Source organism: Orbicella franksi, chromosome 8 (assembly GCF_964199315.1).
Source record: "Orbicella franksi chromosome 8, jaOrbFran1.1, whole genome shotgun sequence".
NCBI classification, from domain to species: Eukaryota; Metazoa; Cnidaria; class Anthozoa; order Scleractinia; family Merulinidae; genus Orbicella; species Orbicella franksi.
Window position 1 is genome coordinate 26,894,082 of NC_138152.1, and position 63,162 is coordinate 26,957,243.

Below are 63,162 nucleotides of genomic sequence, written 5' to 3' on the forward strand. Positions count from 1 at the left end.
CATGTTTTGAGCGTCACCCACAAAACAACAGCATTATGCCTAAAAATTATGCTCGAGAGGTAGCATTATGCTCAACTGATCTTGGTTATATATGATGACATTTTCCATCCCTGCAGACAAAACACACCTCCATAAGTCAGAAACACAACATTTTATTGCATCAGTTACGACTTTACAAGCAATAAACAACAAGTAATCTGAAGTAATGCCCAAAAGCGCTCGATCAAAATGTCAAATGTCTTATTTCTATGGAACTCTCCATCGATAAGGATACTTCGATCAGTTTATGGCTTTGAAAAAAGCAACCAAGCTTTTGAATATGCTAAATCCTTACTAAAAGCACTTGAAAGTGAACATTTCTCATTACAGTTATTGAATTTTTTTCCTTATTATTATTATTATTATTATTATTATTATTATTATTATTATTATTCTCTTTATGCTGAACAGATGCCCATTATGCTGGCATTATGCTCGATGCTTCGACTACAGCATTGTGCCCATAATGTATCCATAGACCCTAGACAACGTAACTTGACATTTCAAATGTCACTGAAATGTCTAAGGGCTTGTCAAAGGAGTTTTCAAAGGGCTTCAGTGTATGAAATCAAAGGTCAAACAAGAAAGGGTGAGTCTTGCGTCACTTTTTTGGGTTAAAATAAAAAACATGTCTTTCTTTTTCTAATTAACGGTCAAATTTAGGGCCACGACCGCGTACTCTATCCTGTCGTATAATTTACACCCCCTAACGTTTTCGGATGAATAGGTTTAACGCCTATAATATTCGGATAAACATTTATATTGCCTAGTATTTTCGCGAAATTTCGATAGGCACACGTATAACGAAAAACTTCCCCTAAAATTTCCTAGTGAAAATATGGTCTCTCAGTGTCCTCGAACTTTCGACAAGATCCATCAGGATAGCTAAAACTTTCGGATGACTCAAAAAAGGACCCTAGAATTTTCGAAACGACGAAAGTTCCCCTTAAATATCCGAACAGATAAATATTTTTTAGGGCATCTCCAAATTAACTAAAAAGCCTTCTAGAACATAGAGAAATCCATTTACGACACTTCTGACGTCTTTGGAAAGATTCGGTCGTTGGGTGCCCCTGTGTACAAGTGCAGTGGTGGACGGCTATGAAAGGACAGATTGGTTGGAGGTGAAGTCAGATGTTAAGCAGCGATGCAATATGTCAGGGTTCCTGTCTGTCTTGGTGATTGATTGGGTGATGACGAGCAGAGGCGAACATGCCAAGATCTGGAGAAAAGGTTAATTGAGCAAAAACACCAAGATCAGGATCTTCAAGTCCAGCGTCACAGCAGTGGTACTCTATGAATGCGAGACTTACAGAATGACCAAGAGGGATGAGGTGAAGCTGGACAAATTCATTTATAAGTACTTACGGAGGTTGTTAAAGATATATTGGCCGATAAGGGTTACCAACGAAGAAGTGAGGCTAAGCGCTAGGACTTGCGCACCATCAAAGAGCAGATTAGGATACCAATGTAGCGATTGATAGGGCGTTTTTGCGTATGGATTGGAACCACCAATAGAACCCACACATTGCCCTAACCTGGGCACCTGAGGGAAAGAGGAGAAGAGGCCGACCAAAGGAGACTTCAGAGGGAGAGAGGCAGAAGATGGATTTTTCCACTTGGAATGAAGCTGTCGCCGTTGCGAGAGACAAAGCAGATTGGAGGAGACAAGTCAATGGTCCTATTCTCCTAGAGGAGAGCCACGAATTATGATGATGATGATGAGTCGTAATTATTTTAGCTCTGAATTGACCAAAACTATGGCAAAATTAGATCTTTGTAAAAGAAAATGTCATAAAAAATAAAATTAACTCAAGTTTTGATATTGGGAGCAAAAAAAGAGAAACAATTAACAATTTTCTTACCTCCAAAATGACCTTTAGCGTAAACACCTCGTCCAATATTTGGGACATGAGCAGCAAGAATAGCAACGAAACACACCGACAATATCCCCATTACTTACTACTTTTCAGGAGTAAAGAGCATAGCTAGAAATTAATGTAACATTTCAGAGAGAAAAATGTTTTGTACTATTTCTTTTATGTTATTATATAATGTCACAAAAATACGTCATTGTCATTACCAGGTGCAGTACTGTAAGGGTCCTTTGTTGCTAACTACACGTTGAGTTTCCTACTTACATTAAGACTGTTTTACCGAAATGTTACACAACGTAACTAATAAGCGTCCTTGAATTTATATTAAATACTGGTTATGCAACATTCAACCTCATTATATTCAGTTTTGTAATCAACATTTGCACACGAATGAAAACAAAATCCGGGTTTTTTTACTGGTCTTCAGCTGTAGTTAGAGAAAATGGAAATGCACGTACGAAAAGCATCATTTCTTAAACAATATTTAATATTCGAACATTACGTTGTGTCGTGTAGAATCGTTGATTGAACCGGTGTTATAAGACTGACGTTGGATATCAAGCTGCATCTGTGCTTATTTCATTTGAAAATAAATCTTTCTTTCCTAGTAAATAGCTATTCACGCCAGCAAAAGAGATGTACGTGCAAGGATTATTGCTTTAGGGTCAGATTTCACAAACACCTACGTAGAAAACACTAGATAACTGGAATTAACAGAAAGGTGTCTTGCGAGTGTTAATTGTTTTGTGCGTTAGCTTTCCACCTCCAGCCTAAACCTGAATTCATTTTCTGTTGTACTAATTTAGCTTTTTCATTTTTCTTTTTCACTTCCCGTTGCAATTCAATAAATTCTGTAGGAATTAATCTTCTTTTTCTTCATTTATAACCTGTTTCGTGATAAAAATAGAAAGAAATGAATAATATTTCCATCGGATGCCACTTTTTTACTAGGAATTTTTACTTTATTTCTGGTCCCTGAAACAAAAAACAAACAAACAAACAAACAAACAAAGAGGAAATTATAAGTAGGAGAATCTAAAAGAAAGTTATAGCCATATCTTGGATAAGGATTCCTGTCCTCAGAATCGAGGAAGTAGCCCCTTTATAGCTTTGATTTGCGTCGAAGAAAAGTTGGGGCTCAAAATATCAACTTTGAAAAATTCCCTAAATTTATCTTTTGTACTTTTTTTCACCTTCCGTTTTAAATTCTATAAGAATTTATCTTTTTTTTTTTCATTTATAATCTGTTTTATGATAAAAAGACAAAAATAAATAATATTTCTAGTGGATGCCACTGTTTCACTACGAATTTTTACTTAATTTCAGGTGCTTGATTAAAACAAATTGAGGAAATTAGCTGTAGGAGAAAGTAAAACTGCGTTATAGCCATATCCAGCGGATTGGGATTCATCTCCTCAATCAATATCTCTGATGAAAAATAATGAACTTGAGCTTTATGATTACGAATACAATGAAAACACAGGAGATAAGCATTCACTTTTTTTACTATGAATCTTTACTTAATTTCTGGTGCTAGAGCAAAACGAAATAGGGGAAATTCTATGTAGGAGAATCTAACCTACCGTATAGCCATATTTTGGATTAGGATTCTTTTCAGTAGAATCTTAGTCCTATTCAATATCTTTCTTTAAAAAAAGGTGTTAATTTGGGCTTTACGATTAGGAACATAGTGAAAAAACACCTAGGAGACGTGCAATATTGTTACAAACAGGTTAAGGTCAACTTGTAGTTAAAACTCTTTCGACGTTTACTTTACATTTTTTAAACTGCTTAGTTCATTTTGTATCAAATCCTCACTGTTTCCGTTTCTTTTCGTACTCCGCTCCCCATTGAAAAATCATAAAAAGACTGTGCTTTTTTCTTCTCTTATTTATTTTAACTATCTTTTAGGTGAATGTCTTCTTTCATAATATCCAAGCAGACCAGCCGAGAAAACATGTGTAGTTAGTTTTTTTGTTTCGTTCAACCATAGTTAATAGAGGGAAATGGTTGAGGAGCCCGGTAAACATCAAAGAAGCAAACAAACAGGCTAAGATTTATGTTGGAAGGTCCTTGACCTTGGACATCTTTGGCTTTATGCTCACTGACTATGCATGAATTACGTAATCGCAATACCTCTATTGGTTAGTTGTATGAGCACACATAACCACTTTTTGTATTTTGCCAGGTTTTGTGAAGGTTAAACCCCAAAATAGCCCACAAAAACATACAACAAAAAAAACTTTGCCTGGTTTCATAACCACTCCCTCTATTAACTAGGGTTCAACTTTATGTAAAACGTGCCAAGAGGAGCGTGTCTTTTAAAGTACGTTTCTAATAAGTAACACTTCCGCTGGAAACCGCAGGCTCAGCCATTACTCGGAGTGGAGACTTGAACCGAAAGTGCCAGTTGTTCTCCCGACTGACGAGTACTGTGTAACTCCTTGTTATTAGATTCATCTGGATCAATTTTGCGTTTTCTTTTCCCTTTTGATTGCGAGACGTCTCCTTGGACACGATTGACGCTAGTGCTGCTATAAAACATGTCAAACCTCCATTTCAGAAGCTTGTGATGAAAAGCTGTCCGTACTTCGCTGTTTCTCAGCACATGCAGCAGAAATATGAGCATGCCCTGTTGAAGTAAAGGATGCATCTTATGAGAATCAATATCTTGAGAAGAGCCTGTTAAATGTAAAAGAAAAACAATATTCTTTTTTATTCTATGGCCGAGAAACGCGACAGTTTTAATGCAATTTGCTGTTATCAAGCTTGTTAGTCAATGTATATTTTGAGTCTCTACCTTACTCCCATGTAAAAATTCTAAAATTTAAAAAAATAAATAAATAAATAAAATTTAAAATTCATTTTAAACCTGGCAAATTCTATAGAGTAAAGCCATACAGCAAATTGTTCAACTATGGATACGGCTGCTAAAGCAATAAATAACCGTATACAGACCTGTGTAGAATTAAGAATGGTAAAAATGTATTGAAACACCAGTCCGGCGTCTGTGACTGCCAACAGACCAAACACCCAAGTCAAACCCAGCAGAGGAGTTAAGATGACAAATGACTTGAGACTTTTGCTAAGGCGAGAAACACACAATAAAATAACAAAGGTTTAATTAGGAAAAAACACGTTTCTTCTTGAATTTTGGGGCTTAACGGAGCTACGTCACGGTTTGTGCATCTTGAAGAGTTTAACCCAAATTTTTCAAGTTCGTCGTTTGTAATCCGTGTTAATCTTCTCCATCCTGAACTATCATTGTTCCTTTATGGTTTATTATTATTTCTTGGGTGTTTATCTATCTTCGTAAACTACTATTTTCAGGTTTTCTTCAATTTAAAGGTAATTTTGTAGATGGCCAAGATATTGCGACTGAGCTCTTGGTTTTGTATATAAAAATAAAAAAATTCAGAAAGAAAAATGAAACAAGAGCAAGACAAGAAACAAACAGTTACGCACTGATTCTTAAGGTAGTGTAAAGCCATACTGCATGAAGAAAATAACATACAAAAGAAACATATTTGGTTTAGTTCAAACTCAAAACCGTTTTCCGATTTGAGGAGAACGTGTCGCGTGTCGTGGGTCAAAACTTACCAACTCTCTAGGGCGAACGAAACTCATTAACAACAACTTGCACTATCGACTCGAACGTGATGAGGTCGTGCATCTTGAACCCGCGGCAAATTTGTTGTGCTAGCTGGCGTCATGCAAATAATTTTTTCGCAGTTTCTTTTATTTTTTTTATTTTTGAGTTGGGGTGTAGAACAAAATATTTAATTTGGGCCCAAGAGAAACAGTGACTCGACCTCAACATTGAGGGCCTCGGGGGAAAATGAGCCTTTTCCGAAGCAACGAAGGAAAACAAAATAAATAGCAATAGAGTTATCGATTGTTGGACAAAAAATACATCAGTTCCGATAACAACGATTGAGTGAAATACACAACTTACTTGAAAGTTTTCATTTTAGACGGGTTGGGCTCGTGCAGATTTCTGATTTCTCGTAGAACAGCCATTAGTATCACAAAATTGATCTAAAGATAAAAAAGGAAAATGGGTTTATAAAAATTACCGGTCGCTTATTAATCAATCAGTTGGTCAGCCAGTCAGTATATGTCATTCAGACAGTCAGTCAGTCAGACAGAAGAATTACAGTCAGACAGAAGAATGACGGTCAGACACTATGTCAGCCAGGCACTCAATCAGGCAGTCAGGTAGTCAGACAGTCAGGCAGTCAGGAAGTCAGTCATTTTGTCTGTGTCTGTCTTTGTCTGTCTGTCTGTCTACCTGTCTGTATTTGTCTGTCTGTCTTTCTGTCTGTCTGTCTTTGTCTGTCTTCCTGTCTTTCTGTCTGTGTCTGTTTGTCTTTATCTGTCTGTCCGTCAGTCAGTCAGTCAGTCAGTCAGTCAGTCACTTACTCAGTCCCTTAGTCAATCATCATCAGTCCATCAGTATTTCAAGCAGTTATGTAATCATTTTAACCTTATCCAGACCTGTCGGTGTTCGTGCTAATTGCCCGTTTATAGCAATTTTAGCATTTAAGTAAAAGCTGACAAACGTGGCTGAAATTAATCTGAGAAGCAATTTGCTATGCGGGAACTGAAGCTTCTATATTGACCCAGTTTTGACTGAATTCGGAGAGTCCTGTTTTTATTCGAAAATTTAACTTTCATATGATATTTGTTTGTATCAGTTGGTCGGTGAACAGAACGTGCGTGCAAACTGGTTTTTCGCTTTGGCATGGGAGCAAGTTTAAGGATGAGGTTGCTCGCAGACTATAAGTGGAACTTACCAGTGTGATAAGTAGTACAGGGGTAATGAATGCCCAGCTTAAATGCTTATAGAATGACAACCAGCAGCTGTGAAATGAATCACATAATTGTGTGGCAGTTATTCATAGATATTGTACTAAACAAGGATTCCCAGTGTGGATTGCTACTACGCTATTCACCGGATAAATCACCATCCAGTGGATAGCATAGTTTGTTTTTTCGCCGGGGTTTTATTATACACTTAATCACTGACCCCGAGGGAAACAGGTTTGTTTTCTCAAATTTAGCCATTGGCACATAACCGTAAATGAACCAATAAGAGCGCGTGTTAGATTCCGCTAAACTCTATAGTACAACAGCAATTATTATGCATTATAGTCACCATCTGTCTTCTCATTGGCTAAAAGCCTACAGTTAATTCTGGGAAACAGCGCAACCTACAGATTATTCACTAATCTGCTAGCAGAGTAGTGAATAATCCGTAGGTTGTGCGCGCAATGCATGATTGCCAAGAACAATGTCAAGTTCACGTAGAACATGGCTTGTCGAAAATAAACTGTGTTCGGTGCGATAATGTGTTTGTTGTTATTTTCTTTAACACAATGTATACTAAAACAATTATAAAGATTCGGTTTTTGTGATATCCGAAATAATCAAGGCCCCGGTTAGTGTTATCAGCCTCAGACTTCGGCTTCGGCTGATAACACTTACCTCGATCTTGATTAGTACGGATATCACAAAAACCTCATCCAAAAATCGTTTATTATCCACTGGATAACGATTTATCCTGATAGCGTAATCCACCCTTTGAATGACTGAGTCCTGATGACCACGTCTCTGACGAATCTGCGACGGTCGTTGAAACAATCTTCGGAACTTTAACTAATGCGCTTCAACAATGCTCCATGTACTTACAAGTTTTCGTTTGTGTAATTCTGTAACCCTTCGTCACTGTCAGCACCGATGACAAGAGAAATTACAACTGGTATCACAGGATAACCTATTGACAGATATGAGGTATCGCTTGTAAGTTACAACTGAAAAAGGATTAGTTCTTCTAACAAACGGATGGAGCAAAGACCAGGAAAGCTCTCTTAAAACAAAAGGGGATTTTAGTAATTTGATGCAGTTTAACTGGATCAGACTCAAGACTGTCATGCAACTTTTGGAGAAATTTCACACAGTACTGTTATCGCCAGGTTCTATTGAATGGGTGGAAATCTGTTTATATTTGTGTTTTCACATTCCGTTGATCCAGATCGAAACACTGTCACGAGAGTCCGAGTTGTCAAAATAGCTACGCAGTTCTTTTTTTCTTTTTACCACTATCGTAACGAGATTTCGCGTCGAATAGTATCGACTTGTCAAATCGTTGACAACGTAACGACTAAGGCCTGGGTCACCCGAGCGACATAAGGACGTAAGGACACAAAAGGATTACTTACCCCACGCAAATAAATACAAGTATCGCACGTTCACAGTACTAAAGACCTCAACGATCATGACATACAGGAAGACTCCTTCCAGTAACATCCAACCAAACGACGCCAGATACAAGTAATGAAGCAACACAGCAACTAAGACGCACACAGACTGAAGAGAAAAGAGGTTAAGATTACCAAGGTTTTCTAAAGATAGACTTCCGAGGAAGATCCGAAGATGTTTCGATCACACACCAACAAATTTAAGCGCAGTTAAACTGATATCAAAAATGAGGTCACGTGTGTTGATAAAAATGATACCGTCATATGTCAGATAGCATTTTTATACTATTGGGTATACAATGCAACTAAACTTTGTGTAATAAAAGAAGCCCAGTAGTGCTAACGCGTTACGCCAAGAGGGCATAATAAGCTAATTGCACTTCTGGCGTCCCATAAGAATCTGACTAGTATTCAGTTTATCCCATGATAGCCGTAATGAACCCGGAGGGGGGAGGTTCCCATGTGAAAATATATATCAGGAATACTCCTCGAAAAAATTGAATTAATATAAACCCCTAAAAAAGACCCATTTTGGCGTTGTTCGAGGTTTGTGCGACTTCTAATAGATGCTAGTTTAAACCAGACAGACATCACTTTATAAATTGTTTTCTTTGATTGTAAAGATACATTGAACCTACTATTGTACTAATTTAGCCTTATAAAATGTACAAAACGAAATATTCTACTTTGAAAAAAAAAAAAAAATATAGATAAAAGGGTTGATTCTATTTAACCTATTCATGACGACAAAGTGGTTTTCAAAATGTTGAATTTCTTGCTAAAAATTCACACCTCGTTATTCGTAGCGTCGATCCCTGAAAGAAACACAACTTGAGCCAGAAACAAAGCTATAGCAAGGTTAATGCGAATCTGAATTCCTTCTGCTTTGAATTTCCTGCAAAAAGAAAATAATACAAATAGAAAAGCTATTTTCAGTACACATAATGCCTTTTATTAGAAAAAAAAAAAAGATTATCAAAACTTCTCATTTCAGAAATATATTAAATAATAATGTATTTTATCAATGGGTGCAATTTTTCCTTCTTTTATTGAGCAATAAAGTAACGCGCGACATGCAAATAATTGCCTACAAATAATAGCTCTTTGATGCGTAATGCCGTATAAATGTTTTTAGCTGCAACTAATATTCTGCTCATGCGTAATTGTAACCACGCTCTTTTGTGGAAAATGGCAGATCGCTTACCTGGGTGGTCAGAGAGTGATTCAAATATAGAAACAAACTTTGTTATTGAACTCGGTCATCGCCAAATATCGCGACTTGTCAATGGCTCACAGATCAATAGAACATTCACAGTTGCCTGATCAGTGACCGGGCCTTTGAATGGTACCGAGGCTGGAGGTGACCTTGTTTTGATTACGACGTCACTGTTTCTGTTGTGTAAATCAAGTTGTTCTTATGCTAACTAGTCGGCATTTAAATGAGAAAAGTTTGTATCAAAGCAAGGTCACCTCCAGCCTCGCTTGCATTCATAGGCCAGGTAACTAAGCACACAATAGCCTGCAGTGCAGGCGTCTTATTAGGGCGAGTTAGCGTTACAACCTTGCGACCGCCATGTTAGACCGCCATGTTAGACGGTGGGGGAAGGGGGAGGGGGAAAATGAGAAGAGATTTTCTTCGCCCCACCCCCTCCCCTATCCTTCGTCTTGCCTATCATTCACCCCCTTGGTAAAACTTTCTTTCTCTCCCCAGTCTTCCACTGCATGAAAAATTCAAGATGGCGGCTAAACTTTTTACGATGTGAGCGCTCGCTCGAAAAAATCTCGCCTGCTCTGCAGGCTAAGCACACAACTGTAAAATGGCCTATTACTTGCCGACAAGTTTAGTACAATTTTGGAATGGAAGTACTCACATAAATATAACATATATAAAGACAGTCAGAACTTCTCCAGCAAGAGATAAGGCACATCCAATGTAGGTAATAACTAGTAACGTTATTTTGTGTTTAGGTGGGATATCCTGAAAGAATAGAACAATAACAGAATAAAAGATCAAAATCAAAAAAAAAAAAAAAAAAAGAACGAGAAAGGAAGCAGTATGTAAATATCCTGCCGGTTTGGTGCAAAAATCACATACAACTTCTATTTTATGAGGAGCTAGTATTAGCTAATATCTATGGAGGTGATGTATCCCTATTAAACTTCTAAAACTACTAATATTATGTGTGTGGTCAGAATTCCACTGCACGGAGAGAAATTATGATTGTTCAACAGTGTCGACAGAAATGCTATATTATGCATTGTCGTTATTTGGAGAACTAAGGCTATATTTCAATTCATAGAAGTGACAAATTAAAGAGTAGGACAGTTATACCTATCCTTGTGTGTCGCTTATGATTATAAGACAAGAAGCTATCTTTGATTTGTAAAATGAGCCGTATAATCTGTGCAATTAGGCTCAAAATTCATCCCAAGTGCGAGGTCGAGACCGAATGTATTTTACATGAACTAAAATAAGGAGGCTACCCCGGCGACAAACGTTCCTTAACCGATCATTTCATTTTTCTATTATCTTTTTCTCTCTTTTTGTTTGTTCGTTATGTTGTTTTTGTTTGTTTTGTTCTGTACTTTGAGATCATGTTCTTAATGCCGGCCATCTAAGAACCAACACCTGGAATCAAGGTAGAAACTAGCTTATTCATGCATTGAGTGACCCCTACCTCTACATCTTTGAATTGCATTAAGACAGCAAAATTGGTGAGATGATTGCAGCCGCAGATTGTTGTCTCAGGTGATGAATTGTCCAACACCTCGCACCCATCACTTGACCACGAGCCATTCAAGGTCCTTAAATAAAGTATCAGCGCAATGTTACTTTAAATAAATTAGCAGTTTTCAGTGGAAACTAGTGGCTTCAGAAGCGACCTTTGGTTCCGGTAGCATAAGATCTAGATGACTACACCCGCAAACTAAGGTTATTCCCCCAGCATTTTGTTACTGAGCTTTGTTAATCCCTAGGAGAGTGGTACTGTGGGAGTGAATCTAACTGCGTGACGTGGTATGGGAAATCGAGTATTTCGAAACGTAATGAATGCTAAATTACGATTGAAGGGGAAGAGGAATATCTTACATATCAAAACACAAGCAAACATAACCGCACTTGAAATCTTCCTTTCGGAAGACACAGTTTGTTTTAGTGATTTTTTCATGGATTTTGGGCCTTGGGAAGTGAGCATTTTCAAGTCGAAAGTTAGCGTAATGAATGCTTAATTACGATTGAAGGACAAGAGGAATACTTATCAAAACACAAGCAAGCAAAGCTTAAGAAACAAGCAGACGAAACCTTACTCGAAATCTCCTTTCCAAAAGACACATTTTCTTTCATGGATTCTTTGACTGGATTCGGGCTAAAAAGAAATAATAAAAAAAAGACATGCATGTACTGCCATTCAGCAGCCCAGTCATCGCACAAATATAAACAAAATGCTACCTTTAGCTATGCTAAGTTACTTTCACATCTTTGGTTTTCGTTATGATGGCGAATCCACCAAATTATCTGGGACTGTTCATGTTATATTTCTTGACGAAGGCCAATTCTACGGCCTTAATGGAAACAATTTTGGATGTACTATACACCATAATGAAGTTCTTCTTGAAACTTAACGCTGTCTGTTGGTGATTCAAACATAACTTATCTCAGATTCATTATCAAGCAAGCTGTCCTACATAAAACGAACGAGGTGAGGGAGACTGAGTGCAGAGAAAAGAAATGATTGAACATCGTTAGTAAGCGACTGCGAGAGTAAGCAATATGTCTCGTCCCAACTTCTTCTGGTCGGAAATGTCTTGTCTAAAAATTTCTGCCTCATTTGAAGAGATAAGAGAATTACATTCTAAGCAGAGAGCTATAGCCTCTCACCTTGTTGTGACTGAAGTAGATGATGACCTTATTTGGAATAATCTCCTTATTGGGGGGCTCAAGTACAACTCCAACAACATCAGAATAGAGTACGAAACTGAATTAAAAGAGAAACGATGAATTGTATTATTATATATCTCAGTTAGTACGCGCGCCGTAATTGGTCAATTTAGCGGGCGATATTCTACTGTACCGCCCGCTAAAATTTAAAACTGTTTTTGTCGCCAAAATGTTTCGTGTTTTATCGTCAAGTTTTGTCAACCTTTATCGCAAGTAGAAGTTTAAAACTCTCTTTAACTTCTAAAATTGTGTATTAAGACCTCCTAACAACTTAAGAGTCACTTATTAAAGATTTCAAATTGACTCGTTTTAATTTTGACGTGCGTCAGAAATTTTAAGCCGTTCCGCGAGAATAGAAATCGTTCCCGAAGCCGGCCGCACAGTAGAGATATAATAAATATCTATTTTACAAACCTCGTCTTCTCGGTCCGTTCTGAAAGTTACGGATCCTCGTTTTTCCTCTTCTATTTATGGCCCGCGCGCTTTGCGCTTGAGCCATAAATCGATGGGGAAAAACCTCGGTCCGTAACTTACAGTGTGGCCCTTGAACTCGATTAATAAGAGGTACATATTTGTTTAGAGAGGAAGTTACATCAGCCCTAGCTGATTCGCATGCAGGTCCTCTATCTTGGTCGAATTGAAATTTGGAAATGTTGTTTTTTGTTGAGGGACGAGACCGGAGAACCCGGAGAAAAACCCTCGGAGCAAGGCAAGAACCAGCAACAAACTCAAGCCACATATGACACAGGCAGGCGAGGGCTCTTACCACTGCGCCATCCCTACCCTCCAAGAAATCAAGATGAAGGTCAATTGTACGTGTACTTACTCTCTGGTGTTCGTCGGTTTGAATTCTTGATCACCTGTGGCGCAATGTAACAAAACAGCGACAACCCTCTCTAAAAGCCGGAGGAATATAAGAAAAATAAATCCAAAATTTCGATATAGTGAGCTGAGTTACATGTTCTGTTTAACAATTATTCACCGAAGTGCAGGTGAATAGCGGTGGATATTTACCGATCCACGAAGCGGCGAGTTAAATATCCACCGTTTTATACCGCATTGCTTCATTTTTGACCTGATAAACCTTCAAAAGTCAAAATTTTCAAAATGACTCGCGCCATGTTGCTCAGAGGTGAATAATACACTGCTAATAACCTCCGAGTTAACCAATCAGAACGCGTGAAAAGCACTTTTATACAAGCTATTACCTTTTTGCCCGAAGTGCTCCCCTCCCAATCAGTGTTAAAGCTACGACAAAACTTGGTAAAAATTTGCGAATAGCACGTCCAGCATTTTTTTCCTTTGAAGTCCGCAATGCGGGATAACAAAGTGACAACAGTCACACATAATACGTCACAGCTTCCAAACAGATGTCATTTTTGGATTTCTGACTCAAATCTGACTCAAAATTAGAAAAAAAAAAATTAATGTTTATAGCGTTCTCTTTCTCAGAGGTCGCGCTCCTTTGGTCAGCACCAAGAATCGCGACCTCTGAGCTGGTCCAACACCGGAAGTCCGCGATTCACGGACTTTCCGCCAACTCTGACAAGGCTGATTGGCTGCAAATACGAAACGAAAACTCTGTGCATGCTCAGGAAATCGGGTTCGGCCAGAGGTCGCAATTTCTGGCGCTGGCTAAAAAGAGCGTGGCCTCTGGGGACTAGAATGCGTTAATAGCGACCCCCAAAATGTAAATTTGATTTGTAATTCAAAACAGAAAAAAAAAAAAAACCAGAATTTTCAAAACTTGCTTCAAGACATTGTTTTCACGGAAATGGCCCGCTCCGGTCTACAGAGAATTAATTATTAGACTAATTAGTTAGTGAATTAATGCAATAATGAATGCTACCTACCTGTATTATTGAACACTTGGGATGCAATTGTGACTTTAACCTCTTTGTTTTCTTCGTTGTTGGCACTTGTGTTAAAACTGATCTCCACATCTTTGTTATATCCTCTGGGCACTTTTGTTACTTTTGTTTCTGCAGTAATTAAATTCATTAAGAAAATACTGAGGACCTTTAAGGCCACAATTTACTATGAAAAATTTATTGAGCCGGTGGTTAGCTTATGCAAATATAACAATGTTTAGTTGACCTGAACCTATTTAAAACCTCTATTTAGATTCGTTCTTGTCGATATGCACCTATTTTGTTATTAGGGCTAGAGGTGTGCTGAAATGACAGTCATCTCCCGCCTTTAGTTTAATCTCCCGGCGAATAGATTGACGGCTGGAGATGGTTGACACTTGGCTAGGGGCATTGTTTGTGTTGTGTTTGGCTAATCATTAAGAACATTGTAAACGCTGCAGATTGCCGCACAGTGTTGGCTACAAACTGCATTTTTTCGGTCACAATCACGTCTCTAATAGAGTTAATTCTGATGTGAAATGTGATGCTCTGTGGCTTCACAACTTATCCTAGCATCGCTGTTTAGAAAACAGAAAGCACAGCGCGTTTCCAAGCGCGGCAAGCCTATAACTCCACAAGCGCTAGCACCGCTGTTAACTTAGGAGGTACCCCTGGGAATGAGACGGACGCGACCCAATCAAGACACACTTTCAAACTGATTACCTATGTTTGATTGACAGTTGACAGTGGGTAATTCTGATCTGATGTTCGCTCGAAGGGTAAGTGTAACGACAGAGAGTTAATGCTCACTTACTCGTGCCGGATGCTGTGTCTACCCAGTAGGTGTGGTTGCCTGCTTGACAGTAGGTCTGGCAGCATTTTAAGATAGCCTCCTCGACTTGGCAGCTTCCACATGACATTCGGTTAGACCGTTTGCAAGACCATGGCTGCGGCAATTCCTTTTAAATACGATCAATCGATCGAACAATTCAAACAGGGACAACCATTGAATGAAGAAATATCTCTCATGACCTCTCATTAGTTGATCATTTAAAAAGCTGTTGAAATTCTATACAATGAACATAACTATTATCAACCTCAGCTGTGTGTTTTGACGGTTACAAACGCATTAGAGAAATTAACAGCAACAGCAAAAAGTAACGGCAATTTAGCGTTAATAACAAGCTCAACATTCAGAAGTTGAATAGATGACTTGCATGTGAAGTATCAGTGTAAGAGGTTCTAGAAATATCAACAAGCTTGAGGCCCCCTTCAGAAGGGAATCGGTTGGGGAGAGGTTGGTGGGAGGCGCTGGTAGGTAGGCCCACATATCCCGTATACCGTTATTTTATATATCAAAATAACAATTTTACCCCAAGCAACCATTTTAGGATTAAAATGTCGTACCACCCCCTCCCCTTCCCCGCCCCCTCCAGCCTGCTAATCATTGTTTTCCAATTCAAGGGAAAACGAAAGCAAATTTAGAATGATTTTCATAAATCAATTAATGTAGTATTTACCTGCTTTGTTGAATCGACGAGTTTTGAGCATTTTGAAAGCTGTAAGGAAATACGAAAGAAACATTTGTCTTTGTCATTAATTGGTGACATTCTTGTGTCCGTATAACAGTTGCGAGATCTAGTTTGACTGGCTACGCTGCTTTGAATGAATAATGTTTTCAATAAACATGGTTATGATCCGAATATTATCCGCTATTAACTCTTTATACATAGTGGTACACAGTACATAATGATAAATACGCGTTCTTCTTGCACACAAATGCAATAATGATTGTGCACTGGCCCTCCCAACATTGGCACCGTAATTGCTACACGAATTACTCTTGAACAGCTTTTTATGGTTCATATATTTAAAGTATTGCTTATGTAATATGGTGGAGATAAGCATGCATGTTACTTGACATTCGGTAGACATCTTGACACCACATCTTGACACACATCTTGACTTTCTAAATTTTCTCTCGATTACCTCGTATTCGATGCATCCATCCGAATAATATTCCAGAAGCCGGTTTGAACTTGAATTATCTGCAACGGGAAATAACATAAAAACAATTTATGTAGCACTAGGACAAAAAAACGTGTAGATAGGAACAATTTTTTTTTTTTCCGTTAAGGTGACTGACAACAGCTACAGTCCGGCACTTTTCATGACTTCTACTTCCATTGATCGATACTACATTATTTTGTCAGCTGACACTACTATGGTGGCATCATAAGAATCTTCACAGAGTTATTTGAAAAGGTTTTTAAAGTTATTTAATTCAAAAAGGCTCTAAATTCTTCGAATAATTAGAAACGCATAAGATAAAATACAACTTTTCAGAACCACCCAAATTTTCAAAACTCTAACCCCTTTTTTATCAAACTTTATATAAGTTTGAAAAAAAAGCGGGTATGTTTTCTATCCTGGCCTAATATGATAAATAGTTTCTGATGATATGACTAGATGAGATTGTCTACTTACCATCATCATCGTCCGGGTATGAGAGTAAAACTCCTTGAAGGCTGTCGCAGTCTTTTGACAATAGTTTCATCGCAGATCTGTTTATCACATAGCAGCGATCCACTGGCTGAGTCCTGTCTAGCAGTTCCTCTGTAATGTTAGCTGTGTTGTTGGCGAGATGCCCCCACTGGTACACGCCCATACTGTTGAGTTTGAGCGCAGTCCAGTATCCATAATTGAGCTTCATGGCAGTCTCTGCCTGGGCCTCACAAAGCTCTTCAATGCTCGTAATTCTGGCCAATAGCACACCATGATCTTTTCCCGTGAATGTGTTTGCAGCCGAGGTCCAATTCCTTGGGTAACTGTCTAACTCGTAGCCTGAAAAAGCAATTGAGAATATCCACGAACTTGAACGATCGCAAAAACAGATTAGACGATATCGTTCTAAAATCTATCTCCGGATGAGTACTTTGATCGTATAAGAACGGTGCTACTCCTACTAATGTATATTAATATGCAAATTAGTTTTCTATAGTCTTCCAAATTGCACTGGCAAATTGAATACACGATTTAGTTCAGAAATTTATTCTAATAAGACGAAGCTTATGGCATTTGGAGATTCTATTTTGAAAGATCTGGCTAAGACCTCAACAATCAAATGCTAATTTAGAGACAATGAAATTAGTTCCAAAGGTATAGCTGATCAGCGGTAATTTATGCAAAGACCGCGCCTATCGCTGTTACTGAAATGAGAGGAAGTTATGATGTCATAACATGGGGACATTTGCATGTTTATCACACCAAATATAAATTAAATTTTAGCGTTTGCTGCGGAGATGTTTACTCTGAAGGCAAAAAAATGCACTTTAACCTCTTTATATCTGATTCAAGCTGAAATTGCAAACCCATTTGACCCTGCATGAGAAAATTAAATCACAAACACGGCTATATTTTGACTAGTTCGTGCCGACATCCTGTTTGAAGAACAGCATATCATTTTCCACGAAAGCGGAAAATTTTAAATTTCACTTCATATCTATTGCCCTTGACGTTTCCGCTGTGTTCTTCAGATTTTCTTGAAACAGCTAAATGTGGTATACGAAGTTTAAAATTAGCTTTTGTCTTGACTTAAAAATACATATGCAAGTCCTAAGTTAATGCCGTGTGATTTTTGTTGAGTTAAATAAGATGAAGGCGAGATATTTTAAGGAAATTGGAAATTTCAGTTAAATATCTCGTACATGACGTAAGATGTGAAATCATTGGAGTGTTGTTCAAACTTCTCTAAAACCTTAAGATAAATGGCTTTTCTGAGGAAATTTATCGACGGTCGTATAATTTAAAATAAAACGGACGATGTTTTGAAAACACTTGATGTATATTAAATGGCTTAGACAAATATTAACGCTTTAGGGATTTTCTCCAAAATAAAATACTCCTTTTAAAGATGACTTAAAACGAGTGGTGAATCTTAAGCATTGATGTTAGATAGAGCTTTTTGATCACCACAGACCAACGACATTATGATGTTAAAAACACACGCAGAGATACTCAATAATTAATTGGATAGAGTTATTATTTTTTCTGTTTGTCTTTAAGCTTTCACTTTCGGCTGAAACATCACTTCTCTTCCAATCACACTCACAACAGCTCTTCCATAATTCCTGTTGCATGTCAGAAAAAAGCGAATTCTCAAACTTACCGTCAACGAGGTGCAAGAGAGCCAGCAACGCTTGCCAACACAGCACACCATTCCCGCTTAGAATCATTTTCGATCTGTCGGCTCCGCCAAAGAGGAAACTTTGATAGAACTTATACATAAATTGAATCTGCTTGTCAAACATCCATTAAGGTAACTGGAACAGCCGTTGTTGAAGTTTTTAAGCTTTGATCGCGCTTTCAGTTTCAATTCGCGTTCGTGCATAGCAAGCAGGTTTCCGCAAATAATGATTCCCCATCGTTAGTCCTCTCACGAGTGTTACTTCAAAAATTATGCCCAATCTTACTTGAATTGACGGCCTCTTTCATTTTTGTGGTGTCTAGAACTAATTTATGCGCATTTATTATAACATTCGATTTTTATTCCAACTTTTATGCTGATTTTATATAACAAAAACTAAAAGATGGCAATCGATAAGAAAACTAAGGAACACTATAAGTTATTTCATGGTAGTTATTTCATGACGCTTGCCTACCCGCTTGTTTTGATCATTACCCATGCACAAGTCCACCAATTACCGCTGTTTTTTTTTCCGCTCCGTTAAATTACCTAGCATCTAATCCTTATAAAGGAAAAAAAACAACAGACATTTGAGTCGTAAGGCTTCTCGATTTTTGGATAAGAATACCTGAAACCTCTAATCCAGTAAGTCGGCGGCTTTTGATTGGTGGCTTACAGTGTTCGTGTAGTGATGATACCGGAGGCAAAATTCCGTGTTTCGCGATCTTCTTTGCCCTGTCGCGGTTTCCTGGACAGCCTATTAATTTTACAAGGATAATTCAAAATTTGGTCAGAGTTGCAAGGAGTCACGAATCCCAAATGCTCGTTTAGAAACATTTTCTGTGATCTAGTAAAATAGTCAAATGGATGCTTTCTACCCATAATGTTAATTTCATCCTTAAAAACTCTGTTTTAGTACTATTTGACGACATATCGTACGTCGCACTATCAAAATATAGCATTTCCACGTAATTATCTGAAAATAGCTACCGTCGCCGCCAATAAATTGAACCACTGAATGAACCAGTAAATGGCTTTCATCTGAATATTATTTTCTCTAAAATTAGCTATTCAGAAAGCACACTTTCGCACAGAAGGTTCCATCATTAAGTCGCTGCGTGCAAAATTTGGAATTTGTTTTCGGTTTCAAACAGGTGTTTCGTGTTCACTGCTTAAGAGCTTTTATCCTTTGACAACTCTGCATTTACATTTTAATTCGTTCTATTTATAGGTGACTGTATTATTCATGAGATGGCCAATACAGCATGTCATTTATGATACAACGACTTGCTGGCAGCTTTTGCTAGCTGTTTGCTGACGGAAATTTGTCAGAAAACTCGGCACAAATTTGCATCTTGAGAAAAGAAGCGTCAATTGTTTAAAAAGTTAGTTTGCGTTTCGTTTCAAATTTCCCAATTTTCGCCTTCCTTGCTCCTTCATCGCCTGCCATCGATTTAAATGTAATTACTTTTTGTCGTACCTCCCACAAAATGCAAAAACGATCGAGTTTCAATGTAAATGGATTGTAACTTTTGTGTTAGTGAGTTTTAAAATTTTTATTGTTATTATTAAAAAAAAAGACCTTTGCAGCGCAACGTTTTGTCTTAATATAATTACATTTGTTATTTTCTCCTCGTGCGGTCACGTAAATTGCTTTAATGGTGACAGAGAATATTTAAGTCGTGCCATATTATAATCAGGCTCTTGCGACAGTGACGCGAGATTGGATGCAGGGGGTTTGCATGGGAAGGGGCCTTAGCTGTCCGTGTCCCCTTCCCTTACCTCTCAGGGCACCTCAGTTTACCACTTAAGAAAACATAAAAGCAAAGTATTGGGTGCGAGGAAGCCCTCATGTTGGTTCCATTATCACGATAATGTAGATCAATCTCTCACATTTTTTATGTCACCTTTGTAAGAAAGATTTCTTTTGATGTTTGGCACTCTAAATCAACGATGTTTGAATTTTTCTGTCGCGTTCACGCCTCGAGGAGAGATTGTCTCTTGGGGAAAAAAGAAGCCTGGAAATATGAAGTCTCGTTATCCCCAAGTGGCAAACTGCACGTGAAGAATGTGAGGGCAAAGCGAGAGACTATGAATATATTATCGATCAAGTAAAAGGGGTTCCATTACAGTCGAAAATAGGATGATCAGAAATACTCCACTTGGCGGCCTTATTTCTCTTCAGAAAGGCTATGTTGCTGGAAACTGGTAAGAGTTTCCGCGTAGTTGGTCTATTTTGTAATGATTGTAACACTCAGGGGCGAAACGTAATAAGACGAATGAATATGTGATGTATTCATTTCATCTTGGGATAAGCATAAAATCCTGTTTCCTATATATATATGTTATTGGCCGGCTGGGAGGTCCGTATAGTGAAAGACTGTGACCGAGGTCTTGAAAATGCCCGAGGTCACAGTTTTTCACTATACGGACCGACCCTAAGCCGGACAATAACATGTTTATCTTTTTCTGTTGTGGTAAACTGGCTTGCAAGTGGGTTTGTTTATGCAACTTTGTCGCTGAATCGGCTTACGCACCGTCTACAAACCATTCGTACTTAAAAAAATTCTAACGAGCGAACAAGCGGGTAACTCGGATACTAGACAAAGAAAGATGTATTAAGGTTACAGTATACGCGTATGCGCGTGCAGTTTAAGCTGTAGATACCTAAACCCCTATATCAAATTAAAGCTTATGGGGCTGGCTATCAAACTATACCAAGAATTTTGAAAGAAAATGAATTGTCGAATTTTTCACGACCACTAAATGCGAGCGCCCGAATCACCTTTCGAAAGCTACAAGTCAAAGCGAATTTCGTTTTTCGCTTATTTAATTTTTTCCTCGGTTTCAGGGCCCAAAGCGCTTAAAAAACGTGTCTGCGTTTTGGCATATTCAATTGCAGTAAAAAGTTACAGAACATTTTCGAAATAGGATTAAAAAAATGTGGAGTGATCGTACAAAAATCGCTCTCGAAGAAAAAGTATTTCGAAATTAACAATTCCCAGACACGCTTTTGTAGTTTATATGTTAAACTAGGCACTGTCCAAATTTAAGAGCAATTGAACAAATTTCCTTTGATTTATAACTCTTTAAAGTGTCTGCTTCAAGTGGAAAAATTTATTCGAGAAAACAGCGCTAAGAAAAATTTTCTGCTTCGCAAACAAAGTCCACCCACAAACGCCTTCAACTGGGTTCTCAGATAACTAAGCCAATCAGTGCAGGGAAAGTTTACTACCGTTAACCTCCTGGTGAAATTTACGCGCGAATCTCTAAAAAACTCTTGTGTTTCGCAATGCGCTCAAGGAACCGAAGGCAGAGAGATGATTTTTCTGTAGCTCGGTTTTTCTTGAAGCTGGTCTGGCAAATTGGAGAAGACTAAAAAGGATACGAACGCTAGAGTGGCTGAGCGAAGGAAACAAACAAAAGAAAGCGCGGAGAGCAACTGTGTGTGGGCAACTGTGCATGGTTAATATTTCAAATGGTCTCAATGAGTCCGACGATTCGTCGATATCGGACTCATCAGAAGAGTCTCTGTCAGCATCCCTGTTATTGCTGTCAAGTTCCGAAATTTCTACAGAACCTTTCTTTTCTCTTACCACGAATATTTGCCCGCCTTATACAATAACTATAGCTTCATCCGCGTGGCGAACTTTCGCTTCTTCACTCATTGATGTATTTTCATTCGTTCTTCGCTGTTTTCGCTTTTTCGAACTGGTCCACGGTTTAAACGTGGTCTATGTTTACTTATAACTTAATAGAGACACGCCTAATACCAAAGATGCTGGGTAGTCAGAACAACAATGCTGATCAACTGAGTAGTCAATTCGTGACATCCATATAGGTAATTCCCGCGAAAATCGTCTCGGTTGATTGCATACGCGCTATAGGGCTGTCAATCAAGAGGTAAACTTTTACTTCCGGTGAAAACGTAAAACCGCCATTTCTCCACCAATATTTAGCCTTTTTCAAAAAATGTTTTCAGAAATTAGAGATTATTCTTCGACCACTATTTTGACCCAAAAATCCAAATTTGAAGAAAATTGCCGAGCCGAAGGTATACTGTAACCTTAAAGGACAGATTTATTTCGAACTACTTTTTGTTAGTTGTATTTAGTTCACCAGTTAAGTTCTCCAAAAGTGTTTTTCGGTGTGAAATTTCGTCAAAGTTTGAAGTTGTACTACAAAAACAATTTCTGTCAGTCGCTGCTAATCACTCGAAATCAGATTTTTCTACCGTAAATTGAATAGCAGATAGCGAAGAAATTCGTTAAGTGTATTCCACAGAATTTATCTCAAAATTACAGCAACGATCAGAGAGGTAGACTCGACTGAAATTGCTACATATTTTACTGAAAATTGTTCAGAGAGCGACACACAGGATTACGCGCCATTACAGCGCCGAGTTACAAACAGCCAAACAAACTCTCACAACTTCAAAAAACTCGATTGAATTTACTCACAGTGACTTTCCTTGCTATCTAAAGGTGAACAGAGATAAACTTGCGTTGATTAATCGTCTATGGAAGTATAAAAAGGGCGAAAGATTAAAGATTACCGCTAATTCGTTCGCGAAAATAGATCAACTCGACGGATTTCGCCCGCTGTGGCGGTCCGGATGAGAAAATTCCTCCCGCTCCAGGAACCAATCAGATTGCAGGATTTGTTGATTCCGCCCGCTCACGAGCTGAGAAAAAGAGAATAGTGTATATTAGTTCGTAATATACACTGGAAGAACAAAAACTAACGCATCATGATATCCAAATGGAATGAGGAGAAGCAAATTAAACAACAAAGAACAAATGCATTTATTTACATTTTTCTACATATAAATCGTTCTGTTTTGTTAAACATCAGCAGTCAGGCCCCGGATTAAGAGGTCCACCCCAGACACTAGAGCGCACACAGGAGCTGATGTGGGGAGCGACCACACCCTTGTCATAACGAAGGCCGAACTCAGGTTGAACAGCACAGGCGAGAAACAGGAAGGGGCCGCCAGGTATGAGGAGAGTGAAGTGAGAATACCTGAGGTCAGACAGCAGTTCAAGCTCGAACTGAGGAATAGATTCGGCATCCTGCAGACGCCAGACCGGAACGACACGGTTGTGGATGACCACCAGAACAGTGAGTAACCTGACCCAACCAACAACATAAATCAAACGTGGCAGAAGATCAAGACCACCTACACTGAAACGGCACTGAATGTATTAGGGCGCAGAAAGAGGAAGTGTAAGAGCTGGATCAGCACGGAAGGTTGGAGAAAGATCAAGAAGAGGAGGACTCTAAAAAAAAGATAGATGATGCAAGATCAGAAAAGCCGAAAAGCAAAGACAGAAAATGAGTATAAAGAAAAGGATGAGAGGATGAAGAGCAGTGTTAGGAAGGACAAGAGAAAATGGATCAAGAGTGTCGCATAAGAAGCTGAAGACGCTGTGCGGCAGGGCCAAAGGAAAGGAGCATATGAAGCAATTAGGAGGTTATGCAACGAAGGGCCAAGGAAGTTAGGAATGATGAAGAGCAAAGAAGGAAGGCTATTGACCAAACAAGGCGAGGTCAAAGTCAGATGTCAAGAGCTTTTTATATATGGAGGAAAATTCTAAACAGGCTGAAGTTACTGATGTGGATGAGACAGATGTAGTGAATGACAGTATTGGAGAGATAACAAGAGAGGAGATCAAGAGTGCATTTGGGGACGTGAAAAGTGGAAAGGCTCCAGGTATAGATAGCATTACGGCAGACTTTCAAAGGCTGACGCTGAAACGACAGTAAATGCCCTGCATGGGCTATTCAACACAGTATAGGAGGAAGAAAGTGTCCCTGAGGGGTTTATCATCAAACTGCCCAAGAAAGGGGATTTCACAAGTTGTGGGAACTGGAGAGGTATCACCCTCATGTACATTGTGGCCAAGTTGTCGGGCAGAGTCCTGATTGTTGCCGGGACAGATGCTGAGTTGAGAAGGGAACAAGCTGGCTTTAGAAAGGGAAGGAGTACATCAGAACAGATCTTTGTACTCAGGAATATTGTTGAGCAGGCAACTGAATAGAACTCCAGCCTCTGCCTTTGGTTCGTGGATTACGAGAATGCCTTCAACAGCATAAAGAAAGACATTCTCTGAAAGAGCAGGAGATGCTATGGACTACCAACGAAGATCGTGAGAATGGTGCAAGTCAAGTACACTAACTGTACAAGTGCAGTGGTGGACGGCTATGAAAGGACAGATTGGTTGGAGGTGAAGTCAGATGTTAAGCAGCGATGCAATATGTCAGGGTTCCTGTCTGTCTTGGTGATTGATTGGGTGATGAGGAGCACAGGCGAACATGCCAAGATCTGGAGAAGTGGTCAATTGAGCAAAAACACCAAGATCAGGATCTTCAAGTCCAGCGTCACAGCAGTGGTACTCTATGAATGCGAGACTTACAGAATGACCAAGAGGGATGAGGTGAAGCTGGACAAATTCATTTATAGGTACCTACGGAGGTTGGTAAAAATATATTGGCCGATAAGGGTTACCAACGAAGAAGTGAGGCTAAGCGCTAGGACTTGCGCACCATCAAAGAGCAGATTAGGAGACCAATGTAGCGATTGATAGGGCATTTACTGCGTATGGATTGGAACCACCAATAGAACCCACGCATTGCCCTAACCTGGGCACCTGAGGGAAAGAGGAGAAGAGGCCGACGAAAGGAGACATCAGAGGGAGAGAGGTAGAAGATGGATTTTTCCACTTGGAATGAAGCTGTCGCCGTTGCGAGAGACAAAGCAGATTGGAAGAGACAAGTCAATGGTCCTATTCTCCTAGAGGAGAGCCATGAATTATGATGATGATGATGAGTCGTAATTATTTTAGCTCTGAACTGACCAAAACTATGGCAAAATTAGATCTTTGTAAAAGAAAATGTCATAAAAAATAAAATTAACTCAAGTTCTGATATTGGGAGCAAAAAAAGAGAAACAATTAACAATTTTCTTACCTCCAAAATGACCTTTAGCGTAAACACCTCGTCCAATAAATGGGACATGAGCAGCAAGAATTGCAACGAAACACACCGACAATATCCCCATTGCTTACTACTTTTCAGGAGTAAAGAGCATAGCTAGAAACTAATGTAACATTTCAGAGAGAAAAATGTTTTGTACTATTTCTGGTTAAATCAAACGAGGACAGACTATTGCAAAGGGCGAAACAGAAACTTACACGATATGTTTGTTTGAAATTCAGTCTTGTTTTGGAAAAGAGCTGGAGCTGTTGGCGCCAGTTCTAAAGGAAACATTACCTCAAAAGGGTGTACTTAGTTGCCACAGCAACCATTTTAAATAAAACCTTCAAAATGTATTATCCTTTAATGAGTGAAATCGCACGAAACTGATCTTTCTTCGCCACATCCAACCAAACGTTTTGGTTCCTTTTAGTGTACCATTCCAAGTTAAGCATTAGAACTTACTTTCTGTTATCATTTTAGGGTATCTACTGACATCATGTGAAGTCATATGGATATATATTGGCTAAGTTCTTTTTTTGCCTTTTAGATGGAACGAGACGGAATCGAGGTCCATAAACTCGCAAAAAAAGAACGAGGCCAAACTCAAACCATCTTGACCGAATAAGCTTGGTCAATAAAGTTTAAGGATTAATTAATCATATGGCTTTCAAGTAAATGAAAGAATATTTCTTGTAGCATAAGCTCAAACCAATTATAAAATAACTGAGATACTACGCACGCTCTGATTGGTCAATAGAGTTGCTAAACCTATGTTCTATTGTACCGCTAAACCACGCTTCCCGATCTATGGCAGCTCTACGCGGGAACTAGACAACTACTCTAGCGATAACAAATAAAATACTAAAAATAACACGAATATGTTTTCATTCAACATATACATGAGGATTTGCAAGGAAAAAAAAGGACCAGAGGTTGATCGTCATATAAAGCTTTACCTTTTTTTTACATGCAAAAACTTTGCGCCGACTCCGGTTACGTTTGAGATTAAAATTAAAGAAGTTTTAAACCCTTTTTTCGGTGCTTTCCACGGTATGTGGAGGGCAAAGTCAGCTCAGCGGGCTTGACTGATCAATTTGGGTTGTCAAAAAAGCAGGAAAAAGATTTCTTTCTATCAGACATTTTGAGGTTAAACTGAGTGCATGCGTGCATATGCATGCATAATACGATAAATGAATTTGGTTTCCATAAGCTTAGCTTTCAAGCAATAGTTTTCATTTAGCAAAATACAGAGAAAAACGGACTTCATAGCCTTCAGCGCTGAATAAATTTCGGAAGCAGCGTTTTTGTAACTAACCTTTATTCCATTCACAAAACTTTGGAAAGTTATCGTTTAACACTGCGTTGAATCAGTTCTCCAAGCACATGAGGTTTCGACTACTTGCACAACTTTCACGTTACAGCCTTTTACTTTTGTAATGACCGATTCCACCTACGAATCCCTGCACTTCCCAGTGAAAATACTTTTGAGTTAAATAATATTCTTTTTAATTGCCTTTCACCGATAGCCGTTCCCTTTCCTTTCCTTTCTTAACACTTTCTCAGCGTGAAATGTTTTCGTCGCTTTGCTCTGCAGATTTCGTGTCCGTGCTTTTATTCTCTCAGTCGCTGTGATTGGTTTGTCGCATCACCTCATGAATTTGATGAGAATAAGCAACTTGATCACAAAAGTACATTGACAGACGTTTTCTATAGTCATTTCATAAAAGCGATAGAACACTCTTTCTATGGGTTTACGGGCGCAAGAAACCACTTGGGTTGTTGGAGAACACTCGAAAAGCTTGAAAGTCACTCCCCTAACGGCTCGTGATTTACAAGTTGCTCTCGTGGTCTTCCAACATCCCGCGTGTTTTACTGCGCCGGTAAACCCATAGAAAGAGTGGTCTATTGCTTAAATAATTTTCATTTGTTTTATTAGTACGGAAAATCAAGCCGGGGGAATAACCTAAATGGTTTTCAGGGAAAAGCGAGAACCAGTTGTCCATTTGTTTTGTTTTATCCAATTGTTTTGATATTAAGACATAAAATTGTACTTATTTCAACATTTCTTTCCTTTGAGAGGTTTAGGTTTAGAACGGTTGGTAATGTATGGTCGCTCGATTGCGATGGAAAAAGAGGATTTTCATAACTGGTCTTAGTTCAATTCGAAATAATTGTAATTTGTCATGTATGTTACTAGTTTTTATGTAGCTACATAATTTAGTTTCTTCTTGTATATAATCTCAACTAGTAATGGTAGCTTTACTTGCTAACAAATTCAGAAAGAAGTCGAGTTGCAATTTGTATTAATTGGTTGACATAATCATCATTGTTTTCTGCTACTAATAAAAGCTAGAAATCTCTTTAAACTGAACAGATCGGTCAAAAAAGACCTGAAATGGAGCAAATTCGAGTGGAGTTACGCAATTGTAAAGTTCGCCTGCCACCTAGAAAGCGATATGCTCAGAACATCTTAGAACAACGCAACTCGGAGATCGATAACGTTTTTACGCCGCTCAGAGAAGTTTCAATCGATAGAACTGACTCGTGCCTACTTCTTAAGCCTACCTTCCTTTTCTCCTTGGGGTGTTTTTCCTTCGTGGACAACTTCTTCCAGAGTTCGTGTGACCGGCTCACTGACAAGAGCACAATAACAGAATCCACTGCATGCAAAACTGTCATAATTTAAACATTGTGTTGAAGTGCCCACCGATTTGAAAACAAATTGACAAAAGAGAGACACTTTCTTCTGATGTTCAGCCAATACGATCGCCTCTGATTATTTTGATTGGCATTTAAGCCCACTCAGTCGTTTCTCAGGGTCTGTTTCATTATCCTGTCTCTACAACCAAAACAGCATTATTTCGAAGCCTTTCTATCTCAAGCATTTCTCTTTTTCCTTTACTTTGCGCTACATAGCTTGCATATAGCAGCATAATATTTGCGACTTTTTTTAAGCAAAAACAGGACAGTAAAATCGTGTTTTTCTTTTTTGCAGCTGTTCAGTTAAATTGGTTTTGAACCTTCGAGAACTTTCAGGAACTGACTTTAAACTCTAAGCTCTAACATGTCATGTTAGAGCTTAGAGTTTAAAGGTAACCAACACCTTACCCAATGACTGCCCATAGGCGTTGCTTCTGTTCTTAATTAAAATGGCAAACTAACGGATATTAGACCAAATAAAGAAAAAAACTAGGAGTTCCCTCTGTTTTGGATGGCAACAGGAAAACTAACGGATATCAGACAAACAAAAACTCATTAATGTACAAATATTTCCTTTCAGGGTTCAAAGATCGAGAAAGAACACAAAATGAGCCATTGAAACTCCACTACACTTTCTCAGTGTCCTTCTACCCCTCTCGCGTCGTACTCAAATTTAGAGCACACATTTTTCGCGTTCAAAACTCGGTTTTCGAAGTTCAACTTGAGGGAAAGTCTAAAACTCTACCGGTAAAATCATGAAGGAAAACAGTTTCTATTTTATATTTCATAAAACATGGTGTTTTCTTTTATGTTATTATATAATATCACAAAAATACGTCATTGTCATTACCAGGTGCAGTGCTGTAAGGGTCCTTTGTTGCTAACTACACGTTGAGTTTCCTACTTATATTAAGACTGTTTTACCGAAATGTTACACAACGTAACTAATAAGCGTCCTTGAATTTATATTAAATACTGGTTATGCAACATTCAACCTCATTATATTCAGTTTTGTAATCAACATTTGCACACGAATGAAAACAAAATCCGGGGTTTTTTACTGGTCTTCAGCTGTAGTTAGAGAAAATGGAAATGCACGTACGAAAAGCATCATTTCTTAAACAATATTTAATATTGGAACATTACGTCGTGTCGTGTAGAATCGTTGTAAGAACCGGTGTTATAAGACTGACGTTGGATATCAAGCTGCATCTGCGCTTATTTCATTTGAAAATAAATCTTTCTTTTCTAGTAAATAGCTATTCACGCCAGCAAAAGAGATGTACGTGCAAGGATTATTGCTTAAGGGTCAGATTTCACAAACACCTACGTAGAAAACACTAGATAACTGGAATTAACAGAAAGGTGTCTTGCGAGTGTTAATTGTTTTGTGCGTTAGCTTTCCACCTCCAGCCTAAACCTGAATTCACTTCCTGCTGTACTAATTTAGCTTTTTCATTTTTCTTTTTCACTTCCCGTTGCAATTCAATAAATTCTGTAGGAATTAATCTTCTTTTTCTTCATTTGTAACCTGTTTCGTGATAAAAATAGAAAGAAATGAATGATATTTCCATCGGATGCCACTTTTTTACTAGGAATTTTTACTTTATTTCTGGTCCCTGAAACAAAAACAAACAAACAAACAAACAAACAAAGAGGAAATTATATGTAGGAGAATCTAAAAGAAAGTTATAGCCATATCTTGGATAAGGATTCCTCTACTCAGAATCGAGGAAGTAGCCCCTTTATAGCTTTGATTTGCGTCGAAGAAAAGTTAGAGCTCAAAATATCAACTTTGAAAAATTCCCTAAATTTACCTTTTGCTCTTTTTTTCACCTTCCGTTTTAAATTCTATAAGAATTTATCTTTTTTTTTTTTTTTTCATTTATAATCTGTTTTATGATAAAAAGACAAAAATAAATAATATTTCTAGTGGATGCCACTGTTTCACTACGAATTTTTGCTTAATTTCAGGTGCTTGATTATTACAAATTGAGGAAATTAGCTGTAGGAGAAAGTAAAACTGCGTTATAGCCATATCCAGCGGATTGGGATTCACCTCCTCAATCAATATCTCTGATGAAAAATAATGAACTTGAGCTTTATGATTACGAATACAATGAAAACACAGGAGATAAGCATTCACTTTTTTTTACTATGAATCTTTACTTAATTTCTGGTGCTAGAGCAAAACGAAATAGGGGAAATTATATGTAGGAGAATCTAACCTACCGTATAGCCATATTTTGGATTAGGATTCTTTTCCGTAGAATCTGAGTCCTATTCAATATCTTTCTTTAAAAAAAGGTGTTAATTTGGGCTTTACGATTAGGAACATAGTGAAAAAACACCTAGGAGACGTGCAATATTGTTACAAACAGGTTAAAGTCAACTTGTAGTTAAAAACTCTTTCGACGTTTACTTTACATTTTTTAAACTGCTTAGTTCATTTTGTATCAAATCCTCACTGTTTCCCTTTCTTTTCATACTCCGCTCCCCATTGAAAAATCATAAAAAGACTGTGCTTTTTTTTTTCTCTTATTTATTTTAACTATCTTTTAGGTGAATGTCTTTTTTCATAATATCCAAGCAGACCAGCCGAGAAAACATGTTTAGTTAGTTTTTTTGTTTCGTTCAACCATAGTTAATAGAGGGAAATGGTTGAGGAGCCCGGTAAACATCAAAGAAGCAAACAAACAGGCTAAGATTTATGTTGGAAGGTCCTTGACCTTGGACATCTTTCGCTTTATGCTCACTGACTATGCATGAATTACGTAATCGCAATACTTCTATTGGTTAGTTGTATGAGCACACATAACCACTTTTTGTATTTTGCCAGGTTTTGTGAAGGTTAAACCCCAAAATAGCCAACAGAAACATACAACAAAAAAACTTTGCCTGGTTTCATAACCATTCCCTCTATTAACTACGGTTCAACTGCATGTAAAACGTGCCAAGAGGAGCGTGTCTTTTAAAACACGTTTCTAATAAGTAACACTTCCGCTGGAAACCGCAGGCTCAGCCATTACTCGGAGTGGAGACTTGAACCGAAAGTGCCATTTGTTCTCCTGACTGACGAGTACTGTGTAACTCCTTGTTATTAGATTCATCTGGATCAACTTGCCGTTTTCTTTTCCCTTTTGATTGCGAGACGTCACCTTGGACACGATTGACGCTAGTGCTGCTATAAAACATGTCAAACCTCCATTTCAGAAGCTTGTGATGAAAAGCTGTCCGTACTTCGCTGTTTCTCAGCACATGCAGAAGAAATATGAGCATGCCCTGTTGAAGTAAAGGACGCATCTTATGAGAATCAATATCTTGAGAAGAGCCTGTTAAATGTAAAAATTATTATATGGCCGAGAAACGCGGCGGTTTTAATGCACTTTGCTGTTATAAAGCTTGTTAGTCAATGTATATTTTGAGTCTCTACCTCACTTCTTGTTAAAAATTCGAAAATTAAAAAAATAATAATAAAATTAAAGTTCATTTTAAACCTGGCAATTCTATAGAGTAAGGCCATACAGCAAATTGTTCAACTATGAGTACGGCTGCCAAAGCAATAAATAACCGTATACAGACCTGTGTAGAATTAAGAATGGTAAAAATGTATTGAAACACCAGTCCGGCGTCTGTGACTGCCAACAGACCAAACACCCAAGTCAAACCCAGCAGAGGAGTTAAGATGACAAATGACTTGAGACTTTTGCTAAGGCGAGAAACACACAATAAAATAGCAATGGTTTAATTAGGAAAAAACACGTTTCTTCTTGAGTATGTATTTTGGGGTTTAAAGGAGCTACGTCACGGTTTGTGCATCTTGAAGAGTTTAACCCAAATTTTTCAAGTTCGTCGTTTGTAATCCGTGTTAATCTTCTCCATCCTGAACTATCATTGTTCCTTTATGGTTTATTATTATTTCTTGGGTGTTTATCTATCTTCGTAAACTACTATTTTCAGGTTTTTTTCAATTGAAAGGTAATTTTGTAGATGGCCAAGATACTGCGACTGAGCTCTTGGTTTTGTATAAAAAAAAAAAAAAAAAAAAAATTCAGAAAGAAAAATGAAACAATAGCAAGACAAGAAACAAACAGTTACGCACTGATTCTTAAGGTAGTGTAAGGCCATACTGCATGAAGAAAATAACATACAAAAGAAACATATTTGGTTTAGTTCCAACTCAAAAACGTTTTCCGATTTGAGGAGAACGTGTCGCGTGTCGTGGGTCAAAACTTACCAACTCTCTAGGGCGAACGAAACTCACTAACAACAACTTGCACTATCGACTCGAACGTGATGAGGTCGTGCATCTTGAACCCGCGGCAAATTTGTTGTGCTAGCTGGCGTCAGGCAAATAATTTTTTCGCAGTTTTTTTTTTTTTTTTTTTTCTATTTTTGAGTTGGGATGTAGAACAAAACATTTAATTTGGGCCCAAGAGAAACGGGTGACTCGACCTCAACATTGAGGGCCTCGGGGGGAAATGAGCCTTTTCCGAAGCAACGAAGGAAAACAAAATAAATAGCAATAGAGTTATCGATTGTTGGACAAAAAAAACATCAGTTCCGATAACAACGATTGAGTGAAATACACAACTTACTTGAAAGTTTTCATTTTAGACGGATTGGGCTCGTGCAGATTTCTGATTTCTCGTAGAACAGCCATTAGTATCACAAAATTGATCTAAAGATAAAAAAGGAAAATGGGTTTATAAAAATTACCGGTCGCTTATTAATCAATCAGTTGGTCAGCCAGTCAGTATATGTCATTCAGACAGTCAGTCAGTCAGACAGAAGAATGACAGTCAGACAGAAGAATGACAGTCAGACACTATGTCAGCCAGGCACTCAATCAGGCAGTCAGGTAGTCAGACAGTCAGGCAGTCAGGAAGTCAGTCATTCTGTCTGTGTCTGTCTTTGTCTGTCTGTCTGTCTACCTGTCTGTATTTGTCTGTCTGTCTTTCTGTCTGTCTGTCTTTGTCTGTCTTCCTGTCTTTCTGTCTGTGTCTGTTTGTCTTTGTCTGTCTGTCCGTCCGTCAGTCAGTCAGTCACTTACTCAGTCCCTTAGTCAATCATCATCAATCCATCAGTATTTGAAGCAGTTATGTAATCATTTTAACCTTATCCAGACCTGTCGGTGTTCGTGCTAATTGCCCGTTTATAGCAATTTTAGCATTTAAGTAAAAGCTGACAAACGTGGCTGAAATTAATCTGGGAAGCAATTTGCTATGCGGGAACTGAAGCTTCTATATTGACCCAGTTTTGACTGAATTCGGAGAGTCCTGTTTTTATTCGAAAATTTAACTTTCATATGATATTTGTTTTTATCAGTTGGTCGGTGAATAGAACGTGCGTGCAAACTGGTTTTTCGCTTTGGCATGGGAGCGAGTTTAAGGATGACGTTGCTCGCAGACTATAAGTGGAACTTACCAGTGTGACAAGTAGTACAGGGGCGATGAATGCCCAGCTTAAATGCTTATAGAATGACAACCAGCAGCTGTGAAATGAATCACATAAGTGTGTGGCAGTTATTCATAGATATTGTACTATAACAAGGATTCCTAGTGTGGATTGCTACTACGCTATTCACCGGACAAATCACTATCCAGTGGGTAGCATAGTTTGTTTTTTCGCCGGGGTTTTATTAGACACTTAATCACTGACCCCGAGGGAAACAGGTTTGTTTTCTCAGATTTAGCCATTGGCACATAACCGTAAATGAACCAATAAGAGCGCGCGTTAGATTCCGCTAAACTCCAGCTACAGTACAACAGCAATTATTATGCATTATAGTCACCATCTGTCTTCTCTTTGGCTAAAAGCCTACAGTAAATTCTGTGAAACGGCGCAACCTACAGATTATTCACTAATCTGCTAGCAGATTAGTGAATAATCCGTAAGTTGCGCGCGCAATGCATGATTGCCAAGAACAATGTCAAGTTCACGTAGAACATGGCTTGTCGAAAATAAACTGTGTTCGGTGCGATAATGTGTTTGCTGTTATTTTCTTTAATACAATGTATACTAAAACAATTATAAGATTCGGTTTTTGTGATATCCGAAATAATCAAGGCCCCGGTTAGTGTTATCAGCCTCAGACTTCGGCTTCGGCTGATAACACTTACCTCGACCTTGATTAGTACGGATATCACAAAAACCTCATCCAAAAATCGTTTATTATCCACTGGATAACGATTTATCCTGATAGCGTAATCCACCCTTTGAATGACTGAGCCCTGATGACCACGTCTCTGACGAATCTGCGACTGTCGTTGAAACAATCTTCGGAACTTTAACTAATGCGCTTCAACAATGCTCCGTGTACTTACAAGTTTTCGTTTGTGTAATTCTGTAACCCTTCGTCACTGTCAGCACCGATGACAAGAGAAATTACAACTGGTATAACAGGATAACCTATCGACAGATATGAGGTATCGCTTGTAAGTTACAACTGAAAAAGGATTAGTTCTTCTAACAAACGTATGGAGCAAAGACCAGGAAATTTCTCTTAAAACAAAAGGGGATTTTAGTAATTTGATGCAGTTTAACTGGATCAGACTCAAGACTGTCATGCAACTTTTGGAGAAATTTCACACAGTACTGTTATCACCAGGTTCTATTGAATGGCTGGAAATCTGTTTATATTTGTGTTTTCACATTCCGTTGATCCAGATCGAAACACTCACGAGAGTCCGAGTTGTCAAAATAGCTACGCAGTTCTTTTTTTCTTTTTACCACTATCGTAACGAGACTTCGCGTCGAATAGTATCGAGTTGTCAAATCGTTGACAACGTAACGACTAAGGCCTGGGTCACCCGAGCGACATAAGGACATAAGGACACAAAAGGATTACTTACCCCATGCAAATAAATACAAGTATCGCACGTTCACAGTACTAAAGACCTCAACGATCATGACATACAGGAAGACTCCTTCCAGTAACATCCAACCAAACGACGCCAGATACAAGTAATGAAGCAACACAGCAACTAAGACGCACACAGACTGAAGAGAAAAGAGGTTAAGATTACCAAGTTTTTCTAAAGATAGACTTCCGAGGAAGATCCGAAGATGTTTCGATCACACACCAACAAATTTAAGCGCAGTTAAACTGATATCAAAAATGAGGTCACGTGTGCTGATGAAAATGATACCGTCATATGTCAGATAGCATTTTTATACCATTCGGTATACAATGCAACTAACCTTTGTGTAATAAAAGAAGCCTAGTAATGCTAACGCGTTACGCCAAGAGGGCATAATAAGCTAATTGCACTTCTGGCGTCCCATAAGAACCTGACTAGTATTCAGTTTATCCCATGATAGCCGTAATGAACCCGGAGGGGGGAGGTTCCCATGTGAAAATATATATCGGGAATACTCCTCGAAAAAATTGAATTAATATAAACCCCTAAAAAAGACCCATTTTGGGGTTGTTCGAGGTTTGTGCGACTTCTAATAGATGTTAGTTTAAACCAGACAGACATCACTTAAAAATTGTTTTCTTTGATTGTAAAGATACATTGAACCTACTATTGTACTAATTTAGCCTTATAAAATGTACAAAACGAAGTATTCTACTTTGAAAAAAAAAAATAGATAAAAGGGTTTATTCTATTTAACCTATTCATGACGACAAAGTGGTTTTCAAAATGTTGAATTCCTTGCTAAAAATTCACACCTCGTTATTCGTAGCGTCGATCCCTGAAAGAAACACAACTTGAGCCAGAAACAAAGCTATAGCAAGGTTAATGCGAATCTGAATTCCTTCTGCCTTGAATTTCCTGCAAAAAGAAAATAATACAAATAGAAAAGCTATTTTCAGTACACATAATGCCTTTTATTAGAAAAAAAAAAGATTATCAAAACTTCTCATTTCAGAAATATATTAAATAATAATGTATTTTATCAATGGGTGCAATTTTTCCTCCTTTTATTGAGCAATAAAGTAACGCGCGACATGCAAATAATTGCCTACAAATAATAGCTCTTTGATGCGTAATGCCGTATAAATGTGTTAAGCTGCAACTAATATTCTGCTCATGCGTAATTGTAACCACGCTCTTGTGTGGAAAATGGCAGATCGCTTACCTGGGTGGTCAGAGAGTGATTCAAATATAGAAACAAACTTTGTTATTGAACTCGGTCATCAGCAAATATCGCGATTTGTCAATGGCTCACAGATCAATAGAACATTTACAGTTGCCTGATCAGTGACCGGGCCTTTGAATGGTACCGAGGCTGGAGGTGACCTTGTTTTGATTACGACGTCACTGTTTTTGTTGTGTAAATCAAGTTGTTCTTATGCTAACTAGCCGGCAATTAAATGAGAAAAGCAGATTGGTTTGTATCAAAGCAAGGTCACTTCCAGCCTCGCTTGCATTCATAGGCCAGGTAACTAAGCACACAACTGTAAAATGGCCTATTACTTGCCGACAAGTTTAGTACAATTTTGGAATGGAAGTACTCACATAAATATAACATATATAAAGACAGTCAGAACTTCTCCAGCGAGAGATAAGGCACATCCAATGTACGTTATAACTAGTAACGTTATTTTGTGTTTAGGTGGGATATCCTGAAAGAATAGAACAATAACAGAATAAAAGATCAAAATCAAAAAAAAAAAAAAAGAAAAAAAGAAGGAGAAAGCAGTGTTAGCTAATATCTATGGAGGTGATGTATACCTATTAAACTTCTAAAACTACTAATATTATGTGTGTGGTCAGAATTCCACTGCACGGAGATGATTGTTCAACAGTGTCGACAGAAAAGCTATATTATGCATTGTCGCTATTTGGAGAACTAAGGCTATATTTCAATTCATAGAAGTGACAAATTAAAGAGTAGGACAGTTATACCTATCCTTGTGTGTCGCTTATGATTATTAGACAAGAAGCTATCTTTGATTTGTAAAATGAGCCGTATAATCTGTGTAATTAGGCTCAAAATTCATCCCAAGTGCGAGGTCGAGGCCGAATGTATTTTACATGAAGTAAAATAAGGAGGCTACCCGACAAACGTTCCTTAACCGATCATTTCATTTTTCTATTATCTTTTTCTCTCTTTTTGTTTGTTCGTTTTGTTGTTTTTGTTTGTTTTGTTTTGTACTTTGAGATCATGTTCTTAATGCCGGCCATCTAAGAACCAACACCTGGAATATTTCAAGGTAGGAACTAGCTTATTCATGCATTGAGTGACCCCTACCTCTACATCTTTGAATTGCATTAGAACAGCAAAATTGGTGAGATGATTGCAGCCGCAGATTGTTGTCTCAGGTGATGAATTGTCGAACACCTCGCACCCATCACTTGACCACGAGCCATTCAAGGTCCTTAAATAAAGTATCAGCGCAATGTTACTTTAAATAAATTAGCAGTTTTCAGTGGAAACTAGTGGCTTCAGAAGCGACCTTTGGTTCCGGTAGCATAAGATCTAGATGACTACACCCGCAAACTAAGGTTATTTCCCCAGCATTTTGTTACTGAGCTTTGTTAATCCCTAGGAGAGTGGTATTGTGGGAGTGAATCTAACTGCGTGACGTGGTATGGGAAATCGAGTATTTCGAAACGTAATGAATGCTAAATTACGATTGAAGGGGAAGAGGAATATCTTACATATCAAAACACAAGCAAACATAACCGCACTTGAAATCTTCCTTTCGGAAGACACAGTTTGTTTTAGTGATTTTTTCATGGATTTTGGGCCTTGGGAAGTGAGCATTTTCAAGTCGAAAGTTAGCGTAATGAATGCTTCATCACGATTGAAGGACAAGAGGAATACTTATCAAAACACAAGCAAGCAAAGCTTAAGAAACAAGCAGACGAAACCTTACTCGAAATCTTCTTTCCAAAAGACACATTTTCTTTCATGGATTCTTTGACTGGATTCGGGCTAAAAAGAAATAATAAAAAAGAAGACATGCATGTACTGCCATTCAGCAGCACAGTCATCGCACAAATATAAACAAAATGCTACCTTTAGCTATTCTAAGTTACTTTCACATCTTTGGTTTTCGTTATGATGACGAATCCAGCAAATTATCTGGGACTGTTCATGTTATATTTCTTGCCGAAGGCCAATTCTACGACCTTAATGGAAACAATTTTGGATGTACTATACACCATAATGAAGTTCTTCTTGAAACTTAACGCTGTCAGTTGGTGATTCAAACATAACTTATCTCAGATTCATTATCAAGCAAGCTGTCCTACATATGGCGAGGTGAGGGAGACCGAGTGCAGAGAAAAGAAATGATTGAACATCGTTAGTAAGCGACTGCGAGAGTAAGCAATATGTCTCGTCCCAACTTCTTCTGGTCGGAAATGTCTTGTCTAAAAATTTCTGCCTCATTTGAAGAGATAAGAGAATTACATTCTAAGCAGAGAGCTATAGCATCTCACCTTGTTGTGACTGAAGTAGATGATGACCTTATTTGGAATAATCTCCTTATTGGGGGGCTCAAGTACAACTCCAACAACATCAGAATAGAGTAGGAAACTGAATTAAAAGAGAAACGATTAATTGTATTATTATATATCTCAGTTAGTACGCGCGCCGTAATTGGTCAATTTAGCGGGCAATATTCGACTGTACGGCCCGCTAAAACTTAAAACTGTTTTTGTTGCCAAAATGTTTCGTGTTTTATCGCCAAGTTTTCTCAACCTTTATAGCAAGTAAAAGTTTACAACTCTCTTTAACTTCTAAAATTGTGTAGTAAGACCTGCTAACGACTTAAGAGTCACTTAACAAAGATTTCAAATTGATTCGTTTTAATTTTGACTTGCGTCAGAAATTTTAAGCCGTTCCGCGAGAATAGAGATCGTTCCCGAACCCGGCCGAAACAATAGAGATATAATTAATATCTATTTTACAAAGCTCGTCTTCTCGGTCCGTTCTGAAAGTTACGGATCCTCGTTTTTCCTCTTCTATTTATGCCCCACGCGCTTTGCGCTTAAACCATCATGAATCGATAGGGAAAAACTCGGTCCGTAACTTACAGTGCGGCCCTTGAACTCGATTAGTAAGAGGTATATATTTGTTTAGAGAGGAAGTTACATCAGCCCTAGCTGATTCGCATGCGGGTCCTCTATCTTGGTCGAATTGGAATTTGGAAATGTTGTTTTTTGTGGAGGGACGAGACCGGAGAACCCGGAGAAAAACCCTCGGAGCAAGGCAAGAACCAGCAACAAACTCAAGCCACATATGACACAGGCAGGTGAGGGCTCTCACCACTGCGCCATCGCTACTCTTCAAGAAATCAAGATGAAAGTCAATTGTACGTGTACTTACTCTCTGGTGTTCGTCAGTTTGAATTCTTGATCACCTGTGGTGCGATGTAACAAAACAGCGACAACCCTCTCTAAAAGCCGGAGGAATATAAGAATAATAAATGCAAAATTTCGATATAGTGAGCTGAGTGACATGTTCTGTTTAACAATTATTCACCGAAGTGCAGGTGAATAGCGGTGGATATTTACCGATCCACGAAGCGGCGAGTTTTATACTGCATTGATTCATTTTTGACCTGATAAACCTTCAAAAGTCGAAAATTTCAAAATGATTCGCGCCATATTGCTCAGAGGTGAATAATACTCTGCTAATAACCTCCGAGTTAACCAATCAGAACGCGTGAAAAGCACTTTTATACAAGCTGTTACCTTTTTTGCCCTAAGTGCTCCCCCCTCCCCAATCAGTGTTAAAGCTACGACAAAACTTGGTAAAAATTTGCCAATAGCACGTCCAGCATTTTTTTCCTTTGAAGTCCGCAATGCGGGATCACAAAGTGACAACAGCCACACATAATACGTCACAGCTTCCAAACAGACGTCATTTTTGGATTTCTGACTCAAATCTGACTCACAATTAGAAAAAAAAAAATTAATGTTTATAGCGTTCTCTTTCTCAGAGGTCGCGCTCCTTTTGGTCAGCACCAAGAATCGCGACCTCTGAGCTGGTCCAACACCGGAAGTCCGCGATTCACGGACTTTCCGCCAACTCTGACAAAGCTGATTGGCTGAGAATACGAAACGAAAACTCTGTGTATGCTCAGGAAATCGGGTTCGGCCAGAGGGTCGCAATTTCTGGCGCTGACCAAAAAGAGCGCGGCCTCTGGGGACTAGAATGCGTTAATAGCGACCCCAAAAATGTAAATTTGATTTGTAATTTAAAACAGAAAAAAAAAAAAAAAAACAGAATTTTCAAAACTTGCTTCAAGACATTGTTTTCACGGAAATGGCCCGCTCCGGTCTAAAGAGAATTAATTATTAGACTAATTAGTTAGTGAATTAATGCAATAATGAATGCTACCTACCTGTATTATTGAACACTTGGGATGCAATTGTGACTTTAACCTCTTTGTTTTCTTCGTTGTTGGCACTTGCGTTAAAACTGATCTCCACATCTTTGTTATATCCTCTGGGCACTTTTGTTACTTTTGTTTCTGCAGTAATTAAATTCATTAAGAAAATACTGAGGACCTTTAAGGCCACAATTTACTATGAAAAATTTATTGAGCCGGTGGTTAGCTTATGCAAATATAACAATGTTTAGTTGACCTGAACCTATTTAAAACCTCTATTTAGATTCGTTCTTGTCGATATGCACCTATTTTGTTATTAGGGCTAGAGGTGTGCTGAAATGACAGTCATCTCCCGCCTTTAGTTTAATCTCCCGGCGAATAGATTGAGGGCTGGAGATGGTTGACACTTGGCTAGGGGCATTGTTTGTGTTGTGTTTGGCTAATCATTAAGAACATTGTAAACGCTGCAGATTGCCCCATAGTGTTGGCTACAAACTGCATTTTTTCGGTCACAATCACGTCTCTAATAGAGTTAATTCTGATGTGAAATGTGATGCTCTGTGGCTTCACAACTTATCCTAGCATCGCTGTTTAGAAAACAGAAAGCACAGCGCGTTTCCGAGCGCGGCAAGCCTATAACTCCACAAGCGCTAGCACCGCTGTTAACTTAGGAGGTACCCCTGGGAATGAGACGGACGCGACCCAATCAAGACACACTTTCAAACTGATTACCTATGTTTGATTGACAGTTGACAGTGGGTAATTCTGATCTGATCTTCGCTCGAAGGGTAAGTGTAACGACAGAGAGTTAATGCTCACTTACTCGTGCCGGATGCTGTGTCTACCCTGTAGGTGTGGTTGCCTGCTTGACAGTAGGTCTGGCAGCATTTTAAGATAGCCTCTTCGACTTGGCAGCTTCCATATGACATTCGGTTAGACCGTTTGCAAGACCATGGCTGCGGCAATTCCTTTTAAATACGATCAATCGATCGAACAATTCAAACAGGGACAACCATTGAATGAAGAAATATCTCTCATGACCTCTCATTAGTTGATCATTTAAAAAGCTGTTGAAATTCTATACAATGAACATAACTATTATTAACCTCAGCTGTGTGTTTTGACGGTTACAAACGCATTAGAGAAATTAACAGCAACAGCAAAAAGTAACGGCAATTTAGCGTTAATAACAAGCTCAACATTCAGAAGTTGAATAGATGACTTGCGAGTGAAGTATCAGTGTAAGAGGTTCTAGAAATACCAACAAGCTTGAGGCCCCCTTCAGAAGGGAATCGGTTGGGGAGAGGTTGGTGGGAGGCGCTGGTAGGTAGGCCCACATATCCCGTATACCGTTATTCTATATATCAAAATAACAATTTTACCCCAAGCAACCATTTTAGGATTAAAATGTCGTACCACCCCCTCCCCTTCCCCGCCCCCTCCAGCCTGCTAATCATTGCTTTCCAATTCAAGGGAAAACGAAAGCAAATTTAGAATGATTTTCATAAATCAATTAATGAAGTATTTACCTGCTTTGTTGAATCGACGAGTTTTGAGCATTTTGAAAGCTGTAAGGAAATACGAAAGAAACATTTGTCTTTGTCATTAATTGGTGACATTCTTGTGTCCGTATAACAGTAGCGAGATCTAGTTTGACTGGCTACGCTGCTTTGAATGAATAATGTTTTCAATAAACATGATTATGATCCGAATATTATCCGCTATTAACTCTTTATACATAGTGGTACACAGTACATAATGATAAATACGCGTTCTTCTTGCACGCAAATGCAATAATGATTGTGCACTGGCCCTCCCAAACACGCAGACGTGTTCTCTATTTCCGTAAGAATGTGACCAACATTGGCATCGTAATTGCTACACGAATTACTCTTGAACAGCTTTTTATGGTTCATATATTTAAAGTATTGCTTATGTAATATGGTGGAGATAAACATGCATGACATTCGGTAGACATCTTGACACCACATCTTGACACACATCTTGACTTTTTTTTTCTCTCGATTACCTCGTATTCGATGCATCCATCCGAATAATATTCCAGAAGTCGGTTTGAACTTGAATTATCTGCAATGGGAAATAACATAAAAACAATTTATGTAGCACTAGGACAAAAAAACGTGTAGATGGGAACAATTTTTTTTTTCCGTTAAGGTGACTGACAACAGCTACAGTCCGGCACTTTTCATGACTTCTACTTCCATTGATCGATACTACATTATTTTGTCAGCTGACACTACTATGGTGGCATGATAAGAATCTTCACAGAGTTATTTGAAAAGGTTTTTAAAGTTATTTAATTCAAAAAGGCTCTAAATTCTTCGAATAATTAGATAAGATACAACTTTTCGGAACCACCCAAATTTTCAAAACTCTAACCCCTTTTTTATCAAACTTTATATAAGTTTGAAAAAAAAGCGGGTATGTTTTCTATCCTGGCCTAATATGGTAAATAGTTTCTGATGATATAACTACATGAGATTGTCTGCTTACCATCATCATCGTCCGGGTGTGAGAGTAAAACTCCTTGAAGGCTGTCGCAGTCTTTTGACAATAGTTTCATCGCAGATCTGTTTATCACATAGCAGCGATCCACTGGCTGAGTCCTGTCTAGCAGTTCCTCTGTAACGTTAGCTGTGTTGTTGGCGAGATGCCCCCACTGGTACACGCCCATACTGTTGAGTTTGAGCGCAGTCCAGTATCCATAATTGAACTTCACGTCAATCTCTGCCTGGGCCTCACAAAGTTCTTCAATGCTCGTAATTCTGGCCAATAGCACACCGTCATCTTTTCCCGTTAATGTCTTTGCAGCCGAGGTCCAATTCGTTAGGCCATCGTCTAACTCGTAGCCTGAAAAAGCAACTGAGAATACCCAGGAACTTGAACGATCGCAAAAACAGATTAGACGATATCGTTCTAAAATCTATCTCCGGATGAGTACTTTGATCGTATAAGAACGGTGCTACTCCTACTAATGTATGTTAATATCCAAATTAGTTTTCTATAGTCTTCCAAATTGCACTGGCAAATTGAATACACGATTTAGTTCAGAAATTTATTCTAATAAGACGAAGCTTATGGCATTTGGAGATTCTATTTTGAAAGATGTGGCTAAGACCTCAACAATCAAATGCTAATTTAGAGACAATGAAACTAGTTCCAAAGGTATAGCTGATCAGCGGTAATTTATGCAAAGACCGTGCCTATCGCTGTTACTGAAATGAGAGGAAGTTATGATGTCATAACATGGGGACATTTGCATGTTTATCACACCAAATATAAATTAAATTTTAGCGTTTGCTGCGGAGATGTTTACTCTGAAGGCAAAAAAATGCACTTTAACCTCTTTATATCTGATTCAAGCTGAAATTGCAAACCCATTTGACCCTGCATGAGAAAATTAAATCACAAACACGGCTATATTTTGACTAGTTCGTGCCGACATCCTGTTTGAAGAACAGCATATCATTTTCGACGAAAGCGGAAAATTTTAAATTTCACTTCATATCTATTGCCCTTGACGTTTCCGCTGTGTTCTTCAGATTTTCTTGAAACAGCTAAATGTGGTATACGAAGTTTAAAATTAGCTTTTGTCTTGACTTAAAAATACATATGCAAGTCCTAAGTTAATGCCGTGTGATTTTTGTTGAGTTAAATAAGATGAAGGCGAGATATTTTAAGGAAATTGGAAATTTCAGTTAAATATCTCGTACATGACGTAAGATGTGAAATCATTGGAGTGTTGTTCAAACTTCTCTAAAACCTTAAGATAAATGGCTTTTCTGAGGAAATTCATCGACGGCCGTATAATTTAAAATAAAACGGACGATGTTTTGAAAACACTTGATGTATATTAAATAGCTTATACAAATATTAACGCTTTAGGGATTTTCTCCAAAATAAAATACTCCTTTTAAATATGACTTACAACGAGTGGTGAATCTTTAGCATTGATGTTAGATAGAGCTTTTTGATCACCACAGACCAACGACATTATGATGTTAAAAACGCACGCAGAGATACTCAATAATTAATTGGATAGAGTCATTACTTTTTCTGTTTGTCTTTAAGCTTTTACTTTCGGCTGAAACATCACTTCTTTTCCGATCACACTCACAACAGCTCTTCCATAATTCCTGTTGCATGTCAGAAAAAAGCGAATTCTCAAACTTACCGTCAACGAGGTACAAGAGAGCCAGCAACGCTTGCCAACACAGCACACCATTCCCGCTTAGAGTCATTCTCGATCTGCCGGCTCCGCCAAAGAGGAAACTTTGATAGAACTTATGCATAAATTGAATCTGCTTGTCAAACATCCATTAAGGTAACTGGAACAGCCGTTGTTGAAGTGTTTAAGCTTTGATAGCGCTTTTCCGACTACATGTAATCGGATCGATATTCAGTTTCAATTCGTGTTCGTGCATAGCATAGTCATAGCATAGTCCTCTCACGAGTGTTACTTCAAAAATTATGCCCAATCTTACTTTAACGACATTATGATGTTAAAAACGCACGCAGAGATACTCAATAATTAATTGGATAGAGTCATTACTTTTTCTGTTTGTCTTTAAGCTTTTACTTTCGGCTGAAACATCACTTCTCTTCCGATCACACTCACAACAGCTCTTCCATAATTCCTCTTCCAACATTCGATTTTTATTCCAACTTTTATACTGATTTTATATAACAAAAACTAAAAGATGGCAATCGATAAGAAAACTAAGGAACACGATAAGTTATTTCATGGTAGTTATTTCATGACGCTTGCCTGCCCGCTTGTTTTGATCATTACCCATGCACAAGTCCATCAATTACCGCTGTTTTTTTTTTTCCGCTCCGTTAAATTACCTAGCATCTAATCCTTATAAAGGAAAAAAAAAAAAAAAAGACATTTGAGTCGTAAGGCTTCTCGATTTTTGGATAAGAATACCTGAAACCTCTAATCCAGTAAGTCGGCGGCTTTTGATTGGTGGCTTAGAGTGTTTGTGTAGTGATGATACCGGAGGCAAAATTCCGTGTTTCGCGATCTTCTTTGCCCTGTCGCGGTTTCCTGGGCAGCCTATTAATTTTACAAGGATAATTCAAAATTTGGTCAGAGTTGCAAGGAGTCACGAATCCCAAATGCTCGTTTAGAAACATTTTCTGTGATCTAGTAAAATAGTCAAATGGATGCTTTCTACCCATAATGTTAATTTCATCCTTAAAAACTCTGTTTTAGTACTATTTGACGACATATCGTACGTCGCACTATCAAAATATAGCATTTCCACGTAATTATCTGAAAATAGCTACCGTCGCCGCCAATAAATTGAACCACTGAATGAACCAGTAAATGGCTTTCATCTGAATATTATTTTCTCTAATATGAGCTATTCAGAAAGCACACTTTCGCACAGGTTCCATCATTAAGTCGCTGCGTGCAAAATTTGGAATTTGTTTTCGGTTTCAAACAGGTGTTTCGTGTTCATTGCTTAAGAGCTTTTATCCTTTGACAACTCTGCATTTACATTTTAATTTGTTCTATTTACAGGTGACTGTATTATTCATGAGATGGCCAATACAGCATGTCATTTATGATACAACGACTTGCTGGCAGCTTTTGCTAGCTGTTTGCTGACGGAAATTTGTCAGAAAACTCGGCACAAATTTGCATCTTGAGAAAAGAAGCGTCAATTGCTTAAAAAGTTAGTTTGCGTTTCGTTTCAAATTTCCCAATTTTCGCCTTCCTTGCTCCTCCATCGCCTGCCATCGATTTAAATGTAATTACTTTTTGTCGTACCTCCCACGAAATGCAAAAACGATCGAGTTTCAATGTAAATGGATTGTAACTTTTGTGTTAGTGAGTTTTAAAATTTTTATTGTTATTATTAAAAAAAAAGACCTTTGCAGCGCAACGTTTTGTCTTAATATAATTACATTTGTTATTTTCTCCTCGTGCGGTCACGTAAATTGCTTTAATGGTGACAGAGAATATTTAAGTCGTGCCATATTATAATCAGGCTCTTGCGACAGTGACGCGAGATTGGATGCAGGGGGTTTGCATGGGAAGGGGCCTTAGCTGTCCGTGTCCCCTTCCCTTACCTCTCAGGGCACCTCAGTTTACCACTTAAGAAAACATAAAAGCAAAGTACTGGGTGCGAGGAAGCCCTCATGTGGGTGCCATTATCACGATAATGTAGATCAATCTCTCACATTTTTTATGTCACCTTTGTAAGAAAGATTTCTTTTGATGTTTGGCACTCTAAATCAACGATGTTTGAATTTTTCTGTCGCGTTCACGCCTCGAGGAGAGATTGTCTCTTGGGGAAAAAAGAAGCCTGGAAATATGAAGTCTCGTTATCCCCAAGTGGCAAACTACACGTGAAGAATGTGAGGGCAAAGCGAGAGACTATGAATATATTATCGATCAAGTAAAAGGGGTTCCATTACAGTCGAAAATAGGATGATCAGAAATACTCCACTTGGCGGCCTTATTTCTCTTCAGAAAGGCTATGTTGCTGGAAACTGGTAAGAGTTTCCCCGTAGTTGGTCTATTTTGTAATGATTGTAACACTCAGGGGCGAAACGTAATAAGACGAATGAATATGTGATGTATTCATTTCATCTTGGGATAAACATAAAATCCTGTTTCCTATATATATATATATGTTATTGGCCGGCTGGGAGGTCCGTATAGTGAAAGACTGTGACCGAGGTCTTGAAAATGCCCGAGGTCACAGTTTTTCACTATACGGACCGACCCTAAGCCGGACAATAACATGTTTATCTTTTTCTGTTGTGGTAAACTGGCCTGCAAATGGGTTTGTTTATGCAACTTTGTCGCTGAATCGGCTTACGCACCGTCTACAAACCATTCGTACTTGAAAAAATTCTAACGAACGAACAAGCGGATAACTCGGATACTAGACAAAGAAAGATGTATTAAAGGACAGATTTATTTCGAACTACTTTATGTTAGTTGTATTTAGTTCACCAGTTAAGTTCTCCAAAAGTGTTTTTCGGTGTGAAATTTCGTCAAAGTTTGAAGTTGTACTACAAAAACAATTTCTGTCAGTCGCTGCTAATCACTCGAAATCAGATTTTTCTACCGTAAATTGAATAGCAGATAGCGAAGAAATTCGTTAAGTGTATTCCACAGAATTTATCTCAAAATTACAGCAACGATCAGAGAGGTAGACTCGACTGAAATTGCTACATTTTTTACTGAAAATTGTTCAGAGAGCGACACACAGGATTACGCGCCATTACAGCGCCGAGTTACAAACAGCCAAACAAACTCTCACAACTTTAAAAAACTCAATTGAATTTACTCACAGTGACTTTCCTTGCTATTTAAAGGTGAACAGAGATAAATTTGCGTTGATTAATCGTCTATGGAAGTATAAAAAGGGCGAAAGATTGAAGATTACCGCTAATTCGTTCGCGAAAATAGATCAACTCGACGGATTTCGCCCGCTGTGGCGGTCCGGATGAGAAAATTCCTCCCGCTCCAGGAACCAATCAGATTGCAGGATTTGTTGATTCCGCCCGCTCACGAGCTGAGAAAAAGAGAATAGTGTATATTAGTTCGTAATATACACTGGAAGAACAAAAACTAACGCATCATGATATCCAAATGGAATGAGGAGAAGCAAATTAAACAACAAAGAACAAACGCATTTATTTACATTTTTCTACATATAAATCGTTCTGTTTTGTTAAACATGCGCCTGAATGGATTATGATGTTTTTCAATCACGCTGGTGGTTTTAAAATGTCAGATCTCATCTTGTGAATTATTGGGTCAAGTATAATTTATGTGATTTTGAGATATTCTGTATCTGGTACTCTCAAACATTTCAGGATTAAAAATAATCATTAAGATATCTGCTAAATCTGTGTGTGGATTGTGCCTCTGATGATATCAATCTATAACAATTTTAGCTTCCTTCGCTATCTTCGTGTAGTGAATTCTTTCAATTTTGTAACACTGATTGAAAAGCAAGAATGAAATGCACTTTAAGATGCTTTTCAGTCCGCACTGCGCACCCTCGGGAGTTTGTTCACTTTGTTTGCTCCGTTTCATGTAAGGCGTCACAAAATGTCACATTTCGTAACAACTTACAGGAATTAAACTCAAAGTTTCATGTCAACCGCCATTATAGATGCAAAGCTCAATGCTTTGTTCTCTCTGACATCGCTTGATGAAACAACGTCGTTGTTGTAAAAAGCAAAGAAACAGTTGGAAAAAAGAATATAAATGCCGCAAAGATAAGGTAAGCAGTATAAGTAACGAAGAAAATCGATTCGCATTTCATCGAGTGAGGCTCACAAACATTGGGGTGCTGAGACTGAGCAGCACGGACTGGAAATCATCTTTAACAGTAATATTGCAATATCACTATTCTTTGACGTCTCATTCCTTGCGATAGTTCATTATATGATGAAAACGCTTTCATTCAATAGTTTCATTCATTATAACCATTTATGCAACTTTTGGTAATTAAGATATTCTTTTCAGTCTTGCCAATGATAATTTATCGACTAGCTGGCAATTTAGCTTATCAGTCTGGTGATGTGCAACCGTTTCTGAATTAATTGTGTTCATAACGTACTCGCCTTTGCTATCGAAATCCGTAAGTTTCTCAGAATCAGTGTGTTTTAGCATGATAATTTATGCAAATAATTTGTACATGATAATTTATGTAACAGAAGGCAAGCTATTCTTGCTGTTCATCACGGTCTCGGGGCTAATCTTGTTCATTACCACAAACGCTTTTTTCGGTTTCATTGTGCTCGATGTTCCCTTGCCGAGAGTGGATTTTTCATTCGCCACTGACACATTTCTTGACGTTTCCCATCTTTGTCTTCTTGCTTCCAGCGCCGCTCTGATTTCTTTACTTCTGACAACGTGGAAAATGAAGATGAGAAATCCCTGCAAGAGAGTAATAGACGATTTTGACAAGTGCTCTAAAGTTGAAGAAGCTAAGAAGCCCTGAAAATTTCTTTATCAAATTTACTTGGGCACTGTGGCCTTTCCATGTAACTGCGTACCCCATAAATTTTCCACGCCTCTGCTTTTCTTCGAACTTTTGTTTTGATACTCAAAATGGCCGCGAAACTTCGCTGCCACGAATGTTCACTACCATCCGTAAATTTTGGCGAATTTTATTTTGTTGAATTTTCGGTGGCATCTTATCGAAATTTCCACGTTTTTTTCTCTTATGATGTTATTTTGTCGTTTGACTTTTCTTTTTACCTGTAAAGAATTAAGAATTGTGAATAAATATTGAAAGATCAGCCCTGCATCCGTGACGGTGAGAACACCGAATAACCAGGTTACACCAAACAAAGGGAAAAGCACCACACACGCCTTCAGGCTTTGCCTAGAAAATGAAGGCGAAAAACAATAAAGTTAAACAATCGCTACACAATCATCAATAACAGAGCGCTTACTAAACTTTTTGCTTGAGAGTCTGCAAGTAATTGGTTTTGCTTTGCTTCGCTAAACCCCTTAAAAAGCTCCTGCCACTTTGTCATCCAATAAGAAGTAAAACCAAAACCAACCAATCTTGACTCACTTGCACACGTTTTCCCGCGCTCTAAGTCATCTACACGTATTTAGTTGGAGTTTTGATTGGTTCATTGGGTTGTCTGTGTCGTTCACGGTAATCGACTGGAGTGATAGGTTTGGGTTTAGTTTTACGATACTCAATTAAAAACCGCTCAAACAACCATAACCACAACAACGCAGTTATTGCATGCAAAACACCTGTTGATAACCGCCTGTTAGTTTGTGTACTATCACAGCTTATTTTACTCGCCCCGTTCTTCAGCACTAACGACTTGCTAAAAGTGCAGCGCATCTCACGAAAACAACACGTGATACGGCAAAACACGCCTGTAGTCAACCAGCCATCGATTTGACACTACAATATACGACAGCATTCGCAGACTGTAGCATCTGCCAACAACAGAGCTAAACTACTTGCCTGAATGAGTGATTTTCCGAATTGCCAGACATATCTTTTAGCCTCATTATTTCCACTGTGATACGTATGAGTATGGCTAAGTTTACCTAAAAGAAAAAAAATGCTTGAATCAAGATCGTCTCTGATCAGATTGGGCTATTATCAAAATAACAGATTAATACTCGGACAGGTCTGCAACCACGATCTTCCTAGACAGTCTGGAGGGTGCTGTGCAAGATAACAAGCTTGGTTATGACGCTATTAAATCTAGCCCTGCGTTCGATAGTTTTCCTTCTTCTCAGATTTTCAAAGATACGTCCGTGACGTTTTGTAAGAAGAGAATTTTCAACTTACCAAGCTTGCAGCTAATACAGATCCAACAAAAGCCCATACAAGACCAGACGAAAATGAGAACCAGCAACTATAACAAAGAATTTAAAAAAATGAAAACGAAAGAAAGGAATTAAGCATAACTAGAGGGATACTTTCATGTGTTTTGGTTTCTTCAAAGATAAAAGAAGCGTGAACAAGTGCTTTTGTTCAGTTACTGCATATCAGACTTCAATCCATATGAAATTAATTTTGTAAACACAATTACTCGTCAGGCATAACGTGTTGAAGAATGCACAGTTAAAGGAGCTCAGTCACCGTACTCGGCGGTTCTCTTTTTTTGTGAGTGAGCGAGTGAGAACTTTACTAAAGTGTCAAAAAGCCTTATAGCCTGGGAACAAAAACACCATACTACTTAGGGGACACTGCTAAAAACCTATACTAATACTAATATTAATACAATAAAAAAAATAAATGACTTGAAGGGCATTATGTGCAGCATAGGATGCAGCCCTTACAGCCGGTGTCCATTAAGCGAGTTATATCCCTTTTTTCTTTTTTTTTTTTTTGTTTGGCCGCTACTGAATTCCCTTTAAATTGAAGGAAACCTGAAAACAGAAGTTTACTAAAATGGAAAAACACCAAAGAGATAATAATAAACCATAAAGGAACAAGAATGGTTAATTAAGGATGGAGAAGATTGACACGGATTACAAACGGCAAACTTGAAAAATTTAGACTAAACTTTTCAAGACGCCCTAACCGTGACGTAGCTCCTTTAAGCTGATTCTTGAAAATAGTTGCCAATTCTGTTTTGACAAGTGAATGCAGTACCAAGAGAAGCTTGGCATTTTTCGCTCTATTTAATTTAACATGACGTCATGCGAGTAGAAAGAAACACGTGACCATTCATACTCACACGTCTTCCCGCATGCTGCTGCTCATATCCCCGTTAACCAAAACATTTGTGCAAATGGTAGTTGCAACCACGATTGTTGGAACGCCTGAAGAAAAATACATAAAGTACAGCAGGTTATTATTAATTTCTCTGTATCGTGAAATCAGTGATGAAAATAAATGTACGAGGGTCTCTAGACTGATGTTTGAGTTTCGCAAAGAAAATATTTCAATATCGTTTACAGTTTCATTCATTGACTGATTTTTGACTTATAGCTAGGAACAATAGTAGTAGTTTGGGAGAACAAGAGATTTTTGCTGTGTGAAGTGTGAACAGTGTTCCCTTTTTTGGAGTGAGCACAAACTTTTACGAGGGTTTTTAGTTTCAATAGAAACAAGAACAAAAATGTTTTGTATGTTCACTAGGTCACACTGTGAGAAAAAGAAAGGATAGTAAAACCGCTCCAACTTATAATTATTCCCTTACGGGAAATTGTCTACACTAGTAGCCGGAGAACAGAAGCTGGTAAACAAGTACGATGTAAGTGATACTTCTCTTACGAACGTCAGAAGCGAATCGAGGACGTAACGAACTCAGCGCCAATGTACATAAAAGCAGCACGTAAAGTCTATTCTTTACTGCATTGATTTTATGTATTAATTTTATTACCCCATGCGAAGCCATAAAAGTACATGTTGTTTGTGGAAATATTGAAGACTTTAACGACTTTCAAATACAACATAACTCCTTCCATAACCATCCATCCAAAAGCAACGAGGTATAGATAGTTCACTGTTATAGCAACAGCAATGCACAGAGCCTGAAAGAAGAATATGAAATAACACAAATAACATGAAAAAATTAAAATTACACTGTCGGTTCATGTTTTGCTCTTCAGAAACCTTGTAGAAGTGATTAATTCCTGTCTCCTGTAAGCTTTTTATTTTGCTGATTTTCTCTTTTTTCTCGTAAAATCATATTCGAGAACTCAGGCAATGGAAAATTTCAAACTAAACATTTAATGTATAAATTCAATATAATTATATCTATTAATTAACGACAACAAAGAATGTCGAATGAGTAAAAATACAAAACAATAAACAGTCATGCAGCTTTACGCTCGATATAACCAACGAAACAATGAAGAAACAACTGAACAAGCAAAACAATAAAAAAGGCTCATTGTAACGTTTGCGGTTATAGTTTTCGCAAGTTTGGAATGAAATTTCTCCCATTATTTATGGCCCCTCTCAGTCATGTGCTATGTACAAAGTCAATCATTATAAGTGGTAAATGCCAAGAAATATTTAAATACTTTATATTATATGTTGTATATTATTAAGTATGGAAAAAAAAAACAACAACAACAACAACAACAACAACAACAACTAGATCGAAATTACCTTCACCGAAGTGGCATTGATACCGGCCATAAATATCAACTGGGCAATGGCCAGAGAGGTGACCAGATTTAGCCGAATATGAGACTGCGTAGTTCTTAGGTTCCTTGGAAAGAAACGAAAGAGATCTTCAGAATTTATAAGGGGTCTTAGCATTTGCAAGTTACAATCAAGACTCTCCGCGCAATTTTCAGCAGAAATGTCCAAAAACAAAAGCCTATTAAAGAAAACCTGCCAAGAAGTGACTCAAAAGCCTTCAAAAGGAGGTTTTTTTATCGATTACAGAATCGTTCCTCCTCGTGTTTGTTTTGCTTTGATTTGTACAACTGTACACATTTTTGATGCTTGTCGAAAAATGTGCCCATAAACACCGCAATTCTTTCACATGAGCGGAATCAAAACTGGGAGAAATCCTTTGGGTAGGAACTGTTTGGACTTTGGATTAGTACTTGACTGGACACATACCTCGAGACTGCGACATATATAGTTATCACTGTGTTATAGGGAAACTCTTCAATGTAACAGATAGCTTCCAGTGAGTATTGTTTCCCCTTGAGCTCTAGCGTTGCACTCACCGCCAACTCGATGGGAAAGACGTTTGTCTTCTTGTGATACCTTTAATTTCAAAAAGCGCGTTATTGAAATACTACAGGATAATTGAAAGGGGAAAAAGATGATACTTACATAAGAATCAAGTAGACTAGTATGGTAAGAATCTCGCCGACTAGAGACAGGGCAAATCCAATGTAGGTCACCATCTCCAGGGCAAACTTGTGACCATCTGGAATCTAAAAAAAAAGTTATAAACTTAAATTTTGCTGCAAACTGACAAGGCTAGGTTAACCGTACCGAAATGAGATTAAGTGAAGTCTGGACTTTCCTACCTCCGTTTCTCCCACTTCCATTAAAACAGCAAAATTTGTCAAATGATTACATTGGCAAGTGGTGTGTTCTTCTGTTTCCTGGACCAATGTACAACCTTTTTTTGACCACGCTCCGTCAAACTTTGTTCTACGCAGAAGGAAATTTATCAAAATCAAAATTCGAAAGAAGCCTGGTAGCGAAAGAGGGAAGATGTGCGAGGAAGCCGACAGGAAGCGGAAGTACCACTGGACTTCCTAATAAGGCATGCTTAATATGTAGTCTGAGAGGAGATATTACACCAAAGGAGATACTTTCCCAGTCAATAAATTTTATTGTGGATGATCGAAGAGTAGGAAACGATCGCTTCTCAAGGGAAGGATAGAAAGAAGTAATGTTTAGGTTGGCTTTTCAGTGGGAGAAGTAGTTGTGTTGACAGAAGTTGTTGCTTTTTTCGGGTTTGAAATGCGTGTACTATCATTCGTGTATATAATCATTCAGTCAATCAATCAATCAGTCAATCAATCAGTCAACCATGTAAAAAACGATTGATGATAATTTCGAGAAAAATAGCAAAAAGGAACTAATGCATTTGTTAACAAGTTGCATGAGATTTTCTGGAAATTTATCTACCTGATAGAGAAGTCCCAGAATGCACAGCTCGATTTCTTGGCTGTCGTTTGTCTCTGAAGAAAGGACATTAACATGTTTCACGGTGTTTGACGTTTCCTGCAATTTCGCATTGCAGCCAGAAGGTTACAACTGTCTACTTTAAGTACACAACTGAGTCGACATTCAGTTTCAATAATATCTCCCAAAAATGAGTAGAAATGACGTTTAGAAATTATTTACTGCAACAACTTAGTTTTTACAATCGTCTTCATGTTCTGGTGGGAATCAGTCCAATCGGCTACAATGCAGAAAAATGTTTTGCTTGAAAACTTCATACCACTGAAAAATTAATTGTTTCGTTCAACTAATCAATAATTTACGTTTTTGAACAACTGAACAACGCCTTATGAAGACAAATTAAAGGGCACGACTTAAAAACCTTGAACAAAACCGACAGTTTTTCAGATTCTAAGTTCATTGCTATCTTCTAACTAGTCCTCGTTGACTCTAAATTGAATTGTATCTTTTTTTTAAATTTCTTCCTGTTACGTACCTTTCTATTTTTAACCTTGATTATCACGTCATCGTTTAATATGCCTTGAATTTCTGGAGTTATTGAGCAAGATATAATCCGGGAACGAATAGTTGTTTCCAATCTAAAGAAGCAAAAAGCTCGCATTTGATCACCATGTTAAGAAAAAGTATGTTGAATATCAGGAAAAACCTTACTCATAGGAGCAGACTTAATTTCACTTGCCGTTGCAATGTCGTTTCAACAAAATTTTACGAGTCAACGTACTGTCGGATATGGTCTGGGCTATAGTTGGCCGTTATAGTTATTTTCAGTTTCCTGTGAGGAGTTCGCACAGTTATTGAAAATATCAAAACAAAACAGCAAGAGAAAAAAAAATACTTACTCGTTATCTACCCCATTCTCCTCTTCGGGCATTAATTCGGCGGCATTTTTGTACAGCATACAGACCACATAGCGTTCTGAAACAGATTGAATAAATATGGAAAAAAATATTTCATTCTCCAAAATACTTATTATACCAAGTAATTGCTACAACAAACAAGTTGATGAGATGGACTGTCTGTTGAAGACACCTAACTTCCTATTCTTGCGAATTGGCAAGGAGTTAGTCAAAATTTAAGGTAATCAAGTGCAATTAACCTAAAAAGGATAAACAATAAATTTGCGTTACCTCTAGCAGCGAAGAGGCTGGCGGGAAGTCTCATGGCACCCTTCTCCTCTTGAATAAAACTTTCGTCAAAAGAACTTCTTTCAGATGGAAAAATGACATCACGCTTATGATATGCAGGTAGTTTCATTACTGTCATGCCTGGCAGACGAGCGAAAAAAAGAAGAGATATTTAAATCAATCGAAATACTACAGCAAAATAAAACCAGACGTTTAAAAAAGGTAAAGGGGGACAAGAACTATAAAATTAAAATTAATAGAACATCCTGGAAAATATAGAATGAATACTATGAAATGTGGGAAAATGCATTGATTATTAAACGTAAACAGTTTGATACACTTAACAGGGAGTTCATACAAATATGCACCATACTAATTCGGTATAATTGCATAGTAAGGTCGTTTTATACCCATAGCGTTGGATCCCCAATTATTAGGTGCAGTCTTAACGGCAGGGTTTTATGAATGGAATTGCGCAGCGCTTGGGTAGAAACAATCCAAGAAGAGCGAACACTTTTCTAACAGTAAACAACAAAGACTTTAAAAATTTTAATTTAACCCCAGAGTTAGAAATTAAAATGTTATAGAGTGAAAGCGAAAATAATAGCAGTGTTAGCTTCGCTACCCGAAATAAAAATTAAAAATACCATGCAGCCGGTTGAAAGAAAAAACATTTTACATATCTTCATCGATGGAATTCCATACTGATGCACCTTGAAATCTTGTATTGAATATATCTTATATTGAATAGTTATGGATTTGTGTTATTTCAGTGAATAAAATTTTAGAATAAAATAATAAAGCTAGATGGTAATGGCTTTCTCAATGCCTTACCTATCTCTTGCTGCACCATGAAAAGTTCCGTCTCGGAGCCATTGTGTGACGTCATGTGAAGACTGGCGTACTGCAAAACAAACTTCTCCAACTTTTCGCAGCTAACTAGAATATTGGTTTTCAAGCCACTGTTCTGTATTTCAATCACATTCTCAAGTAGCTTTGAAGTTAGGTTTACAGCATCCTGCAAGAAAACCCAAAAATGACGTTAAATTTTAATCTTCAATTTTCCTCTCTCTATAACGTAAGTCTTCATAACGTATTCCTTTACTAAACTCCTTGGAGTGCTGAAATGTACTATAACTGCTACGAGATTCAAGTTAGCTTCATCATTTGCTCGATAATATTTAAAAGAGACGCCCTCGCTCATATAATTGGAAAAGGGCAAAAAAAAAAAAAAAAGCTGCATTCTGAGCCAAAAATTTCATCTAACATTAGAATAGAATACATGTAACCAGTGAATCCTTCAACAACTATTTTGAAAGAAAAGAAAACTGATAAAACAAAAGGAAAAGCACACGTATTTTCCTGCCAGAAAATTGACTAAAAAAGGTTCTTTAAATTTCCATCTGCAAAATGCCGACTGAGCCCTCAAAAATTGAATATAACATTGCATATTTTAATTACGGCGATACCCAAATGTATTTACAACTTTCGACTTAACTATCATCATTACCGCTAAGGACGACGCTTCGCTAGCGTTGAGCTGCTTGAGTCTACTGTCATGTTCTGTTATCTAGAAAAATAACAAAGGTAATGTTAAAGCATTTTAAGTTTTAAGAGTGAATAGCCGCATTCGACACGTTTAAATAACTACCTTGATTGCGACTTAACAGTCAATACTGAGATATGTCTAGCAAAATCGCCTGTTTGTTCGATTATCTCGAAACATTGTCATTTTAGTGAAACATTTCATGAAAAGCCAAATTTCTATTCTTTGGTGCTGTATCTAGAAACTGTTAGAGTCGCATCTTCGTTACAATACTGTAACTGGCTTTTCGAGACCCCTCCAACGGTGGGCAGAAGTTTGGAAAGAAGAGATTGATTAAGCTTTTACCGCTATCTTATCTCTCGTTCCATTTATATTATAAGCGAAAATAATCGTTGAATTTGATAAAAATATGAAGGTAACGCACATTTGTGATGTATTCATCATTTTTATATTCCAAAACTATCCACTAATATAATTACAAAACATCACTGGGAAACGAAAAAAATATTGAAACTCTTTAAACAAAGTTACAAATAGAAGACAAGTTATCGGCATCAAAAAGCTTACCAACTTTTCTATGCGTGAGGAAGGGAAAACAGTTGTGGAGCTCACTGTAGGGAAGCCATATGAAGAAGAATGAATGGAGGTTGAAGACGGTGAACGTAACGATGAAGTAACTGTATGGGACGATCCTTGTAACAATGGTGTGGGAGAAATCGAGGGAGATAAAGTTAAAATTGATGATGCTGATGAGGACAACAATGATGGTAATGACGATGCTGCTAGCTTCATTGTATTTGTTGTTGTTGTTTTTGTTGTTACTGCTGCTGTTGCTGTTGCTGTCGTTACGGGTGATGAAGACTGTACATGCACGTGAGATGATGGCTGAGGCGAAGGTGAACCTGCATATTCATATTAAGTCAATAATAAACAACAAACAAGTAAAATATTTCAATTTTCATCGCAATTGGAACATTATTAAATTTGTCGACAGACAGAGAAAATGTGGATTGCCAAACTTATTAACTTACTCACGGAGGCCAGGGTTGATGCTAAAACGGTCTAAACTCTTAGTCCTGTTCTTATACATACTATGTATGCTGATGACATGCCAACGACATAGGCACCGATTACGCCAGGCATGCAATCCAGGCAGATGGGGATGGATACAACTAGTTCAGGGCCTTCGTCGCTACCATGGCCACATATTTAAGTCCGATTAGTCCAACTTCGCAGGCAAGTAAGCTATATCCCAATGAACCGTGTTTTTTTTTTTTGTTTTTTTCGATTTATCCCAAGGTACACTGCTTTTCAAAATAGCAGAGGACTTGGAGTAAATTATGCCAAAGAGCAAAAGAACAGCGCGTTGCTTGACACACACATTTGAGGCTAATAAGCTTCTTTTATGCTTATGCTTATGCTTATGCTTATGCTTATGCCTATGCCTTTGCCTATGCCTATGCCTACGCCTTTGCTTCTGCTTCTGCTTCTGCTTCTGCTTCTGCTTCTGCTTCTGCTTCTGCTTCTGTTTCTGCTTCTGCTTCTGCTTCTTCTGCTTCTGCTTCTGCTTCTGCTTCTGCTTCTGCTTCTGCTTCTGCTTCTGCTTCTGCTTCTGCTTATGCTTATGCTTATGCTTATGCTTATGCTTATGCTTATGCTTATGCTTATGCTTATGCTTATGCTTATGCTTATGCTTATGCTTATGCTTATGCTTATGCTTATGCTTATGCTTATGCTTATGCTTATGCTTGCGTCGCTTGTGAGGACCAGGCTTTACTTACTTGTCATAATTACGTCGTCACTTTCTCCAACTTGACAGATGTACTTTCTATGTGCTCCACAATCATCCGCTACCAAGACGTCTTCAGTAGTAGCATACAAACACCGTTTCGAAAAGTCCAGTTTGCCTTGCTCAGCCCTGTTCACAATTGCTTCAAAATTTGCATTCGAAGCCACACGAGTCCCATCCGCCCAAACAAAGTCGTTTAAGCTTTCGTCGTACTTGACACCCACCCAGTAGTCAGTAGTGTGATGTTGTTTGAAGGTCTGTCTAGCTTTAACAATTTCGTCTAGGTTTTTTATTTTAGCGAGGAAGGCTCCCTTACTATTGCAGTTGTTCGCGGCAGATGACCAGCGTTGATGGCTGTCATATGATGTGTAGGTAACTTCTTCACTCTCAATTTGAGTCACTAAAAATGGGAGATAATTGAGTTCGCAAAGTTATTTAGAAATACCTACGACACTGGCTTAAAATGATAGCACTCTTGAACATTGGAGAACAATTTCAATACCAGATGGGTACCAGTTGCTATTCCCAGGAAACATTTATAGACTTAATCAATAGTGCCGATTAATAAATTGCTGCCAATTAAAAAATTCTTTTGTAAGTATTAAAACTAGCCCAACTAACCTCGTTTCTGAGTTGATAATTCAAACGAATTTTTACTCTCAAACGAGGCTAGTTGGGATAATTTAAATACATACAAAAGAATCTTAATTTAGCAGCCATTTATGAATAGGGTCTATAATTATTTTTAATGAGCAAGTTTATCAATTGTCTATGTTCCACGATTGCGACATGCTGAACATTTCATCTTTAAAAGTGGAGTTTTTTGTTTTTATGCTACTTTGATTTCGTATGGACCGGTTTTTATTTTTTTAATTTTTAGTTTGATTGCTACAGATTTCTAAATATATTTGGAAAACCAAAACCTTAAACTCGGAAGTTGAAAAGAAAGTCAGATTGTTTCCCTTGTTTTCAGATACGAATAACTGATTTATCAAATGATGTAAATTTGGCTATAAATTATATTAGTTTTCTTATCTTGTGTTGAAGAACGACGAACGATACAGATAATCCCTGATATTGGCGATCTCTAAAATTAGGTATAGTTAGAAATCAGATGGAAAGCAAATATAATGTCATTTAACAGACAACAGTCACCAAAATAACCTTCCACAGCCACTTAGACGACAAAGCAAGAAGACCTGCAATCTTTCTTTGAAAGATGATTTTTATTGCTCTTTTCTTTTCCTTTTCAGAATATTCTAACAATTCACATTGTGCCAGAATGCAGGTGTTTAGTGTTAGAATGTGTTCGCTGTATAGAACTGTGATTATAAATCTTCTATTGTTCTTAGATGCGGACCAGCGCTTCAGTATAAGAACACTATACAAACTTTAACGTTGCCGCTAAGGAAATATCTAAAATAGATTTTGTATAATTAGAAAATGATAAACTAGGCAAAAAAACTTTGGCTTGTGTTGACTGGCTTATGGCGGTCTTCAGGATTTTGCTTAATCCTAATAACGTCTACCATTACGCAAGTTAATTATTTATCTATTTTTTTTTCTTTATTTTAATCAGTCATGATAGGCCAAAATCTAGTTAAATTATTGTGAGAATTTGGAAACCTGTAGATTACGAGAGGATCATTTCAGGGAAACATTCTCCGACTTCAATTAATCTAAAATGAGTACTATACTTTTTGTCTAAAAAAAACTTCGAATTAAAAACTTAGAAAAAAAAGCAAACATCAATGGCTGAAAAGAGGTAGGTAAATTTTACTTAGTATGCTGTAGGTTTTTTTAGGGAGCTCTCACGGCAGAAAAAAATAAATAAGGTTTCTTAATTACCATTTTAACTGACTACATAATATGTAAAAGATATTTTTACACAAACAAATGCAAGCTGGAATGAGCTATTCACAAAAGTAGGATTGTGATGTTATTGATTTGAAGTATTTCCTGAGAAGCGCATGGAAATAGACAATTATTCCGTAAGCAAAATTCATTCAGAACTCAATATTCACCCAAACTACACGGAGAGCTTCTGCGAAAACTGAACTTCCTCAGCCTTACCTAAACAGTCTAAACACTTTTGCAATGCTTTCTTTGTGAATATTTATCTGCGAAGAAACTTCTGCACCAATCTATTTTTGGTGATGTGTCCATTAAGGAATAACTACTACCTTCCAGGTAATTTGCTGATTGCAGGTAATGTTATATTATCGAATTGCAACTTCATGACATCCGAGGATGCGAATAAATAACGATGTCCCAGTAAATGTAAGTAATAACGTGTCGCAGCCGCTAATTATATACACCTGTGCCTGCGAATAAATGCAAACACGTGAAACCGTTTCTTGTCGAGGTTAAAAATAAGAAAAAACTAAAAATAAAAGTACTTTAGTGATATAGTACAAAAGTATGTGTACGGAGCGATCAAATGAAAGTTCTGTACATCGCACTCTTACCAGCAAGAAATGAGGTAGTAGAAACTATTAGCTGTATAAACTTAATCCTGTTTTTCCCAAGGAATGCCATTTGTTGTGGATCAGGTCTGGTGCTTTGCTGATCTTGCTTCAGTGTAAAGTGAGACTATTGTCTCTAGCAGATGACTTCATTGTGAAAATCGTATATCTGCAAGGATATCACAGGTTATTTATAGTTAGATGTCGGTCAGGAAAAAAGGCGAGTGTCATGCTATATACGCCATTCATCACTGAATCAAAGCAGGAATGGCAAATGTGACAATGACAAGTTCTTATTTTAATTTTTGGTTGATTCTTTGTTTATTCGTGTTAGAATCACGTCGTACTTAGACCTGTCTGATTTTTGGCACAACGCAAAACCATTTTTCTCTGAAAAATAATGGACCAATGATGTGAAAAGCTGTAGAGCGTACATGTCTATACACTCCCGAATGGCCCTCCATTTACGTGCATGAAAATCAGTTCATTATTGAATACTTCCCAGATTCTCTAATACACTTATAATCCAAAAACGCTATATTATGAGGGAGATCGCTTTGCTTTCCTTATCCTTATTCCTTAATTATAAGAAGATAACAAGAAAACAAGATGTTTCATAAATTGGGTAGGAGCAATTAGCTAATATGCGATAAAGAGGTTCCAGTTTAATGTGCAAAGATATCTGGGGCCAATAGTAAGTATCGAAACTAAGCAATACATTACAGATATGTGGGGAGCAAAAGCCGTGATCTTGAACTTAACCGAATTGATATCATAACTGAAAGTATTATAGCTATCGCGTTGATTACCGAGCAAATATTGATACAAATATCACACCCAAACAAACATCAATACCAAATCTTTTGGTGCTCAACCCTTATCAATATTTCTCTACAAGTAGGTGTAATATGGGAAATCCATAATCCATCTTCTCTCTCCAAGGTAAAAAAAGCTCGTTTAATTTGAAGCAAAATCTCTTCAGTAATTTGGAAACCCCCAAGTGGCTGCGTGGCTTACTGTTATTGCGTGGAAGAGACGACGACACATAAGCTAACTCAACTTTTAATCTCCACCTCATGTGCTCTCTCTCTCTACATCCCATAATACTCTAGACTCGTGTCCAATCCCCTAACGCTTACATTAATATATCTGATGAATGAGTGATTTACTCAAATTTACAGAAATTTTATAACGTTCCAGACTGATCATGTTTCATGCTGACCTCTGCTCCCAATATATATCTCACTAGCTTCTAAGCGTGCTTTGGATTTTTCCTCCCTCCCCTCCCTCCGTTAAGGCTCCGTTAGGCCTACCCGGCTGACCTGAAATCGTACGTAAAACAAGATGACTACGGACACATTGCCAGATGTCGTTGACAAAGTTTTGACCCTCGAAGCTTTTGGATTTGGCACCGTGACTAGTTTAAAGTATCGCCTAAAAAAAAACAAGGTCGTATATGATTACATTATCTTAATGCATATCCTCCGTAAATATTCCTCTTTGAGCAGCTGGGAGTTACGATTTGAGCCACGTCAGAGCCCTTAGTTCCCTTTATTAACTTTAAAAATGAGATCAATCGTCTAATGTCTTCCTCGTACTCCCACATGGCAAACATGTAAATCACGGTTTTATTTTTATCTCAATCTTGTAACTGATGTTTCTACCGTGTTTAAATAAAGTGTATGATGATGATGATGATGATGATGAAATTGATGAAATCGATATAGTACGTAGTTGTATTCATATCCCTGTATCCAAATCAATTTTCTAGTTGCAAGCTTCTTCTGTCCCTCTCAGCACTGATTAAACGGTTCATTTGGCAATGGCTCTAAGGTACAGTTTGAATTACTTAAGCTAGAGTACTTGGTACTTTAGTGCCAAAATAGAAACCTTTGAGAACGTTTTAAGTCTCACGAACACACATATTTAAACCAACCTATGTACTTCTTCTTCTGCCTATTTT

At 37.9% G+C, this 63,162-nt stretch overlaps 3 protein-coding genes across 3 annotated transcripts in view; all 3 read right to left on the minus strand.

Annotated features, from left to right (window-relative positions):
* Positions 1-4,284: 4,284 nt before the first annotated feature.
* LOC145494308 (adhesion G protein-coupled receptor L3-like) lies at positions 4,285-18,654 on the minus strand. The gene is made up of 18 exons (XM_081473750.1): positions 18,132-18,654; positions 16,451-16,807; positions 15,953-16,011; positions 15,484-15,522; positions 14,778-14,922; positions 13,967-14,095; positions 12,940-13,009; positions 12,054-12,150; positions 11,483-11,541; positions 10,855-10,981; positions 10,048-10,154; positions 8,969-9,071; positions 8,138-8,285; positions 7,608-7,692; positions 6,713-6,779; positions 5,872-5,954; positions 4,875-5,001; positions 4,285-4,548 (listed from the first exon to the last, which is right to left on the minus strand). The coding sequence occupies exons 1-18, from the start codon at positions 18,271-18,273 to the stop codon at positions 4,285-4,287; spliced, it is 2,208 nt and encodes a 735-aa protein (XP_081329876.1). The 5' UTR covers positions 18,274-18,654.
* A 10,693-nt stretch (positions 18,655-29,347) lies between these two features.
* Positions 29,348-44,578, minus strand: LOC145494353 (adhesion G protein-coupled receptor L3-like). The gene is made up of 18 exons (XM_081473794.1): positions 44,321-44,578; positions 42,622-43,008; positions 42,155-42,213; positions 41,655-41,693; positions 40,949-41,093; positions 40,138-40,266; positions 39,117-39,186; positions 38,228-38,324; positions 37,660-37,718; positions 37,032-37,158; positions 36,296-36,402; positions 35,506-35,608; positions 34,682-34,829; positions 34,154-34,238; positions 33,255-33,321; positions 32,426-32,508; positions 31,410-31,536; positions 29,348-31,109 (listed from the first exon to the last, which is right to left on the minus strand). The coding sequence occupies exons 1-18, from the start codon at positions 44,460-44,462 to the stop codon at positions 30,846-30,848; spliced, it is 2,238 nt and encodes a 745-aa protein (XP_081329920.1). The 5' UTR covers positions 44,463-44,578; the 3' UTR covers positions 29,348-30,845.
* Positions 44,579-47,048: 2,470 nt separating this feature from the next.
* LOC145495036 (adhesion G-protein coupled receptor D1-like) overlaps positions 47,049-63,162 on the minus strand; it is a 20,065-nt gene continuing 3,951 nt past the window's right edge. The window contains exons 3-20 of the mRNA XM_081474613.1: positions 61,203-61,368; positions 58,727-59,134; positions 57,513-57,847; positions 56,910-56,969; positions 56,234-56,417; positions 55,403-55,540; positions 55,115-55,190; positions 54,751-54,853; positions 54,219-54,271; positions 53,609-53,735; positions 53,409-53,512; positions 52,728-52,830; positions 51,994-52,144; positions 51,346-51,430; positions 50,451-50,517; positions 50,118-50,203; positions 49,385-49,511; positions 47,049-49,060 (exon numbers count right to left, since the gene is read on the minus strand). Coding sequence (XP_081330739.1) covers positions 48,827-49,060; positions 49,385-49,511; positions 50,118-50,203; positions 50,451-50,517; positions 51,346-51,430; positions 51,994-52,144; positions 52,728-52,830; positions 53,409-53,512; positions 53,609-53,735; positions 54,219-54,271; positions 54,751-54,853; positions 55,115-55,190; positions 55,403-55,540; positions 56,234-56,417; positions 56,910-56,969; positions 57,513-57,847; positions 58,727-59,134; positions 61,203-61,272 — 2,511 coding nt within the window. The 5' untranslated portion in view covers positions 61,273-61,368 and the 3' untranslated portion in view covers positions 47,049-48,826. The remainder of the gene's footprint in view (positions 49,061-49,384; positions 49,512-50,117; positions 50,204-50,450; positions 50,518-51,345; positions 51,431-51,993; positions 52,145-52,727; positions 52,831-53,408; positions 53,513-53,608; positions 53,736-54,218; positions 54,272-54,750; positions 54,854-55,114; positions 55,191-55,402; positions 55,541-56,233; positions 56,418-56,909; positions 56,970-57,512; positions 57,848-58,726; positions 59,135-61,202; positions 61,369-63,162) is intronic.

Excerpts from the sequence above, each read along its gene's own strand:
- LOC145494353 (XM_081473794.1), bottom strand. The coding sequence starts at position 44,462 with ATGTTTGACAAGCAGATTCAATTTATGCATAAGTTCTATCAAAGTTTC. Across the intron at positions 33,322-34,153 it reads AATTACACAAACGAAAACTT|CTGCTGGTTGTCATTCTATA; the intron begins GTAAGTACACGG and ends TTCATTTCACAG. Across the intron at positions 31,537-32,425 it reads TCTAAAATGAAAACTTTCAA|CAAAAGTCTCAAGTCATTTG; the intron begins GTAAGTTGTGTA and ends TTCTCGCCTTAG.
- LOC145494308 (XM_081473750.1), bottom strand. The coding sequence starts at position 18,273 with ATGTTTGACAAGCAGATTCAATTTATGTATAAGTTCTATCAAAGTTTC. Across the intron at positions 7,693-8,137 it reads CTTGTATTTATTTGCGTGGG|GTTATCCTGTGATACCAGTT; the intron begins GTAAGTAATCCT and ends ATCTGTCAATAG. Across the intron at positions 5,955-6,712 it reads CTGTACTACTTATCACACTG|ATCAATTTTGTGATACTAAT; the intron begins GTAAGTTCCACT and ends TTTTATCTTTAG.